At 52.9% G+C, this 69,961-nt stretch overlaps 2 protein-coding genes across 11 annotated transcripts in view; both read right to left on the bottom strand.

The window, feature by feature from the left end:
- The window catches only part of TMEM184B (transmembrane protein 184B), a 48,071-nt gene extending 22,030 nt beyond the window's left edge, over positions 1–26,041 (bottom strand). The window contains exons 1-4 of one of the 7 annotated variants that reach the window (XM_039877690.1): positions 25,901–26,032; positions 21,753–21,906; positions 3,758–4,006; positions 2,072–2,237 (exon numbers count right to left, since the gene is read on the bottom strand). In XM_039877690.1, the coding sequence (XP_039733624.1) occupies positions 2,072–2,237; positions 3,758–3,991 (400 nt within the window). In that variant the 5' untranslated portion in view covers positions 3,992–4,006; positions 21,753–21,906; positions 25,901–26,032. Of the gene's footprint in view, positions 1–2,071; positions 2,238–2,352; positions 2,433–3,757; positions 4,007–7,365; positions 7,381–14,624; positions 14,641–15,844; positions 15,852–21,752; positions 21,907–25,900 lie in introns of those variants that run through there. The other 6 variants (XM_039877685.1, XM_039877686.1, XM_039877689.1 and 3 more) reach the window with 6 other exon arrangements.
- A 9,638-nt stretch (positions 26,042–35,679) lies between these two features.
- On the bottom strand, positions 35,680–67,276 carry CSNK1E (casein kinase 1 epsilon). 4 transcript variants are annotated; one of them, XM_039877681.1, is made up of 12 exons: positions 67,258–67,276; positions 55,397–55,484; positions 47,303–47,413; positions 47,023–47,171; positions 45,562–45,790; positions 44,758–44,928; positions 43,130–43,278; positions 39,896–39,956; positions 38,906–39,098; positions 38,670–38,809; positions 37,858–37,923; positions 35,680–36,901 (listed from the first exon to the last, which is right to left on the bottom strand). In XM_039877681.1, the coding sequence occupies exons 2-11, from the start codon at positions 55,470–55,472 to the stop codon at positions 37,907–37,909; spliced, it is 1,296 nt and encodes a 431-aa protein (XP_039733615.1). In that variant the 5' UTR covers positions 55,473–55,484; positions 67,258–67,276; the 3' UTR covers positions 35,680–36,901; positions 37,858–37,906. The 4 variants fall into 4 exon arrangements, with proteins under 4 accessions (XP_039733615.1, XP_039733614.1, XP_039733616.1 ...); XM_039877680.1 differs by lacking the exon at positions 67,258–67,276 and adding an exon at positions 58,716–58,785 and having other exon boundaries at positions 55,397–55,485; XM_039877682.1 differs by lacking the exons at positions 39,896–39,956; positions 67,258–67,276 and adding an exon at positions 58,716–58,783 and having other exon boundaries at positions 55,397–55,485.
- Positions 67,277–69,961: the final 2,685 nt, after the last annotated feature.

Raw genomic sequence — 69,961 nt, 5'->3', positions numbered from 1 at the left:
CGGAGGCTGCTCTGGGCACCCATGCGAGGCTGGCAGCAGAATGGAAAAGGATTCTCGGCCCCACCTTCTCCAACCCAAGTTTTTGCGGCTCCTCAGGTACCCAGAGGTTTCCCTGAGGACTCTGTGCTTCCAGAGCCCCAGTTACACCCGAGCAGGTCCCCACCTGGCCTTCGCATTCTCACCCAGCAGAGCTGGCGGGGCAGGGACACCAGCCGGGAACTCAACGAGGCCCCATGTGGATGAATACAAGGCACGTAGCAGGTGTCTCATACAGTTTCTTATTCATTCAAGAAATACGGAACAGTGAGCACCGACCATGAGCCCGGCTCTGTCAGCACTAGCTCTCCGCTCGTTCCTGCTCTCACAGAGCCACCTGTCGACTCAGGAGAACGGGAACAGACCAGGCACGCACTTAACGGCCACGGCGGCAAGGCCATGGGACTCGGACAGGGTGCTAGGAGGACTGACCGGGAGGGCCTCTCTGAGGGGACACCGGAGTCAGGAAGGAGGAAGAGGAAGAGGAAGAGGAGGAGCTTCCCGAGCACTGGGCAAACGCTTGTGTGCCCAGGCCAGAGAAGAGGCCGGCGTGGCTGGAGGGGCAGACGGGGCTCAGTGTGTTAGGCGCCTGAATTTCCTCGCCAAGTCCAAAGGCATTTCCTGTGCCCTGTGAGTCCTCAGGGATACAGAGGTTCAAAGGGGGACAGGAAAAAGAGACTCCAGCTTCTCGAGGGACAAGCATGCTGCGCTCCAATATCCATGAAGCTCAGGGCCAAGGACAAAGCCCTCCCAGGTCAGGAAAGCAGACACACAGTCAGAGCTGCCCAGCCACAGCATAAGGAAAACCACGTCTGGTCGCCCCATCGGAAACCAGCAGTGCAGGTTCGGGGAGACAGGAAAACACACGGCCACGAGAGGAGGGTGAGCATCAGAGCAGGGATCTTAAATTCAAGGATCCCTCCTCCCCAACCCTGCTGGCCTTCTGGGGTACAGGCCTGGGCATGGCTGGCCTGTGACCTGTCCTGGGGCCTCCAGCCTCTCCTCCCTCTCCTTCACCCATCTTCCACATGCATATTTTTCTAACCCGCAATTTCCAGGTTATGCGTCAACAGTAAGAAAAAATATCTAAATTTCTCTGCATGGCCTGCAAGACTGTGTATGTCCCTGTCCTTACCTCCTGGGGCAAGCCCCCTCTAGCCGATGACTGGAGCCACCCCCCACCCCTGCACAGGTGCCCCCAGCCAGGTAACACTAGGCCTCCTCTCTCGCCCTGAGATCAGCTCTCTTCTTGGCCCAGAATGGATTCTCTTCAGCGCCCCTGACAGACGCCAACCCATTCTCTAAGGCTCAGCTCCCTGCTCCCTGCCCGCTCCAGGCCGGAACTGCTGGGCCCCAGTGAGAGAGCATCTCTGTCTCCTGCAGGGATTTTAGGTGGCACAGACCCCTGGAGAGCACACAGGGTGAGGGCGGACTTCCCTCTTTGCAGCCCAGTGCCCAGCAGCAGGCCCAGCCCATGCGGAGCTCAATACCAGAGTGGGGGACGCTTCTCGTCACGCAAAAGAACGGAGGCCCCCGAAAGGTAGCAAGTCGCCTTCTTGGGCAGCACAGTAGAGCTCCTCCTGGGACAAAGTCCTCAGACTTTAAGACACATGGGGAGGGAGGCCCAACTGTGCCAGCGTCGTGCCACGGACCCCTGGATAAAACCATGACCTGTCTGTACCTGGGGTTTCTATCTACAAATGAACCACTCATTTGCTGTGCCCCTCACACCCATATCTGAGACACTAGAAATGAGATGCAGGTTGAGGGTCCCTGCCTTCCAGTTATATGTGATGGTATTTTGGGAGCCCTACCGCAAAGGGCATCTGCAAGGTGAGACTCTAGCTACACCTGTCACTTTGGGCCTGGATGGAAACCCTGAAGTGGGTAAAGAAGTGAGGGGGCAGCCTCTCATGGAGGAACCGGGGAGAGGGGCTTCTGGCTCTCGGACGCCAGGCAGGAGGGGTGCAGAGCGCACCGGCCCCGGGCCCGCCCCGGCACCCCGCCCCGGCACCCCGCCGCTCGCCGTCCTCACCCTCGTAGCAGTCACGCACGGTGCCGAAGTACACATAGTACTGGTCGTTGGTGAAGAACAGGAGGCTGAGCCAGGAGTCGAAGGCGTAGATGGGCACGATGAAGAGCACGCGGACGATGTAGCGCTGCTCGTTGGGGCAGCTGTAGCAGCGCAGGTGCATGTAGATCTGGAGGCAGAGGGGCCTGTCAGCCAGAGACCCGACTGTCACGCGGCGCGCCTCCCACCCTTCTGCTCCGTGAGAGAGGAGCCCGGCCGAGGGGACGTCCCACTCTGCCACTTACTAGTTCTGACCAAGTTACTCAACCCTGAGCCTCAGCATCCTCCTCGGTAAAATGGGATGACGAAGCTTCCAGTGAGGCTGCTGTGAGCATAAAACCAAGGGGGTGGATGAAACTTACGGGGTGCATGTGGTGGCGCCAAGGCCGGCCTCACAGACAAGAGGGCCATGACACCATACCCAAGACTGTCCGAATGACAGTCGAGGACTCTCCAGGTGTAACAAGCCCCCTGGGGACCTGCATGCACAGCCAGGTGTGTGTGGTGCAGTGGAGGCTTTCCGCATTTGTCCCCCAGCCCCCTCTCCGCTTTCCTCAACACCTGGTCCCTGGAGCGTGGAGCTAAAACACAGGCATCCAGGTGGGCGCCCACCTGCCCATCCCTTAACTAACTTAGGGTGTGGAGTGCAGGACAGCTGGGACCCTCACTTCTGGAGGATGGAAGTGTTTCCTGGCTGAGTGGCTGCAGTGATGTCCTCATCCTGTCTCATTTTCCCACCTGGTAAACAGAGGCAGCTCTGCCTGCCTCACTGGGAAGATGGGAGGATGAAGGGCAGTTTTTAGAAAGCAGGGGAAAGAAATAAAGGCTACACACAACGCCAAGAACTGCTCTAACCACGATCGCCGGCCCCAGCAGCCCGCGTCTCGTCACAGCTCTCATGACTTCACACTTGGCCCAGCCCAGCCCCGGGCTTCGGAGGAAGAGAACAAAATATTCCCTGACTGCTATGAGTCAACTGCCTTAGAAGCACTCAGGTTCTGGAAGGGATGGGGAACACAGGGTGGCGGGTGACGAGCTGACAGGGGACCCAAGTAGGCTCAGCCTCCCGTCTTCACTGGGCAATCTTCAAACCCCTCCTTCCTCGAGCAGCCAAGACACGTCTCAGCCTACACCAGCCTCCTCTGGGACCGTGGGCACAATGGGATGGGAGACTTGACTTCCATCCCAGCTCTGCCACCGACCTGTACGTGACTAACTTAGTCTCCTCCCGCCTCCCTCTCTGAGTCTCAATTTTCTCATCTGCAAAGGGGTCGCTGACATCCACGTGCTCCTGCACAGTTCCCAGGCTCCCTGCAGCTCGGGCTGGACATGTGACCCGCTCTGACCCATGGAAAGTGAGAAGCGACAAGTGTCTTTTCTGGATCTAGATGGCAGAATACCCAGAGTGCCTTCCTCACAGCGGTCAGATGGATGATGCCTGAAGCTGTAAGAAGCTGGAGCCACAAAATGGAACCTGACCTGAGCTGGGCTGGGATGTGAGCAAGAAATTAACCTCTGAGTGACACCCAGATCTGGGTCTATTTACTATTGCAACGTCACCTGCTCCAGCCTAACTAACACTACGTTGGACTGGAAAGCTCTCAGGATGCTTCTGGAAGGCCTTCGGGGGCTCCTGCCTGGCCTGGGTACCTGGTGGCAGGTGATGAGCAGGGCTGTCCAGACGAAGAAGCCGGAGATGGCCTGAGCGGCGGTTGTCATCAGGAACACAGGCTGCTCCATGGCCATGGGGCTGCCCTCGGGGGTCGCGGAGACACTGGGCGAGGCTGCCGCGGTCGTGGGCAACGCCGGATCTGGGGCCAGTGCGGCCCCCCTCACCGTCATGGTGCCCAGCAGCAGGGAGTTCCCGGGGGGAACCCTGGGCATGACCGGAGAGCTGGCCTGGAGAGGGGAAATCACAGTGTTAGCCTCTCCCCGGGGCGAGTGGCAGCGTCGGAAAGCATCTTCCAGGTTTCTACGTCCACCTTTAAAACGCCGCCAGACTCTGACCATGCGTCACCCTGGCCCCAGCCGTCACCCTGGCCTACCCCCACCATGTCTCCCCTGAATTAACAGAACAGGCTCCTGACCTGGCTCTCTGCTTGTCCTCATCTTTGCTGTCCAGTCCCTAAGATGTTGGCCAGACTGGGCCCCTCCTTTGCTCAAAACTCTCCAAAGCTCCCGCCTCCTTCAGAGTAGGAGCTGCCGTCCTTACCACGGCCCACGAGGCTGTGTGATGGGCCCTCGTCACTCCGACTGCACCCCATCTCCTACAACGCGCACTTTAATCCTCCGCCCCAGGCGCCGGGGCCTCCTGCCGCCCTTCGAACTGCGCCCACCTCTGGCCTGTGTGTGACTCTGCCCAGCCGCAGGGCTCGCTCCACACTTCTTCAGGTCTCTGCCCTGACCGTTCCCCAAACCATGGCAACCCTGCCCCCGCCCGCCCCAGGCGCTCCTGGCCACCTTCCTTGCTTTATTTCTCTCCAGAGCACTCACTACTGACTCCATCTGAAAAACGACATTGACTCGTGTATTTGTTAACTGTCTGCCTCCTTCCACCAGACACAAGCTCCCCTAGGCTAGGGGCTCAGTTCTGCTCACGACTGGACCTCCAGCACCCAGAACAGCACCGGGCACCCAGCAGGTGCTCAGTAATTCCTGCCAGATCCATGCCTCTGCCTTCCCAGTCCAGTGAGACCATCTGATTGCCAAGGTCACCTCCTCTAAGGGCTTATGCCTTTTCTCTGCCATTTCTCCCCAATTTCCACAGTGGGTGACATCCCTTCCTCGCCATCCGGCTGTACCGTGTTGGAGACGCTGTGGCCTTTCCCACTTTGTGTGCCTTTGAACTGCTCGTCTTTTTCAATTCGGCTCATGTGTCGCTCTTCCTGAAAGCCTGCCCCACGCACTTTCTTCAATCGTACTTCTACCCATTTTACACAGTTCTTGTTACACGTAACACGCAGTTCTGTCGTTTGCTCACGTGTTCATCCTCCTAGGACTGCCCGCTCCTTGAGGCAAGGCCACACTTCTGTCTTTGACTCCCCGGCACCAAGCCTGGCACCGCGGCCATTTGTAAGATTTACTTTATCATCTATTGATTTTAACTCGTTATTTCCAAAGTGATGTGATGGGCTTCACAGAGAAGCAAGGAACAGAGCTGAAATTAACGTGAAGATGCTGGGTGGGGAAGAAAGGACAAGGGCGGGTAGAACAGGGGCTGGCATTCCAGGGTCCTGTCCTGCTGCCCCCCGCGGTCTCTCATGCCAGCCCCAGCCTTCCTAACGGCAACTTCAGTACCTGTGCTAAAGAATTAGTGATTCCACATTGAAAAGTAACCCAGATGTTGCCCAAGGAACAGCTATTATTAGGGTTTTCCTCTGAAGTTTACAAACAGGGACCAATGTGGGGCCAGAGGCTAGAACCGCGGTCAAAGAGCCGGCCTGGACTGTGCTCCCAGGAACGCCAGACACAGCTGTAACCAAGGCGATCTGGACATCTGAGCCCCAGGCCCTAACAGGTGTCCCTTTCAGTGCTGCCATCTGTTGGTCAACGCTGTCCTGGGGCCGCCGAATCTCCCTGCAGCAGAGGCCCAAGAAGACTAAATGATTAAACATGCTGGAATGACAACCTCTGGGATGACCTGAAATGCGACCAGAGGAACAGCTGACCACCGCTGAACAGATGCAAAGCGTGGAGTATGGGCACTATGGAAAGGAACCTGGCCGGAGCCCAAGTCCCAGATCGCCCACCAACCGGCCCTGTGTCCCCACACAGATGCGCTTGGCCCCAGAGGGCCTCTGCTGCCTGACCTAGAAAATGGCCAAGCCCCAAAACCCAACCAGCTCAGCCTGAACCCCAAGAGCAGCTCACAGTCCCTGCCAAGTCTGAGCTGATATTCTTTGCCAGAACACACTGCCGTCAATGGGAGGTTTCCTGGGCCTTCCCAGGGTGCACCTGGGCCCAGAGCCTGACTTTGGCGCACAGTCTCCCCACGCTTCCCGGCTTGGCCCCGGCCCTCTCCTGAAGCTCCAGCATCTCTGCCACCATCTACATCATGTCTGCTCTCAGCTCTAAGTTCCATCCTAGGAGAGCCCTTTACATTTCTATTTTCCTATAAAAAAAAATGATCTCTAACATACCGACCAAGAGATGTATCTTGATTAGAAACCAAAAATGGAGACGGCATCTATATAAAGAAACTCAAAAATGGAGGTGTCTATATAAAGACTGGTGGCAAGCTTTGAAAAAGAGACACAGTGACAACTCTAAGAATAGCTCCTGTAAGTATGGTTGCAAAATTGAAAACCAGTGCCAGAAACAGTTCTTAAAAAAGAAGACTTGGGTTGTAAATCATCATCTTTGTCTATCAACCCAAATTAAATGAACAAACATGGGGATCTGGAGAGGGGAGGCCGGAGGAAGTACAAGGCTCCTAAATCCTCACCTTCCGAGGGGTCCTGTTCTAAAGACCCGTTGAGAGGCCCCCGAGTGGTCTCCCCAGCCAGGGGCAACTGCTGAGCTCTGACCCTGCCCACAGGTGACGCCACAGGCTTCAGGCCCAGCTTCTTCCTGGGGCTTTGTCCCTCACGCTCAAGTGCCTCTCTCTCAACCCCAGAGTGACACCTGACACAAGAAGAAATCCACTCAGAGAGGGTGGGCAACTTGTCCCCAAAGCAGAGCCAGGGCTCAAACCCTGGTCCTGTAACCACGGTTCCCCAGCCAGGCCTGGATCAGCTGCCCTCTGCTCCAGAGCCGCCTACCAGACATGATCACGCTGTCCCGCCACAGGGAGGGGAGAGGAGGCCACGTCGCTGGGAGGTTTCCGTGGCCTGACCCGTGCCCGCCACATAGCTGCACCACACCCTGTGGTTTACAAACCAATCTCCCAAACGTTAGCTCTAGTTGCTTCTCGCAGCAGCTTTGAAGTAAGTAACATTATCTCCATCTTAGAGATGAGAAAAATGATGTGGAACTTGGTTTTGCGGCCCCCGGGGGTAGCAACAAGTGCCTCGAGGGTTTTCATAATATCCCCCCAACGCGTTTGAAGCAACATTCTGATTCACAGACATGTGGCCCCCGGCACCCGAGGGAGGCAGGTAATGGCGACTCTTGGAAGGCTGTGCACAGAGCTCGCCTTGCTCCCTGGACCCAGCACACAACGCGAGGCCCTGCCAATCGCCAACCGTTCAGCGTGTGTGTGCCGGGGGCAGGGGGATGGACGTAAGTTCCATCCTTTCGCATTCAAGACAGCCACCTACCTGGGAAAGATCTCTTGCCTGCCCAGGTCACTGGCCTGGCACAGCTCCCAGATGGTGGGGAGGCAGGGGCGATGCTGGCTAGAGCAGCTCTTTCACTCCCCTGGGGAAAGGGGTTTGGAGAAGGACTTTCATGGCCCTCTTTTTTCAATGCAGTCCGTTCACCCTGAGGGGGGAAGGATGCACAGGGTGAAGCTCAGAACCCCAGATGTTCTGGCGGGTTCCCCTATTTCTTAATTGATCGAATGTTAAACTTCTGCCAGGGAAAGGCAGAGAGCCCTAAGGGGAGATGCTGGAATCGCCTTTCCAGCACATGTGTCCTGAGGCTGTGCTGGGCACTGGAAGACCCAGTCTCAGCCTCAAGGCGCTCACAGCTCCTCTACGCCCCTGCTCCACGCAACAGGAGGGACCTAGAGACCTGACCCCACGCACGAGAGGTGAGTGCCCAGCACGAAGAGAGCAGGAGGCAGCATTGGCTGCCTTGGTCACAGCTGGGGAGAGGGTCAGGGAAGGCTTCAAAGTGGCGGGGACTACGTGGCAGCGTCTTTAGGTGGCATAACAAAGCTTGGGCAAATGACTTCATGTCTCAGAGCTCCGTTTTCTCATCAATAATATTTCAGGGTAAATACATAATTGACAAGGGAGTCGGTCTACTTTACAGAAGTCCCCTTAATAAAAGGAGAGAAAATAATAGAATTTAAAATGACCATTTTACAGTTCCTAGTACAAATAATGGATGGAGGTATGGATCGTCAATGAATGATAAAACAACCACGTGAAAGGCTGATGGGGAATTTGACAAGGAACACAGGTGAACCACACAGGTGAACCCACAGTCAAGACATCCCTAAAACGGAGCGACTGGAAGTTTCAAGCCTCCTGATGGGCTTCACAGGAAGCAAACAGCACCACCTAGGAAGGGCCCTTCCCCAAAAAGTGAACTGGGATCAAAACGAGCCTCTAGAACTAACCGCCAGCAGCCAGGAAATACAGAGGGCAGTGGAACAGATTAAATTATGCCATGCGGAAGCAGCAGCCGAATCCAGACCACAGAACCATCTCCAGGATAAATGACCTGGTTTTCGCAACAAACTAGTGGCTCATAAACAAAGATGGCTGAGGGGCAGTCACAGAATCAGAGACTCAAAGACATGACTAAATGCAGTGTGTGGGCCTCACTGGGTCCTGAGACTAATAAACCAGGGATTAAAAGACACCCTAAATGTAAATGACATACAGAAGTCCTGTCAATTTGGTCAGGTGTGATAATGGATGGCATGGTGGGTATATAAAAATAAAAGATGAAGAATACTCTTTTTTCAATAAATAGTGCTGGAACAATGGGACATTCAGAAGTAAAAAAAAAAAAATGTTAACCTAAACCCTTACATTACGTACAAAAAAATAATTCAAAATGTATCATGGATTTAAATGTAAAATGGAAGACTACAAACCTTATAGAAGCCATAGGAGAAAATCTCTGGAACCTAGGACTAGGCCAAGTATTCTTAGACTTGGCACCAAAAGTATGACCATAAAAGGAAAAACTGATAAACTGAACTTCACCTAAAAAAACAAAAACTTTTGCACTGTGACTCTGTTAAGGGATTGAAAAAGACAAGCCAGACAGTGGAGGAAAATATTTGCAAGTCACATATCTGACAAATGACTAACATCTAGAATATAACAAGAATGGTCAAAGTTCAATGGTTAAAAAAAAAAAAAAAAAACAAGCTGTCAAATCAGAAGATGGGCAAAAGACATGAACAGACATTTCACTCAAGAAGGATACTTGGCCAATAAACACATAAATAGCTGTTCAACATCATTAGCCATTAAGGAAGTGCAAGCCAAAACCACAATGAGATAGCAGTACACACTATAAACAAAAAACAATGACAACACCAAATGCTGGTGAGGATGTAGAGAAAAGCTCTCACATACACTGCTGGTGGGAATGCAAAATGGTAGAGCCACTCTGAAAAATAGTCTCTTAAAAAAAAGCAGTTTCTTACAAAACTAACATGCACTTACCCATATGACCCAGTAATCACTCTTAGACATTTATCCTAGAGAAATGAAAAGTTATGTTCCCACAAAAGCCTGTACACGAATGTCCACAGCAGCTATATTCGTAATCGCCAAAACCTGGAAGCAATCCAAATATCCAACAGGTCAAAGGTTAAACTGTGGTACATCTAGACCATGGAACGCTACTCAGCAAGAAAAAGGAACAAACTATTGATCCAGCCAGCAATCAGGATAGAGCTCAGGAACATTGTGTTTACTGAAAACGGCCAGTCCCAAAAAGTCACATACTATCTGATTCCATGTATATAACATTCTCAAAATGACAAATCTATAAAGATGGAGAACAGACGAGTGGCTGGCAGAGGACAGCAAAGGTGTGCAGAAATGCAAAGAGGGTAGTACAGAGAGTTCCCCCCAGGTGGTGAGACACTTTGTATCCTGACAGTGGTGGTGGCTACCTACCTGCATCTCCAGGTGATAAAAGTGCAAAGGACGACACACACATAAAAACGGCGAAAACCGCATGATACCTGCAGTCTAGTTAATAATAGTGTACTAATGGCCACCTTCTAGTTTTGTTACTGTCCTACGGCCATTATAAGATGTCACCATTGGGGGAAGGAGGGTAGGTGGGATTCTATGTACTATGTTTGCAATTTCCTGAGAGCCAACAACTATTTCAAAATAAAAAAGATTTTTTAAAGCCCTTGTCCAGTGGAGATGCATACTGAACTACTTAAGGGTGAAACACAAGAGGATGTCTGGGATTTATTCTTTAAAAAAGGGAGACAGATGCAACAAGACTCCACATGTGGCTAATTGTTGAAGCAGAGTGACCGACAGGTAGAAACTCATTATACTATCGCTCTACTTTCGTGCATTTAAAAATTTCCATAATGAAAAGCTTGAAACAGTAGAACAGCAGAATTTTCCATAAAACGTGTAATGGGATGGGCAGTAACTCAGGAAATCATCTGTATCCCAGATTTACTACCTTGTAGAAAAGCAATCAAAAAGACTTGTCCCATCTAACAACTGAGTCTAATACCTCTTTCTTTTACCAAAAAACTGTTCCAAATTTGCCTATTTTTTTCCCCTATGACCACTGACTGTCAGAGATGTGCTTCCCGGTGATGTTTTCAAAACAATTTTAAGCATGTTTAATATGTCCCCTCACAGGAAAGACATGTTTTCATAATGAATGAGAAAGGAACTGCTCTTTGGAAAAAACCTAGATAAGGGCTATTCAGAAATGTTTCTGCTGTGGTAGGGTAAGTCTGTAACTTACAAAAACTCTCACATCTGAATTCCTAAAAACCTACGTAACGCAATTTTCTAATCTGTTTAAAAATTTCTAAAGCATTTGAGTGGGTTTTGGACTTGTGTTAAGAACTTTAAAATGAAATACCTTCCATTTGGTTTACAGAAACCTCTGACTGGCATCAGGGAGGATGGAAATGTACTAGCCAAATTTCAACAAATCCTCTGCATACGCAGTGGACGGGATGGAAAAATGAGTAACCCGATTTAGAAAGAAAGCCGGTGATACATTTCCTGTGTGCAGCTACGTGTCCCAGGCAGGGATCTTTTTCAGGAAGGGCAGCCATTAAACCAAAGCATCTAAAACAAATGAATGTGGAGCCAGACCTTCCAACTGCTCCGTCACAGAGCATTAAAGCACAATCCCCCAAAATAACCAAGCATATGAAGCCGGAAGGCTTTTGTGCCACCAACAAAATCATCTTTAAAAATTTTAAACTACGTCTTTAGCTCATCCTTTGATTTCTATTTCTGGTGGTTTTGTTATGTACGTAATATAACAGTAAGGTGATACATGTATATAGTTATAACGACATCAATATCTATGTATCACAGGCATGTGCTCAAAAAGTTTTTTTTACTGATAGGGACACGAGAGCAAAGAAAGTTGGAAGAGCAGAGCTGTAAACAACGAGAAAAGCCATTGGCCGACACACTCCCCCCTTCACAAGGTCTCTGCCTCTCTGTCCCAGGCTGCAGGTCACACAAAAAGCATCATCCAGGCTTGGTCCTGCCTCTCCCTGTGGTCCACCTGCCAGCGGGATCACTCCACATCTGCGTTTTCATTCGTACACTGCCCTGCCAGCTGTGAAGAGGTCAGGCCACAGTCTGTACTTTGTCCCAGGCTCTGAGTCAGGGACACGGGGCCAGAATCTTGGCACCGCCACCTAGCTGTGACTGGGCAGGTGACAGGATGGATATCTCTGAATTTGTTTCTTGGATGTACCGTGCTGTAGTCAGGCCCTTGGGCCGAGTGGGTTTAGGAATTCAGAGGTTTTCACACTTTAGGAAGGATTATAGTGCTGTATACAGTGATGCCCCCAGCGGGGTCTGGGCAGCATCCCAAAATCAAACACATTGTATTTCCATAGAGAAACATGAGATATTTTTAAAGACCATAATTAGTCTCTCATCAATTCAGGTCAGATTTTTGCCACAAAACTAGTTTGCTGCAGACTTCGGGAGAACCTCTGGGATTTCAAGTGCTCTGGATTCCAGAAAGGCGGAGAGGGGCCGTGGGCCTGGACCACCCCTCAGAGCTGCCGGGAGGCGATGCTCAAGGAGGCAGGGACCAAATGTGGCTTCTCACTTATTTTCAAAAGTGACCAGGTCTCTCCCCCTGACCTGAAAGCCTGAGGACACAGCACAGGGCCTCTGGCAGTTAGGGCCTGGCTCCCTCCCCGTCTCCTCCCTGAGCACCGCACGTATAGCGCCCGCCTCTGTGCCAGCGTGCCCTCCCCTCTGCCCCGGTCCTCATGGAGAGTGCCAACTCTTCACTCACGAGTCATCTTGAACATCATGAGTCATCCAAACGTCGGCCTCACCCGCGAGCCAGCCTGCTCCCGTGCAGCTGCTCTGTGCTCACTCCCAGGACCAAAAGGTCGGTTCTGACAGGGTTCCTGTCTCCCTGCACCTGAATCATCTATCTCTAGGACCAGCACGGTGCCCGGCACACAAGTAGGAATTCGGAAGAGAAGAATCAACCAATCGACTGCGAGACTGGATGCCTGGCATTAAGCCTCGTGCTGCATACCACGGGTCTTCTGTCACTTGGTCCCCCGCTCACCAATACTTTCCAGAGCTCAGCAGAAGGACCTGGACATTTGACTGGAGGGAGAGATGGATCAGGTGAGGGCAGGGATGGAGACTGAGTCACCCTGTCCCACACATGTCTTCCAAGCTGGAGGCCACGCCAAGGAGGGCAAAGGGACTCGTTCTACGTGCTCCATCAGGGCACGCCCGGTCCAGCTAATGGGAGCAACAGGATGGTGAGAGTCTGCCAAGACAGAGACATTTTTACCAACAGTCCAGCAATTTTCTGGTTGCTTCTAAAAGGAAGCTCCCGAACGAACAGGGCTAGAAGTCCCCTGGGGCAGGAACATGATTGAGGAACCTCTGCGGGGGGATTTACCTGTCTTCTCCCCAACTAGCCTGCAACCTTCTGGAGGTCAGAGGTCATGTCTTAACCTGATCCCCAGCACCTGTCTCAGAGACTGGACAGAGTTAATACTCAATAAGCTTTGACTAGCTGAAGGAACAAATGACCATGTTTGCCCCTTGCAGCTCCTTCCAACTCTAAAACTCTGTGACGCCCTCCACCAGGCCAACCTCAGAGAATGGCACATTCTCCTGCTCCCTCAACAGGTCTTTATTCCACCTGCCTTGACAGCTATCACCTCCTAGAACCTCTCACAGTTTGTACATTTACTGCAGTTGTGATTAGACTTATTGCCTTGACATCCTGTGAGTCAGGCGCCATGAGGGCAGGGACCGTGTGCCAGGCTCAAAAGGTATTTTGCTGCATGACTGCTCTGGGGATGGAGGAAACAGCAGGACAAAGGCATGGAGACAAGAGGTTGACAGACACCAGACTCTTAGGCAGGGGTGTGAGCAGAGCAGGGTATCTGCATCAGAAAGCTGTTACCTAGCCTGGGGGGGAGGTAGTGCTACCTGATTGATGGGACCCTCTGTGGCCTTTAGAGCTGACAGTGATGTGAAATGGGTCTTATGGCGAGTAAGAGGGTGCAGGCAGACCCTCCTGGGAGGAGCCACAGAGAACACCAAGACACAGAGCCCTGCTCGGCCCCCAGCCACTGGGCTGGACAGTGCTCTAGAAAGCCAGGCTTTGGGAAGGGGTGGGGGATGTCAGAACAGGGTCGGGCAAACCCAGCTCACAAGAGCAGCAGGAGTGCTACTTTATGACTGTCCCCTTCGCCTCCTAGGAGGGGTCCAGGGAGCCAATCCAGTCACCAGAAGGGCACTTGAGAGCGCGGAATCGGAGTACAGGGAAGTGGGGGGGTCTGGAGTAAAATTCGACCAGAGTGAGGCAACTGCTCACTTCCCCTAATATAGACCCTGCCCCCATCCTTCTCCAGGAAAGGTATCTTCGGGCTGACTCCCCTTCGAAAGGTACCTACCTTTCCCAGAAAAGCTACAAACTTATGTGTAGTCACTAAACTCGGACATCTGCCTTGGAGTTTAGGTATGTCATGATCTCACTGTCTCTCCCAGATGCTATTCTCATTTTCACTTCATGTTCGGGGGACACCTTGCTGTTGCCCCTACCCACTCCCCATCCCCCAATATCCTATGTGAAAGGCCGAATAATGGCCTCCAAAGATGTCCACATGCTAAACCCCAAACCGGTGGACATTTTCTTACATGGCAAAAGGGACTTTGCAGGTGTGATTAAATTAAGGGTCTAGAGATAAAGAGATTAGCTTGGGTATTATCTGGGTAGGCCCGATATAATCACAAGGGTCCTTATAAGAGGGAAGCAGGAGGGCGAGAGTGAGAAGCAGCCAGGGTGACAACGGAAGCAGAGACAAGATTGGAAGAGGCTGAGCGGCTGACTTTGAAGATGGAGGAAAAGACCATGAGCCAAAGAATGCAAGTGGCCTCTAGAAGCTGAAAAGGCAAGGCATCAGTTTCCACCCTGGAGCCTCCAGAAGGAACACAGCCCTGCCGACACCTTGATTTTTGCCCAGTGAAATACATTTTGGACTTCTGAACTCAAAACTGGAAGATGATAAATTTGCATTTTAAGTAACTGAGTTTCTGACAATCTGTTACAGCAGCCGTAGGAAACTAATACACCGGTTTACAGGTGAGTAAACAGAGGCTTGGAGGGCAAAAGTCATTTGCCCACAGTTCCCTGGTAAATGGAGACGCTCACACGGCCCTGGCTGTACCGTCAAATCCACAGATTTCCGTGCCCTCTGGAGTCGGACGACCTAGACTTGACTTCCAGCTCTGCCACTTCCAAGCTTTGTGTCCGTGGGCCAGTTACATAACTGTCTTCTTGCTTTAGCTTCCTCAGCTGTAAAATGGGGTTGCGGCCACATGTACCTCTGAGAGTTGTGACAAATAAACAAGTTAATATCGGAAAGCACTGAGAACAGGGCCTGGCACCATGTTACCTATTACGATTATTCTACTTTGCAGCCATTTCACCCCCGTCAGGCTGAGAGCACACAGTCCCAACAGTGTCTGAAACCCAGGCCAGTCCTGTCTGGTTGTCTGCTCTTTTCTAAGCCTTCTGAGATCATATTTTCATTCATTAGTTTCATATCCAAACCCTCGTGAGCTGCAGCCATGAAGTGCTCGCTCGGGCAGTCGCCACACCCCCGCGGGCCGGGCTAAGCTGGCAACACGCTCGCACGCACGTCTCCAGAATATTAACGCAGCCCAGGAGGGATCTGTGCTCTTTTAATTACTATACATGGAAATACTTCCATATATATTGGCTCTGGGTAGAATTTGACTTGGGCGCTGTGAATCTGAACTGGCCAGCCACTCTGCTCTCTCTTCAGCCGCCTGGGAAGGACAACAAGCCTCCTGCCTCCGGGGCTGGCTGCCTCTGGGAACTTCTGGGTGGCTGCCTTTGGGGGGAGGCTGACCCACATCAGAGCAGGTCAGCAACCCGCAGCCTGGCCCCTCTCCAGAGGGGATTAGAGGGAAAGAGCTGCCAGCCGCTGGCCAGTTCTGCCTGGTTAGCCTTTGGAAAAAGGATCACATGCCCTCAGGAGGGGGAGGGTCCCATCGCTCAATCCCCCTCCCCTTCTACCAACACAGACCAGCCAGGCCTCTCTAGCAGCTCCACATCTCTCTCCCCTGTCTCCTGGGGCCAAGTTCCCACGAATCTGTCAGCCAGGAAAGAAAAATCATCCCATCATGCATTCCCTCACTCAGGGGAGTAGGGGCAGGAACATAAGGGGACAACATCCTTCAGGGAGCGCTCACTTAATTCAGCCTTGTTGTTAAGTCTTTTGCTTAATATACACCAGGCCAAATTCTGATCACCTCACTCTTCTCCCAAACTGAGAAGAGATGGGCTCTGACCACCTTTCCAGCCAGCTAAAGTCATCCACCACTGCGCAAATCAGTCCCCTTCAGATGCAGGACCCTGAACCTCAAGAGTCCTGTTCCCCCGTGGGAGCAGGTTGTTTAAGCCAAGACCCCTGAACCTGCCCTGACCCCTGGGACCCCTTCAGCAAGAAGCCCGGCTCCTGCCCTGGGTGCCTCGATGAAAAAATCCCAACCTGAATTTCATTCACGCAGATCTGTGCTGAGTGGGGTAAGCCGGCCTTCCACCCCGAGTCTGCATGTGCCCTGCAGACAAAAACGAGACTCCACGGCAACCCTATTTATAACAGCAAAAGGCTGGGCACAACCCGAACCCATCCACAGGAGAAGGGGTGAGTATATTGGGTATACGCAAAGAGGGGACTCCTGTGCAGGGGTGAGAAAGAGCGAGCACCACTACACACGACCTGGAGAACCTCGCCAGAGCATTTTCTCTGTGATTCCATTTATAGGAAGGTCAACCAGTCAACAGTGATGAGGTGTGAAGTGGCTACCTCTGAAAGGCTGGTGACCAGGAGGCTGCCCAGGGAGCCTTCTGGGCTGCTGGGAATGTTCTAGACAGTTTGCTAGGTTTGCAAGGGTATTCAGAGACATAGATATCTATCACACTGTATATCTTAGTGTCCTTTACTGTAGTAAGTTAAATCTCCCTGTTAAGTTTAAAAGTACAAATATGTATCTTTGAGCACCTTCTATGTGCTAAGTCCAAAGGGACCTCAGACAAGACTCTAATCTCTGAGAGTTTATAGTCTAGTGGGGAAGAAAACACACGTGAGTAACAATGCAGGGTGGCCCGTGGCCAGTGGGACAGGTAATGAGTGGGCCAGGGCTATCAGTATTACCTGTGACTTGGGGAAAGTGGTAGAAGAAACTGATTAAATGCAGACGCTTTGGAGGCAGCCAGACCTGTGTCCAAATTCTACTTCTTGCTGCGTGACCTGGCAAGATGTTTGCCCCACTTCATCTGTAAGAGGGGTCGCAGCCACGGGACCTCGCGGGACCTCACGGGTCCTCGCGAGGGTGCATGGGAGAATGCACACGGGGCATCAGGCATGAGACTACTGTTCTTCCCACCGTGAGGCTGGGCCCACCCTGTGCCAGGCACTGGGGTTCACAAATGTGAGACGGGCTCTGCCCCTCCACAGCTTCCAATCCCACCAGGAAGAGGGCAGCCACCGTTCACCCACTGGGCAAAAGTCTAACAAATCTGGAGTTGTGAGCCTGACGTGGACTTAGCCCCAAAGAAGCCCACATCCCAGTGGGAATCAGACACCTAGGACACAACGTAAATCAGCTTAAGTGTCAGCAGAGAGGAAAAGATAAAGGAGCGGGGGAGGTCACAGGGCCATGCAGAGGTGGAAACTGAGCTGGGCCTTGAACAGAGGAGATAGGATCTGGGCACGTGAGCAAAGGCATGGAGGTGGGAGGTCAAGGGTCAAGGAGGTACATAGAGCAAAGAGCAACCAGTCAAGTGTGGCTCAAGAAGAGGTCCAGGAGAGAGGGCCTGGGCTGCCCAGGGCTGAGTCTGACTTAAATGTTGCTGTCAGTGGGGAAGCTCTAGGTTTCAGAGGTCAGCAGGGACTTAAAATGACAAGTCAGTCGACAGGAGTGTTTCAGAGGGGCCGAGGGGGGCGGCTCCATTTCTCCAGGGCTGGGACTGGGGTCATATTAACCAAGAAACGCCCAAACCCTCATAGCCAGTCCCCTTTGTGAGACCCAAGGACACATTTTTGATTAGATGGTGGTCAGGGGCCTGAGTCAGGATACCTGGGCCTTGAGGGGGTGGCCAGGCCAGAACTTTGACCTTCCTGCACTGGGCAACAGGTGAGTATACATTTCTTATGGTCTTTGTTTAATTAATTTTTTAAAAATATATTCATATGACTCGGTACTCAAAAGGTACAAAGGGTCTCTAGTGAACAGTCTCTCAGCACCAGCCCCCATCCCAGAGGTACACAATCACTTCTCGTGACTCCCTAGAGGCCCTGGGTACAAACACGATCAAACGCGCTTTACTGTCACACGGAAGGCGGCAGCCCAGGCCCCCGCACCTCTCACAGCACTCCATCTTGGAGGTTATCCCGTGTCTGGACGTGGAGTCTTCGGGTTACTTTGTATGGCTGCACAGAATTCCATGGTTCGGAGGGACCAAAATTTGTTCCTGGCCCCTACTGATGGACACTTAGGTTACCTGCGATCTTTTCCTATCACGCATAAGGCAGTAATGACAAACCTTGCAAATAAGTCGTTTTGTACACAGGCTAACACATCTGTAGGATAAATTCCTAGATGTGTGAAAGTGTATAAGCACCTGCAATTTTGAAAATGTCGCTTGAGAGGCAAGATACATTTAAATCGCTCATCCAAGAAATACTAATTATTGGGGAAAATACTGACAATGTGTAGTTTTAAGAGTGCCCAGGTGCAGAAGCAGTAGAGAAAAGCCCCGTTTTAAGCAGACAGAACGTCGGGTTAGGAGGAGGTCCTGGTCCTGGACCTGCCCCTACTCGCCCAGTGCCCTGGTCCATGAACTTGCACTTCCTCACCAGTAAGTGAAGGGCTAGACCAGCTCAGCCCCTCAGCCCTTCCCAGAACAGAGGTCCTGGTCCCAGGGCAAGTGGAAGGGTAGATGGTGACTGGAGTCACCACCACAACACCCAGCTGTAATTGGTCTCCCTGGGTAAAGGTGTCAGTACCCAGGGGAGGAGTAGGCAGGCCACTGCGTGTGCAATGGAGACAGGCCTGGCGGGGGCTGGGCGGAGTGGGGGGGGCAGGGAGAGGTGAGAGTGTTTCCAGTCCAGCCATCTCAAATGAGTGACAAGCACCTCTTGCTGCTTCCCTGGCACAAGCTACAGGGACACCACTGTCATGCAAGACACACTCAACACTCCACGACATTCACTGCTATGTCCGACATGCGTCCTGACGGCAATGACCACCTAAATCTAGCTCTTCCAGTGGACAGCTGGCAAGGGATAGAGGCGAGTCTAGGCGAGTCTAGTGTTCCCCCTGTGAGTAAGGATAGCTGAGTAAATGCAGTGAACAGGGCAGGGCTTCTTCCCGCATCCCAAAATCGGGCCCAAATACTGACGACTGTGAACGAAAGAAATTCACTGGCCCCCAATCAAGTGGGAGACACCGCTTGGTAAACCAAAGGCAGCATTAGAGAGGAAGAACCCTGGCCAGCCTTCCCAAAGCCCAGCCCACGCCCTGCTCCGAAGGACTGAGAGGGCCAGGGACGCCTATAAATCAAATCATGCTTCAATACAATAGGTTGTTGCTATTAAAATTTGTATAACCAATGCACTGTGCATGCACCTGTGCACTGTTTTGGTAAATCTAGATTTTTACACATCCTATTTCTTTAAAACCCACAGGCACACTTGTGTATGGATATCTTTCCTCTTGCTAGAGTGAGCTGTGACCCCAAACACCCCAGGACAGCTCACTCGGCCTCAGCTCCTAGACTCACCGACCTGTGTCTCCTGCCTCTGTGCATGCTTCAGGTGGTCCCACTACCTGAAAAGCTCTTCACCCTCTTCTCCATCCGCCACATCCACTGTCCATCAGAGCCCCCAGTTCCATGGCCCCTCCCTCAAGGAGCCCTGGCCCTTCAGGCAGAGCAGACTGTGGCCTCCTGGGACCCCCACAGCTGTGACCTGGTCTTCTAGTAACACACTTTCCAAGTCTCAGCTGTGATGGCATCCGCGGGGACTGTAGGCTCTCTGAGGGCGCTGCCGTGCCAGGGGGCCACTCAGAGCAGTAAGGACACACGATTCCGAACGGAAAACCTAGCGCTTCCTTCCACAGGATCTTGGGCAAATTCGAATTCGCTCTTCTGAGGCTCAATCTATCCCTCTACAAAGTAGGTGCAATAATTCAAAAGTCCCATGGCCACTGGGAGAATTAAATGAAACAATATATGTGAAATGTAACTTGCAAACTGCAAAGCCCTACACAAGGTCCAGTGAGGACAGTGATATTTGTTATTAATTAGTATGCCAATATTAATATCCTCACACACATCCCTTCACCAACACCTATCATTGTGCCTTGCAGGCACCCAAAATGATTGTTGACGGAATCCCAGATTCTCTGTTCATTCTAGATGCAATAAAAAACACGGGTGCCAGAGGTGGACGAGGAGGCCCTGCCGGCAGCTACAACAGCAACCTTGGAGTTAGTTAGCTTTCCCTTGAAGCTTTTCTGTAAATGATGACCCAGAGGGTACAGCACGGCCCAGCAGAGTGGAGGTTCTTAGCCACCTGCCAGCAGGACAGAGCCTCCCAGAGTGTAGGCTGTCCACAGGATTGTAGCAGGAGAAAAATATAAGTACCAAACCATGCATGTCTCCCAGAGTGAGCTTTCTGATGTGAAAATCCCTTTCAGGGAGATGAAACAACTTCCAGAGGTCTCACTCTACCCGCTGCGTTGGGGTGGGACCACCCATGGCTCATAGGTACAAGGGTCCATGGACATGGCTCCCCAGCAAGGTGACTAGAGTCTTCAGGGGGATCACCAGATTTCAGGTTGGAAAAGAACTCACACAAACACCTTCTCCATCCATCTCCATGTACCTGTGAAGACTTGCTCTCTCTAAACCAGGCCCCTCTCCTTGGTGGGCTTTCTAAGCTGGGACCTCGCCTGAGATTTGTGGCACCCAAGAGATGGGCAGAGAGGGTACAAGTAGCCTCATTAGAGGGCAAGTGACTCGCTCAAGGTCATCATCTGAGCTCTCTGACTCCGTCATCTTGAGATGACATAAGATTATGCTTGGGAAAAAAATATGCCTAAGCTTCAGTAGTGGTTATTTCTTCGTTGTGAAGTTTGGGGTGATTTTTATTCTTACTCCCCAATCTGTTCTGTGTTCCAAGTTTACTATACTCAACAATTACTATTCTCAAAAGCAGAGAAGCCTATTGTTATCTAAAGGCTGAAACACAGAGATCAACGATGCAAACTTTCCATTAAATATTCATTCAGTCGTGTGTGACTTTTTAAAACATGGTAGAGCTGGAAGTGACGCAGATTAGGCACAAAGGTTTTCTGGGTGGGATCTTCCCTCTCTGGTTTCCGCCCCAGAGGAGAAGGAAAAGGGGGTGACTGCGGGGCTTCCTGCTCCCAGCCCAGGCCTGAGACTCCCAGACCGTCAGACAGGCTGTTTAATATGCCCCGTAGGCCCCGATAATAAACTCAGTTCTAATAAACAATCCTGTTCCAATCGGCCTTAATAACCATCACTTCTCAAGAATACTTCCAGCTTTACCCAGAATGGCAATGACATTAACCCAACCAACTATTTCTTTTGTTTAGTCAAAAACTATTTCAGCACCTACTCATTGCAAGGCATCATGTCAGACACTGAGCCATCACTAACCTAAGATTGGAAAAACGACCAACCAGAGGCTACGCGTCATCCTTCTGTGTTCTGCCCAAGCTTAGGGTTTCAGCTGCGCTAAAACAGCAACAGGAATGTGAACAAATGCCGCCTGAATGTGACGCCTGCCTAATTCCAGCATCTCCACGGCTCTGCCTGTGCCCCGCCTTCCCCAGCCCTTAGGAAAAGCAGGGTCCCAGAACCAGTCCCCGTGGAGGAGGCTGGTAGCTCACCTGTACTGTGTTAAGGGACCTGCACTGCATCCTACTTAGCAGAGGAAGAGACGATGGGGAGGGTACATGAGCAAACCCCAAGCGTGGCAACCACCCAATTCCTCTCTCCGCGGCCCCCTCCCACTTTACCTCTTCCCCTTCCTGTCCTTTTTGAGGCAGAGAAGATCAACTTCAATTAACATGTATTGAGAGCCTACTAGGTGCAGAGCCCCAGAGTCAAACAATTTTGTACATAAGAACTTAGACCTTTGCTTTGTACGTGTTCTTCCCTCTGCCTGGAAACTACTTCCTCGCCCTTACTCACGGTGACCACTTAAATGTCACCTCCTCAGAGAAGCTCTTACCCAGGTAAGAACGTCTTAACGTTCCATGGCAACTGTAACTGCTCGTATGCTTGCAGTTTCTCTCCCCAGCTGGACTCCGCTCGGTGAGGGCCGCTCCCTGCACAGTGGCTGGCACGAAGGTGCGTAAACACCTTTCTTGGATAAAGTAAATGGCCTGGAAGGTAATAACGAAAGCCGGTGTTTACTGAGCGCGTACTATGGGCCAGGTGCTGCGCGGACCTCCAGGCAGATGTCAGGTCATGACAGTCGCATGACAGCCGCATGACAGCCACACTACCACCACTCCCATCTTACAGGTGAAGGAAGCTGCATCGTTTTCCCCCTATTTTTAAAGAATGGGAACTAGAACCTGGTAAGCAACCTGCCAAGGGATAATCAAAGAGCAAGGATTTGAACTGCATCTTCTAGACCCCTCTCTAGGTCACCAGACTGCTTAGCTCCTTATGTCCCTCTCTCCCGATGCCACCAGTGGCCATTTTTGTCCCTTTCCTGAATTTTTGGCCTCCTCTCCCAAGGCGCCCGGTTCAGAAGACGTCCCCAACTCCTCCCTTCACATCCTACACCCGTCAGCTCCCACACCTGTCCTCAGCTGAGCTTCAGCAGAGGTCTTATGAAAAGACCCCTAGCCTTTCAGCCCCAAGCACGGTGACTAGAGCAGCTGCGTAACTGCTGCCGGCCAGACACGCAGCTGAGCAGGCAGGTAGGGCAGGCGCCCCCTTAGTGAACCCACGAGGGGTCCAGTAGTTCAACCCGGCTCTCTGTGCTCCGGCTCCCGCTGTCCCACTCTGTCCCCACTCCCCTCTGCCTGTCTTTACAGCGCTGCTGAGCACGAGCACATGGATGATGGACGGCCACCACAGCTCTCAAATGGGAAAGGGGCCGCCCACGTCCATTCCAGACCTGTGGCAGGAGAAGTCAGCGTGGACCCATGGGACCTGGGAAGAACTTGGGTTCCAGGGCAGCAGGGCCAAAGTGCAGCCAGCCGGCAGGCCAGCTGCAACGGTGGGCTCCAGAGGCCTGTCCTGGGTCACGCGAGGTCGTGAAGACCAGAAGCTGCTGGAAGAGGAGAAGGGAAAGGCGGCGAGGGCTGAAGAGAATGCCAGTGACCTGGGGGAACGCGACAGACGGGGAGGCCGGCTCTTGGAGTTCTCTGCAGGAATGGAGGAGCGAGATGATCATAAAGCCCTGTAGTGCACAGCCGAGGATGTCATTTATGAAATTTTCAGGGCTCCCTGTTGGCCACACCGGAGTCAATTTCAAACGCCTAGCTGGGCCTTCAGAGGTCTTTCATGCCCAGGCCCACCACAGCCACACCTGGGAGGCCAGGTATTTCTGCCCAGGGGCTCCTCTGCCTAGAACACCCTCCTCTTCCTCCAGGAGCCTCGGCCTTCACGGCACAGGACAGTGTGCTTCTAGGAAGACTCTGGGACACCCTGGGGTTAATGGGGGAAGAACACAGGCTCTGAGGTCAGACCCTCTGGTTCAAAGCTCAGCTCCACCAGCCAGCCTTGCCTGTAACCTCCTAGGCTGCCTCCGTGGCAAAGTGTGAGGGTAACTGTTCCCACCTCACTGGGTGGTGGGAGGATGAAACGCATTATTCCGTGAAAGCACTTTGCACTGTGCCTGGCACACCGTAAGTGCTTGATAAACAAGCTGTTGTTCCTATTGTCCTCCAGCCCCTTTAGGGCCCTCTGTTTCTACCACAAGCAGAGCACTGTCTGGCACATATCTGCTGCACTCTGGACGCCCTCCGCCAATCGTGGCCTTTCAGAAGGCACGACACGACACAGGATGCACGACTGAGGCCTTTCTTCGCAGGCCTAGCACCGTGCCGGGCATACAGGTTGTCTGTGAGCACTCAGTGCCTGGAAAGGTCCTGCGGTAGACCCCACACAGAGCTCTCCCGGGGCGCAGCTGCTGCCCTTCACAACTCACACACCACATCCCCAGTCTAAAGGCCCCGCAGAGCCAGAAGGGCATTCGCTGTTACTCGGTTTCAAAACAATGAAGGGCTGTGCTCTGCCTTACGGAGGCTGTTTCCACTCCAGGGAATTTCTGGGGAGAAATGAGCACAGCAGGGACTGGAAATAGCACTGAGCCCCTCTCGAGGAGAGAGCTGGGCTGGCCCACCAGAAACCAGGGGCAAAATCTCAAAGGCAGAGGGGAGAAAGCAGCCTCCCGGCAAAAGACCGAGCGCCGGAGAACTTGGCCAGCACAAGTAAACTAGGACAAGATCACTGGCATCCATTGTGCCTTGAAGCTCTTCTTCCTACCCACCTGGAGAGCTTTAGAAGGGGTTCCTTGTATAACCCACCATCACGTGGGAACAACTTACTACAGATCCAGAATCCCAAGCACTGCTCGAAGGGGCCCCAGGTTGCTCGTGGTTCTCAGGGGGAAATTCAGTGCCTTCTCAATCCACACTATGATATCAGGACCTCATATCTGGATCGGGGTCACTTTCTATGTCCATCTCTCCAGCAGACTAGGAGCCCCTAGAGGCTGGGCACTGACCCCACTCATCTTCAGACTCCTATGCTCCTAGCATGGTGCCTGGCACTTAGTAGATACTCAGTAAGTTACAAGGCAGCAAGGCACAGCAGCAAGAGAAAGGTCCTGGTTCAAGGATGACTCCGTCCGGGCCTGCCATGTACCACGGACAAGTGAGTCTCCGTTTCCTCATTTGCGAACAGGGATAACAAGTTCTATACCACACAACCGCTGAAAGAATCTACTAGGAAAACACATGTGGAAAGGACCAAAGCAGCAGACGAATGCCATTCACCCTTCGGGCTTCAGCTCAGCTGTTCTCTCATGTCACGTCTCTTCTGGGGGCCACAGTGCCCTCTCCCAGCCCTGAACCCGCTCTGCACTCCCTTTATTGTTTTATATTTTTCACATCTTTGTGATTACTTGTTTCTAAGTTTGATTCCCTCACTGACCTGAGAGGACCTGGATACAGAAGCATCATGTGTTCGTGTCCAAGGCCTGATGAAATGGGCACTGGGGCCTGGCTGCTGGGACCCTCCCACCCCATGGCCCCAGTTCTGATACGCACAGCACCCTCTGACAAGAAGAACTGGTGTGCAGAGCTTCCCACAGAGCGTGCTGAAAAGGGAGATGGGAAGGGCTGCTGCAAACATAACCTGTGAAGGAAGTCTCAACTCCTGCGCCTCCTCTGCAGGCGCAGGTGAGCTTGTTTGCCTGGCTGACTCCACAGAGCAAGGGCCTCCAGGGCACAGATTGCTGTTTCTTGCCTTGCATAAAGCACCTGGCAGTCAGATAAATAATACATGGCCTTCGCCTCACACACAAGTATCAGGCGTGCAAACACTTGCTTTGCACCACGGTGTCCTGTGTGCTTACGTGTGCGTGCGTGCGTGTGTAATGCCTGGCCTTGCACAGCAAGGGGGGTATGGATTGGGAACAGATACCCATGTTCACCTCCAACCCCACTGCCTTGCCATGGCCTACAGCCAACGAGCTCAAGACTCAAGCAGTGCACCCAGGGAAGAAATGTACAACCCAGGGGACAGATACACACACCCTAAACTAGTCTATGTTCTCTTTCGAGATAAATGTCCTTGGGAGTCCCAGGTTCCTGATGGTGCCTCTCCAAATAGCTGACATGTATGCAAGGCATGCACACTCTCCATGCAAGCATCCCCAAAGGCCTCGCCAGGCCAACCACCCTCCCAGATCACAGCCATCCGCACAAGGCACGGATGCCTCCCCCACTAACTCGGCGGTGCCAAGCGCCAGCACACCCACCGGGCGCACACAATCCCACTTGCAAAGAGCCTGTCCATCCGCCTCCTCTCTCCCCTTGCCACCCCCCACGGGCAGGTCCGATTACACTCCAGGCGCGGGTGCCGCCACGTTGGCGAGGAGGGGGCCAGGGCACACCCACGGGCGACCCCGCAGGATGGGCAGGGGGCGCAGGGCGGGATGGGCGGGCTGGTGGATGCTACCTCCCTGCTCAGCCAGGCCTGCTGCCTTCGCCCCTCTCCCACCCAGGAATCCGCGGTCAACGTGACCCACAGGGCACCCCACGGACGGGCCTCTCCAAAACCGAGCAGCCCCCCGCCTTCAGGAGCCCGCAGCCGCCCCCCTCAGGGCCTCGGGCGCGAGGCTGGCCGAGTGGGTACCTCAAGAGCCCATGGCGGCGGCGGCGGCTGTGGCGTGTGCGGGCGACGCGCAGCGGCCAGACTCTGCGGGCGGGGCGGACGCGGCGGGCGGGCGGCGCCGCAGCCCCGGAGACTTGCCGCCGCCGGCGCGTCCCGAGCCAAGCGATGTGCCACCGCGGTGCGCCTGCGCACTGGAGCGCGCCTCGGGGGAGGGCGGGCCGGCCAACGCGGGGCTGAGATCACCCGCGTAGCCTTAAAGGGGCCGCGTCCCGAACCCCCAGCTCGCCATCGAGGGGAGGGGGTGGCCCAGGTTCTCCTGATGCTCGCAAACAAGCCGGCCAAGAGTCGCCTCCCCCGGCTCAATCCGACCCCTCATCTCTGCCCTTCAAATAACTTCTCGGAAGGGGGAAGGACAGGGTCTCGGGCTCTAAGCTCTATTCCAGACACTGCCTGGTGCTTCACTTCTGTAAACCCTGATTTCCCTCACTTGGACCCATTTTGAAGAAAAAACAACATCATGGCTATTTGCGAGTGAAGGGTGCGTGTAGAACCTTGAAATGAATGCATACCGAAGTGCTCAGTGTGCAATTACGCGAGATGAAATTGCAAAGCAGAGAAACAGGCCTTTTCTTCCCACTCAGTGGCGCTTCTTTCTTGCCCCATCTCGCCCTAGGCAGCCTAACTAGCAAAGTTTTTCAGAGGTCCATTCAAGCCACATAGCCCATTGCTGTTTGCCAAGTCCACACCTTACCCAGGTTAACCGAAAAACATAAAATCCAAGCAACTTTCTGGCGTCGATGTGTTCAAGATCTCCAAATTTATCCCCAGCCCAAATTCCTCCCCTGAACTGTTTACTCAACACCTATTACTTGAGAGCCAATAAGAAGTCAACGTGCCCACAACAGAACTCATCTCCTCTCCTGAGCACAGACAAGACACGCTCCCTCACCGCCTCCCTTCAACAGCAGTTAGCAACTCCATCCTTTCAGTGCCCAGGCCAGAATTCCTGGAACCATCCTTGAATCCCTCCTCCCACCCGCTCCCCCACCAGAACAGGAAACTCTATTGGCTCTACAGGCAAAATATATCTAGCCTCTGACCTCTTCCACCTCATTTCCACTGCTACCGCTCTCCACCAGTTTCTGCCCAGGATTATTGCAATATTCTTGCTATGGGGCAAAATTCACATGATGAAATCCTAACCCCCAATGTGATGGTATTAGGACTTTTGGGAGGTGATTAGGTCATAGGGTGGAGCCTTCTTTCTGGCATGTGTGGCACCCAACCTGTAGAGAACTTTTTATAAGAGTTTATTGGAGCCCAAACTGACAATTGCCAGGAAGCGAGATCTCAAATGGTCCAGAGCATGACAGTTTTACAGTTTCTTTTATGCATTTGAAATTAAGGAGGGAATGTAATAAAGATTACATGAAGGTGAGAGAAAGCGAGGCAGGGTTTGGATTACAGGATAGTTAAGATTAGGTGCTCTCTTGAGGGTGGTTAGGTTTATTTCAAAGGGGTGTTAACCCGGAGGGACGAAAACAACAGACAGGGCTTGCTTGAGGCAAAGATAAACCTTTTGCTAAAGCAGTGACATGCCTGCAGCTGACAACCCACTCAAACTGCCCGGTTAGGAATTTATGATCAGATCACCTTATGAGGATACTTTCCGTGGAACCCCTTTTTCATCCACAGAGGCTATGAGTCGGCAGTGTGTAATCCCAAAGAGCGGTGTCCCCAGAACCCAACCATGCCGACACTCTGATCTCAAACTTCCAGCCTCCAGAACTATCGGAAATAAATTTCTGTTGTCCATAAGCCACCCAGTCTTTGGTACTTTGCTATAGCAGCTCAACCTGACCAGGATTATTGCAAAGTTCTCCTAACCCATTTCTTTTTTTCTAGCCTTGTCCCCTGCCCCAGTCTTTGTCAATAAAGGAGCAGGGGGGATTCTTTTACCTGAGTCAGAACATGACACTTCTTTGCTCAAACCCCTCCATTGGCTCCCCATTTCATTCTGAGAAAAGCCAAAGTCTCTGCAAAGTCTTGCTTGGTCTGAACTTCTACCCAAGCAGGCATGTCTGATCTTATCTCCTCTGCTTCTTTCCTTCCACACTAAGCCCTTGCTATTCCCAGAACAAGCCGAGCACACTCAGCTTCCAATCCTTAGCACTACCTGTGTCCCTCTGCTGGGATTGCTGTTCCTTCAGATATTGGTCCCTTCTTCATCTTCTTCAGGGTTTGCTCAAATGTTCTCCACTCCTTGAGGCCTGCCCTGACCACCCCTCACATGCTGTCCTGATTCCCCCCACTCCATGCTGTTTTTTTCTCATATCATTAATCTCTATCATATCACTTAATTTTGTCTTCCGCCAGTCAAACTTAAACTCTATGAGAACTAAGGTTTTTTTCGTTTTCGTTTTCTGATATAATCCCAGTACTTACTACAAGAGCTGGCATAGAGAACATGCTCCAAAATTTTCTGTAGCATGCACAAAGATCCTCTAGAAAGAGTCCTATAGAAAAATTCTTTCCCAGCCCCATGTGGGAAGCTGCTCAAGGCTATCCCAACACACCGACCAAGGCTTATCATCAAATGCTTGGCAATCATTTGTGGATGACTTCCTAGCTCTCCTTCCTTACACGAGAACCCCTCCAGAGCAAAGTCTCAACTCTCAGGGTTGCTTGTGCTTAGCATAGAAAGCTCACAAACCAGACAGAATCCGACATCCACTGTCTCCTCCAGAGCAGTCAGGCCAAACTGCACCCAAATGCATGTTCTTAGCCCCTGCCTATCAAGAACGTGCTTGGGTCTCAACTTAGCGAGGCCCCAGGCTGGTGGGGGCAGAGGCAGATGGTGAGTATTTTTAGGCTTGTAGGCCAAAAAGAGACTCAAAGACAGAAAGTGACCTGGCCTGAGCACATGGCAGGTCCAGAGATGGCAACGGGACCCCTGGTTGGTTGCTCCTTGCCTTTCCTCATCCTCTCTCCCGGGCTTTCCAAAATGAAAATAAACATCTGCCCTGCTTTCTCCTTGCTCAGCCCAAGCAACTGCACATCCATCCAGGCTCAAAGATGCCACTCACATTGGTCCCTTCTCCATGCCCTGGGGCCACTGTCCCTAGTTCAGGTTCCCTTACTTCTAGACAATTATAACAACTCTCCAGCCTACCTGTTCTGTTACCTTTCCACCTGTATGATGACTATTAAAGGAGGAATCCCTTTCCCACCTCCAGCAAATAGCTGGTCTTCCTTCAAACACAAAATCAGATATCATTTTTTGTTCCTCCCTAATCCCCCCCCACCAATGTCCCCTCCCCGATTCTGTTTTAATTCGTTTCTCCCTAACCCGTCCCCCCTCAAATGGAAATAATCTGAAACTCATCAAAGAATAGTTAAGTAAATTATGGTAGATCCATACAATGGCATATTGTGTAATTATTAAAATAGCCTCTTTATATAACATGGGGAAATGATTGAGAATAATATCGAGTAAAAAAAGGCAGTAATAAATTTGCAGTGACAGCCTGGTCTAAACTCTATTAAAAAAAAAAAAAGCTTAGAAGAAAGATTGAAAAGAAATATAACAAATTGTTAACTGTGGGTTCTCCTAAGTGACAGGATTATGAATATTGGTTACCCTCTCTCCCCCTCAACCTTCATTTCTCTGTATTTTCCAAAAATGTGTTTTGCAATATTTTCCAAATAAGAAAAAGAATAATTAGTTTTTATAAAATAAGAAAAAGAATAATTTCCTTGGAAGTTATTTTTAAAAATGATTTATTGTTCCCTTCTGTTTTTCTTCTCACTGTATATCATAATTCATCTGAATGCATCTGTCTCCCCACCCAGACTGAGGGCCTCTCGAAGGTAGGGACCAAGTTAGATTCTCTTGGGATCTAAAATCCACTATTAGCATCTGGCAGGGGAGGGCAGAAGAAAGAGTCAAGGCCTCACCAGTGCCAGCTGACGGGTGGCCCAGAGTCCAGAGCTCTCCAGATTCATTTACCTGCAGCCTCTGTGTCTCCCACTTGTCCCAAGGACGCTGAGAGAGCCCTGGCCAGGTGCCCTGCAGATGCAGCATGATGTGGTAGGCAGAGCACAGGCCCAGCTACATTACTTGCCAGCAGTATGCTCTTAGGCACATGGCTTTGCCTCCCTGAGCCTCAGTTTCCCCATCGATCTGTATGAAAATGTTGGCATAGTACTTTGTACACAGCTGACAATCGTGCTGCTATCTGTAGAACATGGCTGCTGAGGATCTAACTAACTTCTTACCTGAATTAGACCCTTTTGGGTGCAATGTACTAAAACCCAATTCAAACTAAGTTAAGTGAAGGAAGAGAATTTAAGGGTTCAATTAGGAAATGCAAGGCAGACCTGGATTTTAAGGCCTCACACACGGTCATTGGGATACTATTTCTCTCAGTAAGGTGGTGTGTGTGTGTGTGTGTGTGTGTGTGTGTGTGTGTGTGTGTGTGTGTGTGTGATTTAAAATGATAGAGCATTTCTGGTAGTCAGGAGAATGGAGCCTCACACAAACAGAGGGCCAACAAGGACCAGGTCTTAATTATCTTTGCAGTCCCAGGAAGTGACACACAGGGGCTGGCATTAGTGTCCTCTTCTTCATCATCGTTGCCACTACTATTTACTGAGCATTAACTCTGTGCTGGCAATTACTAAGCCCTTTACTACCTCAGCAAGTGGCAGTTACTGCCATTTAGCAGATGAGGAAACTGAGGCACAGAGAGGTGTCATTACTTGGCCAAGGTCACACCGTGAGCAGCCAGGCACACAGGAGGGCCTCATGGGTATTTGTTAAATGAACCCAGGACCCACACCAGCTCCCACAGGGACTAGGAAAATCAAGCAACGAAAGAAAATGCTTTCAGCTTCACGCGCCCCTTCCTGTTGGGGTGGTGACATTCGGGGCACTCGGGGCTATCAGCAGGCAGAACACATTGGGGGTGCATGTGTGTGAATCCGTGATGTGCCTGGTGATAGTTTAAAGGTTGCTGTGAAAAGAGCTTGAGCTGGGGACACAGGGAGAAGGAGCTTCCTTTCTCTGTCTCAGCCACACACACACCTACACCTATAACACAATGGGATGACTTCCACTTCAAACTTACCTAGCCAAAACAAACGAACAAGCAAGCAAGTGAAAACAGGCCAAAGAAAGGGGCTTACCGCCAGTTTCCTTGGAGTCACTAGGAATCACTAGGAACATGTCTCGGGTTCTTTAGAGAATCCCAGTTTGCACCCACTATCCTGGAGCACTGGCACCCACTATCCTGGAGCACTGGCATGGGAGAAAGGAGACGGATCTCAGGTCTGGGGCATGCAGGGGACTGGAGTGGTGGGGCAGGGGCCAGGGGTCTCTCAGAGAGGCTTTAATGAGAGGGAGGAGGGGAGGGGCGGGGAGGGGAGGAGGAAGCAAAAGGCCTGGGAGTCCCAGTCTCAGAGTTGCAGTGACTCGGTAAACCTGAGTGGGATGACTTCAAAGGAGCCGCACCTTAATCACAGGTACTTTGAAGATGCTGGGATGAAAGGCCTTGGGAGGCATAATTACCTGAGATGTCATTCTCTGGGAGCCTGCAGGAGCCCAAGTTATTGTCTGCAGTGATCTGTGGTGGGGGTCCCTAGTGGGTCCTCCTTAAAGGGGCAGTGCCCTGGAGCTGGGACCTCTGGGACCCTTCCCCCAGATGCTGGCTGGACTGTTCCCCCATACCATCAGCCTCTCCTGCATGGGCAGAGCAGCCTCGGTGAAGCCAAGCTCTGGATATGCAGCTTCCTGAACCTCAATCGGCTATGGGATGTGGCCTCACATGGGACAGTTGGGAGGACAGAGAGAGATGTTGTTGGTACCTTGAGGCTAGGGTGAAAGAAGAGGCAGGGAGCAAGTCGGAGGAAAAGGAGGGATGAAGGTGTCACCATGGCAACATTTATTCTGCACACCAGACCCCTTCTCCCTCACCAACCCACATGTTGGCAGGGAAACAGGGCCCCAGAGAAGTGTGGCTGGAACGAGGATGGTAGCTGTCTGGGGATTGGGTAGCGTGAGGCTGGAGCTTGGAATGTGTTTACTTCTCCGAGTGATTAGATGTGTTCCTGGGGGCGCCTGTGCTGGAGGCTCTGGAAAGGAGGAGGTGATGTGGGGGCTCAACATTCTTAGCTACTATTCCCATATCTGTTTCTGAAATAGAGCATGAATAGGGGAAGGGAAAGGGAGAAAGGATATTGGAGTAGAAGGCTTTCCCCTTTGCTAAAACTATGCTGGGGGCCCCACTGGAGCTGGCCTCAGGGGTGCATCAACATGCAGGCAGGAATTGAGAGGGGATGCCACTGCCTAAGAGGGAGCAGCCTGGTGACATGAGGGGCTTGTGTTTCTACAGGTGATGAGGAGCACGGGGGAAGTGACTGAACCAAGTTCAGAGGAAGCCTAGACCTTCCTTTTGTCCCAAAGTTCTCCCTGTGCCCCTCCCCTCCCTCCTTCAAACCTTCTGCTGTCCAGTCATTAATCCCCCTCCTCGAGGGTTCTCTGGCCTCCAAACTCTTGCAGACCTCTTTGATCTCCCACCAGTCGACTCCAAGGACGTGTCCCCACTCAGACCTTCCTCTTCCTGTCAATCTCCCGTGCCCACTGCCTCCCTTCTCACCTCCTGCTGATTCTTCTCCCCTAGAGTCAAAAGGTCACCTGTTGATAGGATTTAGAAGAGTGATGTCCCTTGTGTGTATGGGGGGAATATCGCATGGGAAGGGGTGTGAGGAAACTTGCTGTAACATTGACAGTAGCCTATATCTTCATCGGGTGGTGATTACACAGGTGTATAGAAACAGGTGAAAAGCTGTAGAGCTGTACACTTAAGAGGTGTGCATTTTTCTAAATTATACCTCGATTAAAAAAAATAGGGCAAAATGGTCAGCAGAGACCTGATTTTTTTTGCCATCCTTACCCTTTAAGCCCGCTGCTCACGCCCTCCTCCCTGGTGCCCCGCCCTCCCAGCTCTGCTCCTCCCTCCGGCCACCCACGCTGGGTCTGGAACTAAGCACCACTCCCCTTACTATGCTGCCAGACATCCAGGCTGGACACGTCAGAGCCTCCCGACTCCTCCCTCTCACTCAGCGGGCTCAGAACACACTGTGTTCCGGGCAGTCATCCTCGCCTCTGGATGCCTCTGTGTTGTGACCATAGCTCCCTAACCCTCCTCCCTGCCTCCTTTCTCCTTCTCCCAGTCTCCCCACCCACTGTCGCCAATTCGCATTCCTCAAATTCACATCCATGTGCCCTCTCCCCTAATCAAAGGTTCTCCACAGTGCAGATGCTGGAAAGATGGAAGTCAGGTAAGTTGGATCTGGCCTCTGCCTCCTCCAGCCTCGGATGCTCCTCCCTCCTACTCTGTACTTGAAACTCTCTAGCTGTATCGAGCTACTTCATGCTTCTGGACCTTTGTACATGCTGTTTCCTCTGCTGGGAATGACTGCCCTCCTCCAAACTCTGCTCAGGTCAAAGATCCTTGAAACACCTCTCTGCTTTGCCCGAGTCCACACTGGGTATCTCACACTGGACTCTGGATTGGGATGAACCATTTGCCAGTCTGTCTCTTCTATGACTAGGCTGTGAGCCCTTGGAAACCAAGGTTACACCTTGTGTTTGAAATATGTAGTTAAAAAAGGAGAAAGGATTAAGTACAAATTGGCGGTCACAAAATGGTCACAGGGATGTAAAGTACAGCATAGGGAACATAGTCAATAATTTTACAATAACTATGGATGGTGTCAGATGGGTACTAGACTTATCAGTGATCACTTTGTAAGGTATATAAATGTCTAATCACTATGTTGCACACCTGAAACTAATATAATATTGAATGTCAACTGTAACTTAAAAAAATTTTTTTTTAAATATATGGTTACCACTATTGAGCATTCATGGGGCTGTGGAGCCAGGCAGTCTTCTCTGAGCCCGTGTCCTCATCTATAAAACGGACATCGTAATACATCTACCTTATAGGGTTGTTCTAAGCAGAGGGTTGGGAACAAGGCCAGGCACAGTGAGCTCTCAATGAATTCAGCCTACAACCCCCTAAAGCAGGTATCACCACCCCTACTTTACAGAGGAGATAACTGAGCCCCAGTCCATGCCCAGGGTCATAGGGGCTGAGCTGGCCCTCGGGACTCCAGCCCTGTGCTCCCCATTCCTCGCCCCTGCACTCCGCTCCACTCTGCCCGACATCTGGCACCCCTGGCACTCACACAAACCCAGCCAATGTTTGTTCATTGCATCTATGAAAATGACTCACCAGGTGCCATGGTTGCCCCCTCTAATCTAAGCAAAATTTCCTGGCGCTTGTTTGGCAGATTTATTAAAAATAAACCAATTGCATGGTTGACGTGTCCTGGTCACCCCTTGGCCTCAGCTTAAATGTCACTTCCTCAGAGGCTGTCAGCCACCACCCCCTCCCATATACATTAGTTCCCCGAATAAGAAACACAGGAAGCAGCCAGAACCAGTGCGGATGGTGGGTGGGAACCGTGGAGATGAGAGCTGGCAGCGATTCCAACTTTTTCATATATGTAATCTCCGAAAAATAAAATGAAACCGAAAAGGCGGGGGACACTCACTCATCATTAAAAGCAATGCAAACCACAGAGAGAAGAATTATATTGTTACTTCTGGGCACTGTACTCTGACAGTACATGCGTAGTGAGATATAGTCTAAAGACAAAAAATAATAATAACCCTTAGAAATTCTTTAACTTCACAGGTTTACTTTTAGTAGTAATACTAAAATTGTAATTTTGAAACTTACTGCAGGACACAGCAAACAAGTAAACACATTAGTGTTATTAGGAACTAAGATTTTTACTACAAAAGATAGATTTTTAAGGATTAGCCCATAGTTAGTCGGTGACTTCTCACTTGATCTCGAAGGGGCTCGGGATCAAACTCTATGGTCACCCCACACTAGGAAGGTCTCCCTGAGACTCATTGCCTACAGTTCAGGGTCCTCTGGGATTTCTTAACTTTGAGTGAACACCCTCATCTCTGATGGTTATGAATAAAGACCTGCCTTTGCCTGGCCCTCACGTGGAGGGCCAAAAGGAGACCCTTTACCAGGGCTGAGCCAGGCTGTGGGGGCACAGGGTCTTCAAATGCCAGTATTGGAAGGGCCCTTAACCACAGGGATTTTGAGCTATGCCCAGCGCTTTGAAATGCCCCAGGTGAACCTCTCAGAGGCCTCCACCACCTCCCCAGGCTAATGAGAAGTAGGAAAGTAAACCCGGTTGGATACATGCAGGCTGATAAACTCTTTTATAAATTGGTGAGACAAAGGCGGGCCAAGCTGAGGGCGGATCCTTTCTCAAGGCTTGGCTGAAGGAACTGCCCAGGGTCACCTGTGGCACAGTCACCACTGGAACCCAACTCCAGTGCTCCTTGGTCAACGATGGGGTTCAAATCCTAGTCCTGCCACCAGAGCTGTGACCTTGGGCAAGCTATTTTACCTCTGTACGGTTTCCCAATCTGAAAGCAGAAAGATGAATGGTCCTAACTCAGAGCTCTTGTGTGGATAAGACAAGCGTCGTGAAGAGCATTTGGAACCTTCCTATTCTGCGTGGTCCTGGGCTGCGGCAGCCCCTGGAGCTCATTAGGATGCAGACGACTCTCTGGCCCCAGCCCAACCCTCCTGGCTCAGAATCTGCCCCAGCCGATTTGCAGTTTCTGAAGCACTGGCTCAATCCCCAAACTGGCTCCCAGGTCTGCTGGGGACAAAACCCCAGGGCAAAGAGGTGGACTGAAGGCTGCCCATGTCACTTTATTCTTTTCTACTTTATTACTTCAAATTAACAACCACAATAAAGCTCAAAAAAGTCCAATATTTACACAGGAAAAAAGTACAAAATTCCCCCCAAAGTTCTTCAGTATTTTTTTTTCAGTTTTTTTAAATTACAAAGTAATAAAAAGCTTTGCTCTTTAATTAAAAAAAAAAAAGAAAGAAAATAGGGGAAACAGAGGTAAATAAATTAGGAAATACACACACAGAGAAAACAAACAAAAGTAAAAACAGGTGTTAACTGGGAGGGATGGATAAATGTGGTACCCAGCCCTGACCCAGGCTCCTCAGAGAGGCGGGATGCAGGGAGGGGCGGCCCCAGGGGAGAGTCAGGACCAGGGAATTCATTTATAACCCAGGAGCCCGATGCTTTCTGGGAGTAGTATGCACGGATTCTGCCCTAAGACCAGGATAGGGGGACAGAGCTGCCACAGGCTGACGACAATCTGAGGGGTCGATGGTGGCAAGGACCCTCTGTGCCCTTCTTGAGGAACATGGAGGTCACTGTCCACCCCATGTCCTTGTCGGGGATAAGAACAGAAATTCAGCCTGGCAGATGGCGCCGGTCCCTGTTGTCCTGGGATACAGGTCACATACATACACACACGCACGCACACAAGGAATCTCGGCCCCCATCACCTCACCACCCACTCCTTAAGGTCTCTGTGAAAAGGCAAGAGGGACCCAAACGCTCAGGGAGACACTAGAAAAAGCCCACGCAGAAAGTCGGCCACCTTCATTTCAGGGGGTTGGGGGCTGTGCGTGTCTCCTGTGGTTCTGAGGCTCCAGAACCTAGTGGGACCTGCCTCCAACCAACCAGACCATCAAGCCATTCCCCGAGCTGCTCAAGCCACCTCCTGATGGCACCGGAGGACCCTCGAGGCTGAGATGTTCCCCTCCCAGCCAGTGTCAGCGTCAGCTGGGTCAGGGCCTCGGCGTCTGGCACATGGAGCCCCATGTCTGGGGAGCCTTTGGCAGCCTGAAGGTTGTGGGCAGCAGGAAACGCAAAGGGACAATAATCCTCGGTGCTGAGGGCATCCCATCTTCTTGCAGTTGGAAAAAAAAAAAAAATCAAAGAAACAAAATCCATCATCGGTTTTGTGCTGGGTTTTTTTCTCTTTTTTGTTCTTTTGAGTGGTTTTCTTCCCCATCTTCTTGTTGATTTTTAAAAGAAAATACAGTGAAGACACTAAAAACGGGAGAAAGACAGATTAGGGGCACATCTGCCTCTGGCCACCCATCTGCCAGACCCTCCTTGGCTCCTGTCTTCTTGTCTCCAAGCCTTTGAGCTGGTCCCCCTCTGGGGCACGCAGGTGCTCCATTCTCACAGGAAGGACACAATCTCTCTCCCTCCTCTGTCCTCTTGGTAAGCAGCCACCACGGTCACACATCTGCCATGGACGGGCTGGTTTCCGGGCCTGAGGTCTGACAAAGGGCAGCTGGGCTTTATGTCCCTCCTCTCTCTGTGCAATGAATTTCTGCTGGTGTGAGGCCTGTCATGGGCATACGTTCCCAGGGAGCTCAGACTTTCCCCTATACACCCCCAAAGAACCCCCTGCCACCTCCCCTTCCCTAAGCCGGCCCTAGAGTGGAGAGCCGCTATACGCCATTTCAAGGCCTTCTGTAGCCATGGAAGTCCCATGAGGCTCGTGCTAGCCAGAGGGCCTCTCCTGGACTTTGGAGGCCAAGGGCGCTCTTTGACACAGATAAACGCCTAAGCACGTGGCCCTGTTCTCAGTGCTTTGAATTAAGAGTTTAACAGCCCAGAGGCTGAGATAGAGCTGAAGTCCCAGGGAGGTCAGGGTGTGCCCTCCCCACCCAACCATCTGGGCTCAGTCTCTGCTAGAAACCAACTTTCCAGAAGATGTTAAGGCAAAGGGGTGTGGTATGGAGGATTGGCTGACGGACAGAGAAAGAGGTTTCCAGCAGAAATAAACAGTGTGGGCTAGGCCTGCTCAGAGGAGGCCCTGACCCTGAGTCGGGCAGGCTCCAAGGTTTTATTAAACTCCCTTGAACATCTTCGTTCCAGGGTCCCTGGTACCATGGCCACACTCCGCATCCCTTTACAACACACACTGGACTCCTCCCGGAGCACAGGTGTCTCTAGACCTGGCTGGGCTGTGTCGGCAGTGGGCACCAACTCACCTAAGCAAATACTGGTCCAACGGTGGCTCCTTCTCACTTCCCAAGGTGGTCAAACGGCACGCTCGTCTTCGAGAGGGAAGGCAGAGACATGGGGAGGGGCATAAGCTGCCAGCAGTAGCAGCGTGGCAAGGTCCTCCCCACTGGGGAGCTCCACCCCACCCCTACTGAGGCCCTTGAGCCAAAGGGCGGGCTGTGTGATCTAGTGACCCTAGAATGTAGATAAGAACAGTGCCCAGGCAGGCAAAGCAGTTGTTCCAGGCCACACACGAGTCTGGCCAAGGGATGCCCAGCTCCCAGCCTGTCCTGCTGAGGCTTCTCCACCACAGGCAGGACCACAGTAGGTCTCCTGCCCGCCTCTGCCAGCACGCCTTCTTTGGTCAACCACCGATTCCCCCACTCCCATTGTTCCAAGTCCAAACATGGCCCGTAAGTGAGGCCACTGACAGGATCTGCCCACCCCTCTATCCTGTGCTGACCGGGACCTGCGGGTGCTTACTGATGGCAGGAACCATGAGCCTCCCATGGGAGCTCCCTGCGGCCCACGCGGGCTGGGCCCCTGGCAGTGAGGGCCAGATCCCAGCTCTACCACTCGTTTGGGTAAGTTACTCCTGACTGTGCTCTGCAGGGCTAATCAGACCTCAGATTAAATGAGACCAAGTCTCCACTCAACAAAAAGGGCTTGCTCCAAGGTCATTAGAATCGGTGGACAGCAAAGTACAGAACCACCAGGCCTGATTCCGTGCCGGGGGTGGGAGAGGGGTGTCTCTGGCTCAGCTGTGAGGCGCGGAGGGGCTGGTGTGAGGGCAGCTCACCTGTGAGGCTGAAATCCGGGAGACCTCTTGCCGCCCAGTGAGGTCGGAGGACGAAACATTGGCGGGCGCTCCCCTGTGTAGCCTCATGCTGACCTTCCTCTCTCTGTCGACCCGTGAGATCGCTCTGGGAGAAGTATTGCCTGGAGGGTGAGGCAGGGGGAACCGCCCTCAGTGTCTGGGGCGTGGCCGCCCTGGCCCCCCTGGTGCCCAGCTCACAGCCTGAGGTCCCCGCTCACCAGCTTGCTGGATGCGGGAGGCTGGAGTAGAAGCCACAGGCTCGGCAGCACTGCGTAGCCGGTTGGCAGTGGCCCCCGTGGGCGGGCCGGGGGGCAGGGCTCGGGTCGCGGACCCTCGGAGCTGCCCCATCCTCTCTTCGCGCTCGTGCTCTCGCCGCTCCCTGTCCACGTCCTCGGGGTTCCGGGCTGCACCCTAGGGGAGGCAAGATGAGACCTGGTTAGCCCTGTGAGGTTAGGGTGCTCCGGGGTCCAGCGCCCCTACAGGGCAGAACAGAGGGAAGAAAGCAAGGCAGGCATCTTGGGGACGAGGCATCGCAGAAACCCTCTGGTCCAACCTCCTTCCCACAAAGCAGACGCCTGTAGAGGCCTGGAAATGACCCACGATCACACAGTACAGAGAAACGAACTGCCCGAAGGGAGGAGGAAGCTGGATGTGAGAGGCAGAGGGCAGTCCCCCTGCCTCGGTCTCATGGGGCCAGTCGGGGCTGGGCGGGCTAATGCCCCGAGGATGACCAAGGGCACACCTTGTCCCTCCCGACCTGGGCCCCTCTGAACACAGGGGGCCCTCAGCACAAGGTTTCCCAGCAGAGCAGGTGTTCAGAGGCCCAGAGAGACTGACAAGGCTAGCCGAGGCCGGGCTTAGGCTTGAACCAGGCCTCCCAGCCAGGGGAGTTTTTCAAAGAGCTTTTCGTCCCCTGCCCCTGGACCTCGCAATGGCTCCGGCTGGTGCTGTGGGGGCCACCACCAGGAGGCCCAGGGGACCCACACATATGCTGCCTGCCTCAGGATGGGAGCACGGAGGAGCTGGCGAAGGAATGGGATAGAAGCCCCACTGAGGAAAAAAGATGCCCAGCAGGTAAGCTGGAGCAGAAGGGGTGCGTGAGCCCCTGGGGGCCCTGCCACCCCGCCACTGCCACCCCGAGTGCAAGAGGAAAGGGGAAAGGCCCAGAGAGAGGGGCACGGCATGGGAGCGGTGCCCAGCCGCATTACCTAGTTGGTCCTGGGGTCGTCCACAGGGAAGGGCAGGGGGCTGGCGTGAGGGGGGCCGCATCTGTGGAGAGAGCTGTGGACTGAGTCGGGGCCCGTTCATGGGCCGCGGGGTGCGGTCTTCTGCAACCCCGAGTCTCTCCCGGAGGACTGGCTGAGAAGGCCCTACTGTCCTTGGGAAATAGGGGTGGGGTGGCCCTTGCCTTTAAGCAACTCTGGGAGGCAGTGGCTGCGGATCAGAATGATCCCTGAATTCCAGTGAGGAACCGAAGCCCAGAGAGGCCTCGTGACCTGCCACAGCTCTTGGCAGAGCTGGGATATGAACTCAGGCCTCTGCCACCCAGTCCTGCCCTGCCCTCTGTACACCTAGAGGACTTTGCAGAACATTCCAGAAATGAAAATCCCCAGCTTCCCACCCATAAGCCTGTTCAGGCAGACAGGCAGGCCTGGGACCACCAGGGCTCTAACCCCTGACCTCCGATCTTCCCCCTACACGCCTGCCCACTCAGTCACAGGCTGGCAGAGAGCAACTCAGCTAGAACCATGCAAAGCCTGAGCCATCAGAGCTGCAGCACCCACTGGTGAAACCTCCTATGGACAGTAGGAACTCGTTCCCTGGGCGGAGAAACTGAGGCTCAGCGACGCCACGTGATGTGCTCAGAGGTGCCCCTGCCCTTTGCGACCCCAGGGGGCTCAGGCCAAGGCTAGCCCCGAGACAGAGGAGGAGCTACTCTCCATGTTTCCATCCAACCCAAGTGACGCCTCAAGAAATGCACACCAGGGAGATCTCTTGGCTTTTATTTATCCACAAGAAAACACAAAGGCCGACATCTAAGCCATACCAGCATCCACCCATGCGGTGTGGACCCCTGTCCTTGGCTGTGCTGAGTTTCTTCCTGGCTGGCCGGTTGGGCCTCGGAACGGCGGCTGTGTGTGCTGGGAGCAGAGTCGCAGGCTCCAAGCGTCCACAGATTCCAGGGCCCTGATACTGAATGCTACAAGGTGGCCACTCCAAGGAGGAAGCTCTCGGTCAAGGGTGGGATCCTTTCTACGGAACAGTCTGCAGCCCATGGTGCCCAGCATGGTGTCCAGTCTGCTGGCAGGTGCTGGTTAGGGCTTCCTGCAGCGTGGTGTGGTATGGGAAGGTCCTGGTTTCAAGGTGAAAGATGTGGAAGGTCCCCATCGCGGGTCTGCAGATGCTTCTGCTAGGGGGTAGGTGAGCTCACCACGGTGGTGACGAGATCAAAGGTGCCCACTTATGCAGTCCGATGGCCTTGAAGTCAGAGGTCGGTGTAGGATGAAGCTGTTGGTGCCGCTGCTCGTCTTCAGACCCCAGGGCCTGCTTCACAGGGGACCCCAGGAAGGGGTCAGAGTCCCAGCAATGGGTGGGGAGGATGTTCCTGGCTTGGCCTGAGACAGGATCTTGTCGGCCAGATGGTCCAACGAGAGGTTCTGTAAGGAGCCATCAACGTAGCACCGTCCCACAGAACTTTCTGTGATGATGGACAAGTTCACACCTGCCTCGCTGGATATGGAAGCTGCTGGCAGCCACTTGCGGCTGCTGAGAACTTGAAATGTGGTGAGTGCGACTGAGGATCTACACTTCCAGCTCCGATCAATTTTAACTAAAAATTGGCCACATGTAGCCTGTGGCTGCCATGCTGAATGGCACAGGCCTGGACAAGTGAAACCAGTTCTTGGAGCTGTGCTGAGTGAGAGAAGGGCCAAGCCCATCCCAGAACCAGACTCTGGAATGACTTTCTACACAGACGGTCGATTGCCCACCCTCCCTGAGTGATGTTCTGTGGCGAGGACGCCTGGCCCTGGGCCCCCACTGCCCATCTCCCATCCCCACCCCTTAGGTCCCTCGGCCTGTCAGGTCTCTGCCTGACTTCTGGCCCACTTAGGAAGCAGTACCAGACTGCCTCCTGAGACCCAGAAAGAGGAGAGGCACGAGACCACACGTCGCTCCCAGCATTCGGGAGAACAAGGCCTCGGTCCTAAGCATCGCCACAGCGGGCCAAGGGCACCGCGACGAAAGGAGAGGCACACCGGAATGAGCGCGGCACAGGTGGGAGACGTTTAATAAGTTCAGGTTCAATACAGAGGCCGCCGCCGGGGTCTGGCTGAAGCTGCTCCTGGTGCCCAATCCCAGGCTCCTCTAGGGCAATGAACATCACTCCTCCTTCCGGCTCTGTTCATCGGCAGCTGCTCCATCCTCAAAAATCTCGTGGCAGGGCTTTCTCTGCCATGCCCTCTCCACTGACCCCCACCACGCCAAGAGACACCTCCTCAGGCCCGGCCCCGATGGGCTCAGGCACACTTGGCGCTTTCAGAACTGGGGCCCTGGAATCCAGACCACGGGCCAGTAGTTTTGAGGGGGCAGCTCCTCCACCTCCTCCACTTCTTCCATCAGCCTACCTGGAGGGCCCTGGGTGCCCAGGGGCGCCGGGCACCTGGAAGGGACACAGAAAGCACAGTAGAGGCTCAGCCTCTTGTGCTCACCTGGTCAAGTGGTAAATCTTGGAAAGACCAGGCCTTGGAGGGTCCTTACCAGCAGGTGAGTGAGTACGTGGGCCCAGCAGAGGGACAGAGGTGGGGGCGGGGCCGTGCAATAGCTTCACTGTCACAGGGCTGAGCCTGGCTCGAAGAAGCCCCCTTTTCCAGAAGAGACGTGAGACAAGTCATGCGATTTCAGATTCCAGAGCTCCAGGCACAGCTGACGACCGCTTCTCACCACCCCACCCCCGACTCTTAAAAGAGGGAGACAGAACCACCACCTAGCAAGGCCCAGGGTCCCACGGCCAGGAAGAAAGACACCACACTGAATGGGTCCAGGCTGGCCAGAGGGGCCGCAGAGAAGGCAGCCACCTGGGACGTGCAGAACACCAGGAGTAGGAAGGTGTAGGCCACGAGCAAGACGGCAGGGGGACCTGCCAGAGCCAGCCACGCCCGGTTGCGGCCACCTAGGAGGGACCGGAGGCCCAGCCAGGTTCTCCTGGCTCTGGTGGGAGGTGGCGCCCTGCCTCGGCCCTGGCGGTACACACCGTCGGCATCGATGAGACAGCAGTGTGGGGAGCGCAGGGGCTCTGGGACCCCAGTGAGGTCACTAGCACGGTCCAGCTCATAGCTCCCGTTTTTGGGGAGCCCCGCCCACCACAGGGTCACTTTGGCCTTGTGAGTCAGGGCCTTCCCTGTCCAGTCCCCCAAGCCCGCCTTGGCCTGCAGGTGACTCACGAATTTGAGCATGTTCCAGTCGAAGACGTAGTCGTAGGAGAAGCCCTGCCGGTGGAAGAGGTTGCGGAAGAGCTGGCGCAGGTACGAGTAGTCGGGCTTGTCGTCGAACCGCAGGGAGCGGCAGAAGTTGAGGTATGTTGAGAACTCAGCTGGTGGGAGTTACAAGGACAGAAGAAGCCACTGTGAGGCCCACACGCCCAGGGCCCTCAGCAGCCAGCACTGTCCTAACCTCCCACTGTCCCTACGAATACTTTCGATCTAAACGGGGGCAAGATGAAGAGAGAACGGAACTACAGCCCTCCCTGTGCTGAAGAAACCCTAGCCTGACTATGGGCGGAGCCTCTGAAGACTCGTCGAGAGCAAGTGAAGACCTGTGAACAAGGAACGAGCGTCCCGTTTCGGTAAGCCGGTGCTGCAAGACCCCAGCTCGCGGCTCTTCACCTGCCCCTGTCAAACACTCTGGATCTGGAGGTCATGGAGATGGGCGATCAATTGCTGTCATAAACTCAAAAGGACAGTTAAAAGCCCGATGGGAACTCTCGACATGACCTGAGCCACACGAAGACTTTCATTTTCTTCTCTGAAAATCAGGAGCAAGAGAGGGAGGGATCTCATTAAGATAATAGAAAACATATAACACACAGCTCCTCAAACCCTTGTAATTTCTTAAGTGATCAAAACATCTCTTGTTCCAATGTTTGGTTTTTGACCCCATCCCTGATGCAGGGCTTGTAAATTCTAAGTGGCAAGAGAACCAGGGCATCTTTTGTTTTAATGAGGTGACTCTGGATGGGCTCCTGGATGGGAGCTGGTCACCAGAAAGACCAAGCCATCATTAGAACCTTGGAATTTCCAGCCCTGCACCCAATGCCATAAAAATTCCCATAGTATTGAGTTTAGAGATCTTCCGGGTGGGTGAACATATCCACACCAGCAGGGTGACACACCCCAACTCCATGAGGACAGAAGCTCCTGCACTTGGGACCCTCCCAGATCTATGTCTCTCTTCATCTGGCTGTTAATCTGCATCATTTATAATATCTTTCGATAAACTGGTAAACGTGTTGCCCTGAGTTCCATGAATTAATCAAACCCGAGAAGAGGGTACTGGGAACCTCAGATTTATAGCTAATTGGTTAGAAGCACAGGTGGTAACCTGGATTTGCAGCTGACCTCTGAGGCATGGTGGGAACAGTCTTGAGAGACTGAGCCTTAATCTGTGGGATCTGACACTATCTCCAGGTAACAGTGTCAGAATTGAGTTAAACAGGAGGACATCCAGCTGGTGTCACAGAAAACTGCTGGGTAGGGAGGAAAAAACCCCACACATTTGGTAACCAGAAGTGTCAAAAGTGGAGTGTTTTGTGGGAGAGTAAAGGAGACTCAGGAGGACAGACTCGTTTTCCTAACACTCAGCCCCTGAGAGACGACACGGGAACGTGGGTCGGGGAATACTGACTAGTTAAGGACCAGGCCTCTCGCTCTGCCCAAGCAGTGACAGAGAACACAAAATTAATGTTCTGGTGTCAGGGGCAGGGTTATCTCGGATCAGATCCCGTGTGGCCTCATCTTTCCCTTAGAAAGGGCCTCAGGGGGCCCCAGGCTGACCACCTCCCCTGGCTACTCACAGGGGTAGCCTTTGCAGAGGACCTCGATGGGCGTCGACATCTTCTTCTCACTGATCCGCTCGTACTTCTGGCGCTTGGTGGCCGCTTTGAGGCCCTGCCAGGGCAGCGAGCCCAGGTTGAAGTACATGAGCACGTAGCCCAGACTCTCCAGGTCGTCTCGACGGCTTTGCTCTGCACGGAGGGTCAAGGACAAGGTGAGGAGCAGGGTTCACTTGAGCTCCTGGCCGATGGGGGCCAGGATCCCCCTCTTCCAGGACATGCTTCTTGACTGAGGGGGAACAGCCCACCCTGTGTAGCCAGCACACTCCCTCCCCATTGCATGCTGGCTTGCTGCAACCACGTCACAAACAGGCACTGCATTTATTACTCCTACAGAGAAGGAGCCTGGGGCTGAGCTTTCTCAACCCAGTCTAGGCCTAGTTTCTCCAGTTCAGTATTCATTCATTTGATAGCTATGCAGTGGGCACCTGGTGCCTCCTTGCCTGGTCTACTTTGTGGACAGGGCACAAGCTGTGGCATCAGACAGCGCTGGGGTCAAATGCAGCTTTGGCACTTGCTAAATCACATGACCTTAAGCAACCTGTTACCCGTGAGCCTGTGTTTCCTACGCTATAATGATGGGGAATTTCCTGTCCCACTCTACAAGGCTGCTGTGGGGGTGAAGGCACTCAGCACGCCACAGCTGTTCTTTGAAGGGGAAGACCTGGCTTTGTGGCAAGTTGGGGGAACATCCAGGCTGCAGAAAGCCAGGGCCCTGGCCGACAGCCCACGGGCGCACTCTGCCCGCCGGCCTCGCTCACTCACCAATGCCCAGGTGGGTGTTGATGGAGGCGTAGCGCGCAGTGCCGGTCAAGTTCTTGTTTTCCCGGTAGGGAATGTGCTGGTGGGTGCGGGCATCCCGGTACTTCTTGGCCAGGCCGAAGTCGATGATGTACACCAGGTTGCCCTTCTTCCCCAGCCCCATGAGAAAGTTGTCGGGCTTGACATCCCGGTGTATGAAGTTCTTGGAGTGGATGTACTCAATGCGGCTGATCTGGGGAAGGGAGGACAGCAAGTCACTCAGGGAGTGTTCCACGTAGGGGCCTTCACCAAGCACTCTGGGCCCTGGACTGCGGGCTGTGGGCTTGGGCCGTAGAGATGGAAAACACATACAAGGTTCCTGCCCTGGGCAAGGGAGAAAGATCCGTCTGCAACTACGTAAGATGAGTTCAAAGGGCAGGTTGGGGAAGGCTTCCTGGAGGAAGTGACATTAGAGAGGCCCTCTGAAGAAGGAGTTTGCTGAGACTCAGGGCAGAGAGCAAGGTAGGAAAGCTAATGGCGAGATCTAGACATGAAACCCAGACAGGCATCCGGGTGCCTGCAGAAGCCTCGCCTGCCTGGCTGTACACCTCAGGGGACTTGGGAAACCGAAATCAGAGAGGCATTTCAGAGGTGGTTCTGGCAGCCGGATGGGGGAGGGGAGAAGAGGGAGCACCAGGGAAGCCTGAATTCGGCAAGGCTGACAGAGAACAAGCGCGAGAGACAGGACATCAGGATGTGTCCTCTGGCTCCAAGTACAACAGAGTTGGGCGTGTACGCAGGCCCTTCTTTAAACAATTTGGGGGGGCACCTAAATTAACACATATGCGCACTCTGTGTCCTCTGGCAGGTCAGCCCTCCCTGGCCTCAGGCTCCTTAAATCAAAGTGTTTGTTTGGCCTGGTTGAATATTTCCTAAACCTCTTCTGAGTCTCACACCCTATGAGAACTGACCCACCTTTGCGCACACACACTTAGCCTCAAACTGCAAGATGTCTGCAGACCTTTTGCAGGCCAGGCACAGACCCGAACCCCCGCATAACCAGATCTCCACGCACCATTCCAAGTCCAAAAGCCTATGCTTTTATATTTTGAAGTTTTCCTCTTTTGAGTTTACGAAGGGTTTGGAACCTAAGGACCGCTCATCAGTGGGCATCTGGTCTGGTCCACACACTGTGTGGCGTCCCACATGACCTCATGACAACCCAGCAGGTCTGGAGCTGGGCCTGGAAGTCTGCATTTACCCCCTTGCCATTTTACAGCTGATGATTAAGGTCCCCTGGTTCAGGAACCAGGCCTGACTTATGTCCCTTGTCACTGCCTCCTGCTCTGGCATCCTCCAGAGGCAGGAGGCAGGGCTGGTACCCTGTGCCCACGGGCACAAAAGGGCAGCAGAGGTCGGAAGGGAAGCGCCAAGGCCAGCAGGCCCCAGGGTCCCCCAGCCGGGGTGGGTCAGAGGAGTACTCACCATCTGGTCGGCCAGGAGCAGCACCGTCTTGAGGCTGAACTTGCGGGAGCAGAAGTTGAAGAGGTCCTCGAGGCTGGGCCCCAGCAGCTCCATGACCATGACGTTGTAGTCACCCTCGGCCCCGCACCACTTGATGGATGGGATTCCCACTGTGGGCCGGGAAACAGGGCTGTCAAAGGCTGTCTTTCCTGGCCCCGGAGCAGCCGCCGGAGCCGCCTCTCCCTCAGCACATGTCCTCGGGCTCCCCACCCCACCTGCCCGACCCCCTCCTGGCTCTCACCTCCCCCCTGCATCATCTTGTAGAACTTGCTCTCGATGTGCAGCTGAGGGTGCTTCGTTTTCACACACTCGAGCTTGATGGCAACTTCTTCACCAGAAGCAATGTTGGCACCTGCCAGGGGTGGGGGAAGCAAGGGACAGGGTCACCCTCGGCTGGGCCGGCAGCCCCAAGCCAGCACCAACTTGTGTCTGCATCTGAGAGGCTCGGTGCCCCTTGGGGGAGGCTGGAAAGGTGGCAGAGGGCTCAGCATTGTAGCCGAGGGAAGCAGAGGGGATTGTGGGGCACAGAGGTGCATCTGAGCCAGCTCAGACAGCGAGAACTGGCGCACATACAAGGGGAAGGAAATGAGGAACTAGGGACAATTCAGAGAACCACAGGCTGGTGCAGCAAGAAGGCCGGATGCGAGGGGGGACGGCGCGGGGCCACAAAAGGCTCATGGGCCATGTAAGGGGAACCTTATCCTGGAGAGTGGGGGCCATCAAGCTGGAAAGGTGAAGGTCAGTGGGGTGTTGGATGTGGAGGAGAGATTGGGGCAGGGCAAGGCTCTGTCTCAGGAAGTCACGAGACTCAAATCCAAACTGCATCTTGCCTCAGTTTCCCCAGCTATAATAATGAGTGGGCCGAGCTGGAGGGCTGGGCGCTAGGCTGAGAGGGCATCTCCTTCTCAGGCCAGGCTGCAGCTAACGAAAACAGTGTTGTCTTAGCACACAGATAAAACAGGAAGTCCAGAAGACAGGACGACTGGAAGAATTTAGAAAGGATAAAACTGGAACCTCAACGCAGAGGACAAGACGGGGCTGTGCAATAGATGTCCTGGGAACAACTGGACAGCCGGCTAAGAAACGTCACCACGGCTCATGCCACACACAAGGAGAAATCGCAAATGGAGCAAAAGTGCGTATAAAAAAGAAAAGGTGGGGTGTGAGCCGGCCCAAGCACCTGGAAACCAGGTTGGCATTTACTGATTAAGTCGAACACACGTGAACCCGTGACCGAGCGAGCCAGCTCCCAAGTATATGCTCTCAGACACACGTGAGCACCAGGAGGACACGACACGAATGGACACAGCAACGAGGGCCCAAATGTCCAACAGCAGGGGAATGGCTAACTGGCGACGCAGTCGCAGAGAGGAATGCCAGAGGGCAGTGACAAGGAGTGGATGACCGCTGCCAGCGACAGCCAGGGGGCCCCCGGCATCTTAACCCTGAGGACGAGAGAGCAAGGAGCTGCACTGGTCAGAAGAGCCGCCTGGAGGAGACGACCCAAACGTCCATCAGCGGACGTGTGCCTGTGCGCATAGTGGAATATTATTAAGCCGCAAGAAGAGAATACGTGCTGATACATGGTGCGACGTCCATGAATCTTAAAAACATTATGCTAAGTGAATAACCTAGACACAAAAGGACAAAATGCTGTATGGTTCCGTTACACGGAATATTCAGAACAGGCAAATCCATAGAGAAAGACAGTAGGCCAGTGGCTGTCAGGGGGCTTGGGGAAGGGGAAGTAGGGACTACACCTGTTTTAACAGGTACAGGGTTTATTTCTGAGAGTGGGGAAGATAAAAATGTTTTGGTACCAGATAGTGATGGTGGTTGCCCAACACTGGGAACGTTCTAAATGCCACTGAATCGTGCACTTTAAAAATGGTTAATTTTATGTTATATGAATTCTGCCTCAATTTCTTAAAAAGGAAGGAGAGACAAGAGTGCAAGCACATTTCTGTGTCTCAACTTCAAAACGTACAACACTGAAATACAGAGAGTTTAGGGATATAAATTGATAAAACTCTTTAACTAAAGAGTAATTTAAAACATCACGTAATGGTTACCTCTGTGACGGGGGAGCGGAGGACAGGATGGGGTGGGTGACCAGGGGCCTTTCAAGGTGACAGGCATGTCCTCCTCCAACTGGGTGGTATGAAGGGAGCCTGACGCATACTTTATATGTACCCTTTTGTATCTCTTCAACATTTAATAAAAATAATGAGATGTTTTTTAAAATAAAAACATTATGAAACATTAGAAGGGATCATTGTCTTTTAACTTTGGGGTACGCAAGGCTGTTTATCCCGGACTTAAAATTCAGAAGTCACTAAAAAATAATGGCTTCATCACCTCCAAGAAAAGGAATCCCTTCTCCATGGCAAAAACACCAGAAACAAAGTCCTAAGAAAAACATACTGTAACTCTCCTCAGCGGCAAAGAGCTAATATCATTATTGCCAATATGTAACGAGCTCCTATAAATTGGTAGGAAAAAGACAAAAACCTCAACAGCACTCCACAGAGAAAGAAATCATAAATACAAAAGTGGCTTACTCATAGGAAAAGATGCTCCAGCTCCTTTTAAGAAAAATGCAAATTAAAATGATCCCGACAGACTGTTTTTCACCTATGATTGGCAAAAGCCCCACCATAAGAATAACATGCGTGTCTGCCTCTCATGGGGCTGTGTGGCAGTGGGCACTCCTCCCTAGGTGGTCTGGCTAGGGGGCGACCTGCCACCACACAGCTCCTACTCTGGAGTTTACTTGACACCCTTGCATGGTGCAAAACAGGGCCTGGACCAGGCAGTCCTCGGCAGGCTGTTTGCAATAGCAAAAGCCTGGAAACAACCCAAAAGTCCATCATTCTGGGGACTGGTTAAATAAAGAATGGCCCATCCATAAAACAGAATACAATGGAGAAAGAATGAGGAAGCCGCTCTGGGCAGAAGTAGAAAGATCTCAAAGATACAGGAAGTGAAAAAGCAAAGTAGAGAACACTAAGTATCTCTTTTCAGTTAAAAAAAAAAAAAGAGGTGGAGAAATACTATGTATCGGTGTTTGGTCCTATCTACATAAAGAAACACTGAAAAGAAATACGAGAACCAGTAAGGACTGGACCCATGTGGACTGGAGGGGAGGACATCTCACTGGATACCACGTTATGCGCTATCATTTTCTCCTACACCTTTGTTGAGATGTAATTCACATACTGTATACAATTACTCCTTTAAAGGGTACAATTCAGTGGTGTTTAGCACATTCACGAGGTTGTGCAATCATCACCGCAATCAATTTTAGAAAGTTTTCATCATCCCCAAATACCCGTACCGTTAGTAGTCACTCTCCATCTTCCCCTACCCCCCCCCCCCAGCTCTAGGCAACCACTAATCTACTTTCTGTCTCTGGAGATGTGTCTGTTCTGGACATTTCATAGAAACTGAATCATACACTATGTGATCTTTTGTGACTGGCTTCTTCCACGTAACATGTTCTTGTGTTTTGGTTTTTGGTTTTGTGTGTTTTCGCTTTTGAGCCACATAAAATAAAACTTAAATTTAAAAAGTAGATTACTAAATCCAGTGAGCAATGGGAGGGAAAGTGCTTTACAGACTGTAAAGTGCTTCTGACACATCAACATCCCTGGGGAGAGCCACACATGTCCCCGGGAGACAGTGAGGACGTGGCACGGAGAGGAGCTGGGGCTAACTGAATGCAGTCCGCTGGCCGTGCCCCCTCTCCCCACCCACACGAGAGCAGGGTGCCACCTGATTCTGCCACCTCCTAACCAAGGGACCCAATCAAGTCAATTTACCCCTCTGAGTCCTAAGCACCCTATCTGTAAACCAGGGATGACAGTACCTAGCTCATTAGGGTGTTTGGAGGTGTCAACAGGCTTAGCAGTATGCCTGGCACACAGTGAGTGCCCAAGGAACATTAGGTTTGATGACAAGTACCAACCCCTGTGCTTCAGAGATGAGCTCGAGGCGTCCTGACAGTAAGCAGGTCAGTTGAAGGAAAGGAAGAAGGCATCAGTACGTGGCGGGAAAGGTGAGCCTCCTTGAGGGGAGGCTGCAGGGGCTCCTGGGGCCCGAGCAGGACTGTGCCAGACAGCTGTGACAGCACATGCAAAGTCCCAACGAGAGCGGGGTACAGTGAACCCTGAGTGGTAGCTGAAGATGACAGTGGAGTTGGGGAGCAGGGGAGAGAGCGGAAGGGTCTCAGGTGCCAAGCGAGGACCCTGGCCTTCGGCTTGAGACTCGGGGGCCAGGAACAGATGCCAGATCACAGGGTTTCCCGCCCCGCTGATGATGTATTGTGGCGGGGAGCGGCGGGGGGGCGGGGGTGCTGTCTTGGGAGCTGCAGGGTGTTTAGCAGCATCCCTGACTTCTACCCGCTGGCTGCCAGTAGTACTCCCCTTTCCTGAGCTCAAACATCAAGTGTCTCCAGACCTTGTCAAATGTCGCTTGTGGGACAAAATCCCCTCCTCTCCTTGTTGAGACCCATGATGAAAGGACTGGAGTGGACTAGAGGGGGACAGGGGGGACCCAAGGCTGTTGCCACAGACAAGAGCTGATGGTGGCCCCCTGCCCAGGTGGGGCAGGGTCTTCCGCACTCACAATCAGCAGACGTGTGCAGGGAGGCGAAGGGCTGGGGAGAGAGCCCTTCCCGGAGATAAGGTGGAGGGCAGAGGAGCCCCTTACACCCCTGAACCCTTACGCCATCCTGCAAGGGCCGCTTTGTAGCTCTGTTCCACACACGTGAAAACCGAGACACCAACGGTCAATGACTAAATGCCACAAAACTTCCCTGGGACAAGGACCCAAAATGTTAGGCAAAGTCTTCTGACCCCCACCAAATGCTGGACACCTGTCACAGCTGCCTCCCCTAATGGGTCCCACCAGACCCCTTGCTGCCTCTGAATTCTACCGGGAAGCTGTCAGCCTTTTCTCTGATCTCCCTTAATTCTCACAACTGCTGAGTGAGGCTCAGAAAGGTTGAGTAACTGGCCTGAGGTCACACAGAACTGGCTGGGGGAGAGCCAGGATTTGAAACCTAGCCCCCAAGCCTCTGCTTTTTCCCCCCTCTCTATTCCAATTCCCTGGCATCTCATTCATTCAAGCAACAGACACACACCGAGTCCTGGACCAGATGAAGCAGCTCTGCCCGGAGGAGCTCAGCTCACCTTCTGTGGGAGGAACCATGGCTCTCTGTGACTAAGTGAAAAGTGCCAGGGCAGGGGACGTAGAGGTGACCCATCACTTAGATACAGGGGTTCTGTGTGGGGATGGGCCAGTTTGGAAAATAAACTTGGACACAGAGAAGGGCTTGGACCTGGCCAGCCCAGAGGGTCTGGGACCTTGTGTAGTTCTAGGAGAGATGGATGACCAGCTGCACGTGGGGGCTGGCTTGGACACCCACACAGACACATGGACACAATCAGGAACCTGGAGGTGGGAGATGAAGCACCCCTACAACCACCTCGTGGGGAGCACCATTCTCCCCCACCCCCCCATTTAGAACCAAGGACCAGAGATTAAGAGGTCTAGGCAGTTCCCAAGGACACACGGCCAGTGGCTGGCAGAGTGGGCACAGGCTTGGCCACTCTAGACTCTGTGCAGGCCATCTGAGGCCCGAACAAAGCTGGCCCCGCTCTCCTGGTGTCCCTTATGATGCCACCAGGAGGGAGAGGAGGCCCGAAGAGGAGCTGTGGGCCTCGAAGCCACATCCACGCTGGGCTTTCAGTTGATCTTGGAAAGCAGGGCCTGGAGACTGCACCCAGCCCCACCTGCAGAGGCCATCTGGAGTCGGGCCCTGGCACTGGCACCAGCAACAAGAATATAGCCAGAGCTTTGAACAAAGGGAGCCAAGCAGGGCCAGCCAGGGAGGCCATACAATCACCACCATCCCCACGCCAGCAAGACATGGGCCTAGGAAGAAGCTGGCAGGACACTGAGTCAGGCCAGGGCCCCCAAGGCCCACGTACCCAGCAAAGGCTGGACGGCCAGAGGAGAATGGGCTCCCTCCCTCCACTCAAGCCCCAAAAGACCCAGATCCTTTGACAGTAGCGAATCCCAGCTAAGAGGGAGGGTTGAGGGGGACACAGTATAAAAGCACTACTAGCAGGCCAAGCCTGTGGGGTTTTGCTTGCTGTGATCCAATTGTTTCTCACCACCTTGGAGTCTCCACGCCCCCATTTTACAGATGAGCAAGCTAAGGCCGGCAAATCAAGGGCACACCAAACCCTGGCAGAACCTACTCCAGAGCCTGTATGAGAGGAGTAAATCTGGCCCTAATTCCTAAAATGAATTAGACGACTACTTGATAAACAAGAAGTCCTGCACCCAGGGAGTTCCGGCCACATGGACCAGGGACACTGACTTTCTGAGTGACCTTGGGTTGCCCCTCCCCATCTATGGGCCTCAGTTTCCCTTCTGCAAAAAGAAGGCCCTGGACTGGGTGCTGTCTAGGAGCCGGTGTGTGTCTGTGCCCCAAATTGCCTCTCCATGCCCTCTGCCCTCAAGCAGGTGGCTCGAGGCTTCAGCCTTGAGTCCAGGAGCCTCCATAAGAGGGTCCTTTACACTCACCCCAATTTCACAAACAGTAAGGAGATGGGTACCCCATTTCACAGGTGAGAATGCCGAGGCTGAGAGAGAGAAAGTGACTTATCCCTGGTCTTACAGCAGATGAGAAGGAGACTGGAGACCGGAACCTGGACCTGTCCCCAATCTCAACCTCCTTCTATCCTGCCCTAAATGAGGCCACTTCGTATGCCTTTGCACGTGACAGCCCCCATTTCCTCGTTCGTATTTTGAGAGGCCTTCACTAAACACCCACTCCGGGCAAGCCACATGCTGGAAGAGAAGGTGGACGCAACCCAAGGCCTGTGCACCCCGAAGGAGCTGGGAGTCAGAGAAAACCTTGCAGACAGTGCCAAGCTGCACCGTTCCTCACTTCTAATCTGAGCTCCAGTGGTGTTTACAGAGGAAGATGAGCTACTAGGCGCTCAGCAATGAACTGCACATCCGGCTGGCACTTTACAGTTCACGATGCTTACTCATGTCATTTGTGCCTCACGACAGCCCTAGGTCAGCCAGGCATCATCACACAAACCTTCTAAATGGGAACACTGATGTCTCTCTGATGTCTACTTCCCACGTTCTGTCTTCTACAGTCTCTCATACAGAGGGCTGTCGGTATAAAAGCTGCTTTTTCTAGCTTTCAAGAGAAACCCTAGGGGCCAAGTTGACCATGATGCTCCTGCTTCTTGATGTGTGAAGTGGGGATAGTATGGTACCATCTCTTGAAACTGCTGTGAGGGGAGACCATGTTCACATCCCCAGCACCGAGTATGTGCTCAGAGACTGTATGCAGCCCCTCTCTGTCCCCTCTGATGGGAGAAGGGGTGGCTCACTGACTAGCGGAGTTCATATCCAAAAGGGCAGAGACCCCTCCCCACAAAGTTCTGAATCAATGAGCACGGCACACCGACCTGTCGGTCTTCTCTGCCCAGAACAGAATTTATTTACTTTCCAAGGACACAGGGACAGGAGTGAGGATAGGCCCAGGGGCTGGCCACCTTGCTCTAACAACTCCAACTGACCATTACCAACACAACATCTCCCCTGTGGACTAGAAAAGGAAGGGCTGTGACACTGACTATGCCCTTTGGGCAGCTGAAAAAGTGGCATTTGAAGGCACAAGCCTCTTTATTCCTGGGGCTGGGGCAAGGACAGGAGCGAGATGTCCCTGATTTGTTTAAAATAACAAAATGAGAGCAAACTCATACTTTCAACAGGAAGCACATCCGGAGAGAGCTATCCTAAAAGCTAAGACCCCTGCTTCCCTCGAGGTTACTGGGGGAGCCTGCGTCATTCTGAAGCCTGCCTAGGCTAAATTCCAGGAGGCCAGACCACAGGAAGGGGGCCTAGCTGGAGCATGTAGTAGCCCAGACCTGTTTGTCCACCAGCATTTTTCTCCCAGGAGGCAAGAGACAAGGGGCTCCCCCAGCCTGGGCTTTCCCACGCTCAGCGGGAGTGGAGACCTACAGCATCTACAGCTAGAACCAGACCTAACTATTCTCCTCTGCCAGCCTGCGGCAAGCAGGAAGCCCCTGTGTGAGGAAGCCCTGAGCCTGCCTCACTCCAATCTGCAGCTTCCCTCTCCATCTGCGATGGCCCTAGGGACAAAATGACCAGAACATGCCACTACAGCTCCAGGGTCAACTTCTGACTTCAGAGCCTACAATCCTGGCATTTTTTCTCCTCTTTGTCCCGAAGGCTGTTCCAGGGGCTCCAGGACCACTGAGTTAGAGCCAGGGACACTTACCCAGGTAGATATCTCCAAAGGACCCACTCCCGATCTTCCGGCCCAGGCGGTACTTGTTCCCCACACGGAGCTCCATGGTTCACGCTGGCTGCAGAGGGAAGCAGAAACACTAGGGTCAGAGGAGCAGGGAAGGGAGGCGGGCCTGCTGGACCCCACCCCTCCCCCACCAAAGGCCAGGAAGAGCCGCCAGGAACTGGGAGACCCACATTATCCCTCCCACTGTCCAGAGAGAAATGCGGGCCTCGCTTTGCCTGAGGGCAATCAAGTGTCAGGTGGCCCGAGAGCCTCCACATGTGAGCAAGGCTGAGGCAGGCCGAAAACAGGTGTCAGCAGAGCCAGACAGAGGTGGAACTGGAGATGAGGCCCAGGAGGAAACTCTGGAAGACCCTCACTCAGGGACCCCCCAACAGGAGCCTCTCAGGAGCAGGCCGGTCACAATGGGGCAAAACCTTGAAAGGAAAATCAAGGACAAAGGAGGTGATGGGGAGCGGGACGCAGGAGCTGATCATCCTGGGGGTGCTACCATGGCAACCACCAGAAAGTTCCAACCTCCAGGGATGGGAGGACAAGTTGAACAGACGGTCCCTAAGGAGCTCCTCAACCCCTTTAAGACTCAGAAATTACAGGGTTGCCCTGGCTCCATCCCCAGCCCGGGCTTCTAGCGCCAAGAACTGGAGGCCAGGCGGCCACAGCCTGGCCTGGTCTTCCCAGTGGCCAGACCCTGCCAGTCCGGGCGCGCCCTGCAGGACGGTCACCTCCTTCCGCCTTCCAGCTGTCTCCCTCTCCCACCCTCGCGACACCGAGAACCTCATACCCGCTGACCTGCACATATTTCTTTGGACGGACTGTTTGGGGACTGGATTCCTTCAAGCCTAGGACCCTTAGGAGGGTCTTCTAAGAGGCAACTGAACGACTGAGGGGACCCAAGCCAGGTTTTTAGCCTCCAGCTTCTGAGGGGTGGGAGGAGAGGTCTGGGGCAGAAGGCTGAGAGAGAGGTGCTGATCTGAACAGCTTCCTTACCGCCTGTGCCCCAACCTGGGTGCCCAAGCCTATGGGACATCTGGGTCCCTGGTACAGAACCCTTTGGTCTGGCCTGGGGCAAAGGTCTGGGCACTCTGGGGTCCTGGCCAGCAGAGGAGGAAACTCAATGGCCAGGGGGCAGTTTCTGCTGTGGAGGGATAGTGAACAATGGACTATGAAATAGGAAGAGGAAGGAGGGACCCCTAAGACCTCGGAGTGTTTACAAGAAAACCAGCATAGAAGCCTATCAAGAGGGGCCTCCATCTGTAGATGGGGGCACTCAGGCCAGAGAGGCCATGCCTCCTGCCCCACAGCCCCCAGCAGCAAGTTGGTGGCAGCCTCCTCACCTAGGACCCACATGGGGTACCTGCCATACCACCTAGCGGCCTCAAACCCTCACAAAGAGGACTTATTTCACGCCAAAGCTGGAAGGCAAAGAGGAAGATGGAAAAGCAGCTCTGCTAGGCACAGAGGCTCTGCTCCTTCTCCATGTGGAGCGCTAGCCCCCAAAGCCAGACCCACCTGGGAGGGGCAGTGAGAGACGTCCACAGACAGGCAGGCTACAGCTCTCTGCCCAGCACCAAGAACTGCCCAGGACAGACATCCAGGCCCAGGACCTGGTTCCCAGGGAGCTGCCACTAGCCCTTCCCCAATGGCCACAAGGAAGTAGCCTCCACCCGAGGGCTGGCCAAACTCTGGGCGCTCAACCAAGGGCCTCTGCCCACACGCCTGGCCGGTCCCAGCTGAGGTGCCTGGGCTGCCGGCCGAACGCTCCACATTTGCAGGAAACTCACACGCCACGCACCTCGCATCCACACCATTCCCTGTGTACACTCCAAAAAAGCGAGCAAGCAGACACACACCGTGAGCCCCGCTGGGGCGGTGGGGGCGGGGGGGGCGGCGCGGGTGTGTACACACACACAAACACCCCCCCAGTCTGCGCTCCGCCAACGCCAATTCAGAAACCACACATGGCAGCCGGGAAGCCGCAGGTTCGGAAAGGAACATAAATACACCCGCATCCTATATTACATAAATACCCACGCCGGGTTATATAAATACCCGTGCCCTCCGTCTGGGTGTCTTACATAAATACACTGCACATGAACCCCAGCCCCTCCCCACTCACCGGGCTGCCCGCAGGGAAGGGGGTAAGAGAGGGTGTGCCAACCATCCACCCTACAGGAAACCAAGACTGCTTTTTTCCTGGCCACCCAGACCCCAGGGAAAGCCTAGACTGTCCCAGCACTGTCCCCCAAAAGCTGCCAGAGGAGAAAGGACTCAGTAAGGAATGGGAGAGGCTCTCCAGTTCTTTGCTGCTTCTCCCATGGTGGGGGAGGGGGGAGAGAAACAAAGTATTTAAAAAAAAAAAAAAGGCCGACATGAAGACTCTGGAGTTTCAGCTGGTTAAAACTAGACAAACTACCAAGCAACACGGCACGGGGACAGTTTCCTCACTCTCGGCCTCCACCCCTGGCCTCGGCCTGGGCCCTTGTCACTGGACCACTAAAATAAAAATTGGAGGGGCATCCGAGACACGGAGGCAAAGAAGCCCCCAACACGGGTATTTTGGGGTGCAACTTAGACACTGTGGATCCCCTTCCTCTTTCCCCAGGTCCTTCTCCCTGAGAGAGGCTGCGGCCAAGAATAAAATACGCAAGGAAACTAAGGGAAAGTTGGGGAGGGGGGCTCACCCCACTTTGAGTTTGGGTGTGAAGAGGAGCCTGGGAATCCTCTCTCTAGAGATACCCTGACAGAGTTTTACGTTCCACAGAGACTTGCAAAACATGGATTTTTCACACGCAGAAATGCGAGAATCCGATTTGATAAATAACCCCCACCCCTTTCTTTCTCTCCACAAAGGAAAACAGAATCAGTGGCTGGGTGACCACACCCCTCACCTCAGGACCTCGTTTCCCCCCCCGTGCAACATGAGGTGGGGAGGCACTGCTGATTGTCCGGTGAAACAGACAGACAGAAGCCGAGGGTTTTGCCGAGAAGCTCAAATCAAGTGTCTGGTGCCCTCAGTACCCAGCCCCGGACCCCCTCCCTTGAGGTCGCCGAATCACAGCCCGGGGGTGTCCGCCTCAGCCGGCTGGGGCCTTCAAGGGTCCGGCTGGGGGAGGGGAAGGGGGGGCGGACTTGGGGGGGCCTCCTCCCGGCAAGCCTGCAAAATAATAGTCACCCCCCACCCTCCTCCTCCTCCTCTTCGGCCCGCCTTGCCTTTGTCAGCGAGGGGCGGCGCCCGGTTTCCCCCTGGGTTTGCGCCCCTCCGCGAGACCCGGCCCCCCAATATTTACCTCAGGGAAGGCGCCGGTGCCGGGCCGCTTCGGGGGGCTGCCGCGGGCGGGGGCGGCCCGGGGGCGGATGCCGGAGGATTCGCGGATGCCGCCCGGCGCGCCAGCCTCTCCCGGCCCAGCCGCCGCCGCCGCCGCGCTCCGCTCCGCTCGGCCCCGGCCGGGCTCTGGCGCTGGGTCCTCGCCGCCGCCGCCTCCCTCCTCTCGGCCCTCCTGCCCGCCCGCCCCCGCCGCCGGCTCGCGCGCTCCCGCCCGGCGCGCGCCCGCTGGCTCCCATTGAGCCCCGGGCCCGCCCGCTGATGTCATCCCCGGCCCGCCGCCGCCGCCCCGGAGGATTTAAAGGGCCCGCGCCTTCCGCTCTCGGGGACGTTGGGGGACCGCAGTCGGGAAACACGGTCCCCCAGCTGCACGAGGAGCGCCTCGCGGGAACTCGGCCTTCGGGTGGGGCTAGGGAGCACGCACAGACACTGACACCCTGCTCCAGTCTGGGGCACAGGTGGAAAAACAAAAAACAAAACAGGTGGGGGTGAGGAGGAGGAGGGCGCACAAAAAGCGGGGGTGTTCTAGACCCAAAGCCTCCTCTCGCCCCTCCATCCCCCCAGCCGGGTTCTCTCGGAGTGGCAGCGGCCCCTCCGAAGGCCGGTGGGTACTGCGTTGCTGGAAAAAGGAGAATGTTTAGAGAGTTCGGGCTCACTTCGACTTCCGGCTCTGAGTGCTGCAGAGACCAGAGGCCAGGTTGATTCACCAGCGAAAGATTTGACGGGACAGCCCCGGGGCGGAAGGACGCTGACAAAAGGCCCAGAGAGGTCGCCGGGGCTCAGCTACACTCTCGCCCCATGGAAAAATCAAAGGCAAAGAACTGTTTCTTCTCCCTCTGCCCTCTCCCAGCAGCTCAAACTGCGATGGGCACAGAGCCGACTCTCAAACCCTACCCCTGTTCTCACTCGTTTAATGAGAGACCCCACACACTGCCTTGGCACCGACGCTTGCTTGAGTCAGGGTCCAGAGTTCTGGGCTTGGGCTGCCATATCTACAAATCGGGAAGGACCCCTCCGCCCGGGTCACAAGGAGAATTAATTAAGGCTTCCTACCGGCTTCCAGAGTAGCCATGAAAGTTTCCAGGGCAGAGTTATTAAAACGATGGAATTTACACCGGGCTGTGCAAAGCTCCAAATGATGACACACATCCATTCCGACACACAACTGTGATTGGGCATACAAAACGCCAAGTGCGCTGCATCCAGTCCCGGAAGCATGGGTGCTGGGAAGAGTTACTTCCTTAATAACCATATCTTCCCTCAAGCCTGAGGGACTTAGTCACCCATTGCCCAGACCAGTGGGGACCCCGCAGACCAGGCTGTCTGTCCCAAAGCAGGAAACTGTGGTCCAGATGAGTAAGGGGTTTGCCTAGAACCACGCAACATACCAAGATGGCTCTGTTCTCCCAATGGTCCCGGGGACCACGAGTCTATCAGGATTTTGTTTCCAAGAGCAGGAGAATGAGGACCAGCTTTCTCCCAGGAGGTCTGCAGTAGTCCACTGGAGACCTGCCCTCAGCGCCACCTTTGATGGAGCAGGTGGTCACCGGCCAAGGTGGTGGGCTTTGCTTGGCCGGCATTGGTGTTTTTTGATATTTCTTTTGTTTTGTTAATTGGTTCCCGATGTTTTAAAATGAGATTTCATATCACAGGTTCACATTCCCCACTTCTCTTAAAGCACTGGGAGGACTGGCAACTCTGAGCCCAAACTCACACCCGGCCTGGGAAGCAGCCACCTTCCTCAGTCACAGCCCAAGGGCCCCATCTTGTTTCCTCGCATCAGCTTGTCTTCCTGGTTTTTATGACTTCCTTCACCCGCTGGAGGTCCTCGAGGCCAGCCACCGCACTTTGCTGCCAGTGCCCTTCCTTTTGTCATGTTTTCGTCCCAATCTCACAACGCTGGCTCCTGGGGCTCTGTTTCCAGTGTCCAGGGATGCCAGCCCTCTTCATGGCCGCACAGTCTCCTAAAGTGAGACGCGGTGCCCAAGCACAGAGACCCTGGCACCACTGAGCAGAGGTGGAATGTACCCCTGCGTCTTCCTTCCTCACCGCCCCAACCTTCCAACCTGGGTCTGGCTTCCCAGTTACAGGCCTTCTCTCTCCAGGAAGGGACTAGGCACTTCTCCAGCACCGACTGATCACCTGGCATAGGTAGAGGCAGTTATCTTATTTAATCCTCTCAAACAATAACAGATTAAATCCTACTCTTTTCTTTCCCTTGGTTTAGACAGGGAATCTGAGACTCCTAACTGTGCTTGCCTACAGACACACATTAACCTTCCCAGTCTTGTCACATGCTCCCCTCCTCATTCCAGAGCTTGTAACCACTGCCCCCCAGGTTAAAGATCCTGGTCAGTTCCCCGGGCTAAACAGTCTTAAGACCCGCTCCTCCCTGCTGTCCCTACCCACCGTCTCCCTTAGAAGGATGCTCCCCACATCTCATTCCTGATTAGCTATTTGTGGGCCCAAATTCATCTCCTTCCTACTCCCCTCAAAGACCAACCTTCTAAAGAGCTCTGCGGCTCAGATCGAAGGAGGAACGAAAGGTGACACAAAAGCCGGCAGAGGAATTAAGGCAGTTCCAAAGAGAAAGAAATTCTACTGAGTTCTAGCAGCCTGACTTCTCTCGAGGCTAGGTTCTCAGTGATTCCTTCCGGGACTTAACTCCCAACTTTAAGCCCTAGTGTGTGGCCAGCTTGAGTCCCCCTAGCCCCCTTCCTACACACCCACCCGGAAGATACAATTAGGCCTGGAACAGTAGTTGTCAGTGAAGTCCAGCTCATGTGGGTCCCTCCCCGGGGTTTAGTTGCTCTGCAAGGCATCAGGAGAATTGGTCCCTCAGCATCTTTCCAATTTGACATTTCGTACCTGTTTCCTTGGCACCCCTGGGCTGGGGACCTCAAGGACAACCCCGGAACTGTCACATCGTGAGGATATGACACAGGAAGCCAGTGATGGGGAGAAAGATTTCAGTCCTCCCAAAGGGATCTGCAGCCTGAGTCTCGACTTGGGCACCTTGGATTTACTACACATCAGGGACAGTCCTTAAATGGGCTCTGCACAATCTACTCCCCAAGGCTGTCCTCCAGCTTCAGGGTCTTAGCCCTGGCTGTTCCCACTGCCCGCTGTGCTTTTCCCTCAGATATCTCATGGCTCATTTCCTCCCTCAGATCTTGACTCTCAAGTCACCTTCACAGAGAGGCCAACCCCCCTCCCCCCAAGGCACTGTCTCCTCCCTTCTCGGCCTCATTTTTTTTCCTTGCACTTATCACACTATCTAACATATTTTACATGATACTTATTTGAATTTTGGGGGGAGGAGTCTGAGTTCTCACTAGAATGTAAGTTGCATGAAAGCAGAGAGTTATTGCTATTTGGTGGCACCGCTGTGTCACCAGTATCAGTGTCTGGCACTTAGGTGGTATTCAATAAATATGAGCTAAATGAGTGAGTGGATGGACTGTGAAGGACCAGCCTCCACTCTCTTTGACAGAACATTAAGAGCTATCATTTAATGAAATACCTACTGTGTGCCAGGCCTTCTATGAAACACATTACCTGCATTGAATCATTCAACCCTTACATCCACCCTCAGTGGCGAGAGTGGCCTGGCAGAGCCCGCGCCCTCAACCATTTCACTCAAGCTAGTGGAGAACATAGTTCTGAGACAAGTCCCTGGCCCCTTCGATCAGACTCCGGAGCCCCTCTACTAGAGGAGCAATTCTGGGCCCTAGTCAAAAGCCACAAGGGCCCATGGGGCTCATTTATTCTAATTCCATGATTTTATAGGAAGAAGGACTTAGACCCAGGGAGCCTTGCTCAAGGTCACAGAGGGAACCCTAGACAGTAGCCTGCGGTGGTTATGAAGCTGCCTTTGAATGATTCCGCCACTGTTTAACTGTGTGACCCTAGAAAAGTTTCTTAAACTCTCTGAGCTTCATTTGTAAAGGGGATCATATAGATGATCATGCACAAAAACAGCTTAGCCCAGAAGAAGCTCTGAGTACCAGGAAGATATAGATCCTATTACTGCTCTGAGGAACAGGGAGGGGGTGAAATTCAGGTCCCCTTTCTTGGACTCCTGGCACCGCAGGCTGTGTCTCCACCTTCTGTTTTCCTTGCTTTACCTTCCCCTGGAGGGGCCTCTACCAGCCCTTTCGAAGTGGGGTGGGTTGGAGGTTTGCAAACCTGGATGGACCAGGTGAGCCACTGGCCTTCCCCACCCTCTGTCTTCCCGTGGTCTTGGCTCCAGGAGTGCCCTGCAGGAAGTTTCTCTGGGGCTTTCATCTTCTCAGCTGCTACTTGTGAGTGGCCCACGTGGGCTCTGCTCTGAGAGGTTCCCCCAGGCCTGCCAGCCTAAAGATGCTGGCTTGGGGCATCCTCGTAACCCATCAAGGCCTCAGCTCCTTGCCCCCAGCTCCTTCCATGACGTTCCACCCACCTCTGCCTGCTTCCAGGGCAGCGCCCTGTCTCCCATCGGCGCCTTGGCCCCGGCCTCTCCAGACTCCACTGCTCTCAGATGCTTCTTCCGGGTGACCTCACCACATCGTCATGTCTGGTCAAATCATTCCCCAGAAGTGGGTCTCCTCCCTCCTCCTCCATCTCCAGTGGAGAAGCAGCAGGGCAGGGTAGTAAGAGGCCTGGACCAGGGGCCAGGAGGCTGAGTTGGAGTGCCAGCTCAGTCACTGAATTTCCAAGGGAACTTTGAGAATTCACAGCCCCTCTCTGGGAGGCTGGACAAAGAGACCTCTAAAGCTCTTTCTTTAGTCTCCCATCTGTAAACTGAGGGCTTAACTGGATGGGGAATGGCCTATATGCTCCATGTCCAGGGTACTCTGTTGAGAAAGATCCCGAGGTCACACATATCTGGGCTCAGTGGGAAAGGGTTCTCTCCTCCACACTCCATATGTTCAAACCATGTGCACTTCCCTTCAGCTCTGTCTCCCAACAATATTCTGAACATAGCCACCTCTCACCATGTGTGTCTTTCACTCGGATGCTACAGAGGTCTGTTAACTGGTGAGATCACGACCCTCTGCTACCGAAAATGCACCAGCAGTTCCCTCGGTCCTTAGCATGAAATCCATGTTCTTTCCCAGGCCTGCAATGATCTGGCTCCTACCTGCCTCTCAGACCTCATCTCAAACCTCACTTCTTCCCAGTCTTCTTCCATGTCATCATACCCCAGGGCCTTCGCACTTGCCTGTCCTTCTGCCTAGAATTACCTCCCCCCACATCGTCGATGGCTGCCTCCTACTCATGGTTCAAGTCACAACTCAAAAGTCACCTTCTCAGAGATACTGTCTCTGACCACACAATCTTAAGTAGGCCCCCTTCCCCTCTCTGTCCCCCGCTACTGGATCACCCTGCCTTTTTTTTTTTTTTATGACACTTACTATAGCTGAAAACATTAACTCACTTATTTTTAATGACCTTGAACATAAGGTCCAAGAGAAAGAAACCCTCCTATAAGTGCTCCTGTGGGTGCCCGACTGGTAATAAATGCCCCCTAATACTTGTGCAATGAATGAATTCTGCTGCGGGTGTGTGGTCATGGCGGGTGGAGACAGCGCCTGGCACTTTCCATGCTTGGGCCAAATGGTACCTGACGGCCTTCCCTCAAGACAGGCCTGTGACTCCTCCCCACTCCATCCGCTGGGTCTCACAGTGGGCTCTCAGCCGACTCCCTCAGTTGGGGCAGACCCTCCCTCAGCATTCCCTAAGCCTCTGGTCTTCCTAGGGGAAATCAACTCCCAGATGAGCTAGGAACACCTGTCACGTGTCCCACAGGCACAGGGAGCACTAAAAATACCCCAGCATCACCAAAGGGCCACATCACCTGCCTCCAGCACCCTCCCCGCCCATCTGCCTCCTTTCTTCAACTTGGCCTGTCACCCCATTGCCCCTCTGGGCTCACCTGTACCCTCTGCTCAGCACAACCTCCCTGTCTGCACTGCTGCCAACTCTCTTCAAAACGTGCTCCTTCTATCCTGTGGGAATCCAAAGAACGCCATTCCCAGGACACAACTACTCATTAGCTGGGCCACGGGAATTAGGGTGATTGCCACGGCTAATAATCCCAATTCCCACAACAACACTTCTCAACTCAGCATAGTTGGTGAGATTCATCATCTCCTTGCCACATCACATGTCTGTCCACAAACATCTCCTGATGCCTATTCCTCGCAGGGCCTGAGAGATCCACCCTGGACCCTACTTGCTAGGAGGTGATGATCTGCCTGGGGAGGCTAAGTACACACCAGGAAAAAAAAAAAAGGATATATTACCAGTGCTGGAAAGAACATGCTAAACAGTGAGTGGCCGTAGACAGATCCATGTAGCCTGGAGTCAATGGAGGCACCAAGGGGTGGCAAGCCATCCCTCTCTCCCTCTCCCTGGGCGTTCTATGAGATGCACAACTGGGGTCTTCTTCGCCTTACATGAAGTGCTGCGCAAAAACAGTATCCAGACAAGTTCCTGAACTCCCTTCTAATCAGACTGGCCCCCCAAGTGCCTCCTATGGAGAAATTTGAGTTGCCCCTGGGGAGGGTGGGGGAAGGCAGGGCTTGAAGGTGGGTAGATTTGGAGGGTGGAGAGGGACGGCCTGAGTAAACAAATGCACTATGGTAAGAGCCTCAGGCATTTTGGGGTGAGGGGGCTACTCTGGAAGACTAGTCAAAGGGCACCCAGAATTTTCCTCCCTGGGGGAGAAAGCCGAAGAAGAAGGTGGAGGCAGGCAGGGTCTCTAATCCCAAGCACCTGATACGGGACTGATCCACTGGTTTTGCTCAGAAGGGCTTTGAGTTTTGCACATGGAAGGGAAGAGAAGAGAACTAGCTAACTAGTATTTATCAGACAGACAACATACCAGGCACTGCACCAGGCATTTACCATCGGATCTTGTTTAATTCTACGACAATCCTATGAGCTGGAGATCACCCCACCTGTTTTACAGGCAGAAACCTGAGGCTGAGTGAGTTTAAGAGAATCTGACCTAATGTTCATAAAGGCTCTGAAAGACTCCCATTTACCCTTCGAGATCCACCCCGAGCCTCACCCTGCCTTGGGGACTGTGCCCCGATCTGCCTTTGTCTCCTTCAGTCAGTGCCACCTGAGACCTGCCCACGTGTCTGAGGCCCCCACTGAATGCGTCCCACTCACTCTGGACATCAACAGTCTGCTCGCTCACTCTGGAAGCTCCCAGGGGATTCTGGGGAACACTAACGTAGCTGTCTCCAAAGTAGGTACCTGTACCTAGGAAGTCCACTAAGTGATCCATTGGCTGTGGAGATAGAGACCCTGCTTCAACAAGCTAGGTTCAAATCCTTAATCAGCTATTTCTGGGCCATGTGGCTAGGTGAGTTTGTAGAACCTTTCCTCAATTTCCTCATCTCAGAAGTGGCGGTGGCAATAACGCTCACTTCAGGTGGAGTAGAAGATATGATGTATAGAAAGCATGTAGCCCAGAGCCTGGTACCTGAGTGTAGGTGCAATAATCGGCACTTCAGTGACAAGGAGCAGAGCCCCATCCGGCCCGGTCTGGCCTGGGGGTGGGCCCTGCCCTGGTGCAGTGAGTCTGCTGTAGGAGACCCAAAACCCAAAACAGAGCATTAGAAATCAGCCTGACAGGATGAAGACAGAGATTACAAACACCCTTTTTCTGCCAGAATCATAGTGGGTTGGGAAGGCCTTTCAACATATATTAGCTCACTTAATCCGCACAACCACCCTGGGGGAGTAACTCTGTGTAGCCATTTCTCAGATGTGAAAATCGAGGCTTAGGGAGAGCAAAGATCATTCCCAAGCTCTCACTGTTGGAGGTGGCAGTCTTGGCCTGCATGACCCAGAGTCCATGTTTTTTCTATTACACTTACACCTTCTTGTCTTCCCCCTAAATCCTTCCTCTAAATGTTCAGAATGGATCCCAACTATGGCCCATCCCTCACATGTAACATTATGCAGCCATTAAAAATAATGATTCCACATACACTAATGACTAAGAACAACACAAGAAAATGCTTATGACACAATGTTAAGAGGGGGAAAATACAATATGATCTAATTATACTAAAACGATCGTGCATAGGAAAGACCGAAAGGAAATACACCCAAATATCACAGTGGTTTTGTTTGTACCATGGGTGAGCTCTTTCCTACTTTTCTCCATTTGCCAAATAGTCAACCAGTGCATATAACTTTTAGAAGGAAGAAAAGATATCATGTAAGAACATAATAAATTTGTGGTTGAAATATTTGGAAACCTACAGTTTCCTCTTCCACTTCCTCTCCTTCAAATCCCTCCAAAGCCTATATATTCGGGACAACGTGACTATAACTAAGAGACGCGGTAGGAGTTCGGGGAGCAACCAGTACCTCCACAGCCCCAGTCAGCTCCTTCTCTTTGACTAGCCGGCTTTGACTCACCGGGGTCCCCTCTCCGTGGAGTGAGGACCCCCACCCCGGACTCTCCTCCCAGCCTCCCAGAGGGGCTCCTGCCGATGCTCACCTGACACTCGCGGGTCGGCCTCCGATGCGAGACGCGCACACCTGTCCCTTCAGGTGAGGACTTGGCGAGAACGCAGCGCGCGGGGAGGAGAGAGAATCGTCTGGGGGCGGGGCCGTGACGTCATCATTCCAGCTCCGCCCCCGGCTTCCAGGCCACGCCCCGGCCTCCTGGATTCCCCAGGGTTTCGTGGTTCTCATGCTTGCGGGTTGAGATGTTGGGGACACGCACGCCCCACGTGGGCTGGGCCCCCAGCCATCAGCTGTACCTGCCAAAAGAAGCCTCCAAGGGCGGCCCTCGGGGGTGGGCAGACTGAACCCGGATGTCCTACTCTGCTAGAGCGAGGGCCCCTTTGAGAAGCCAGGAAAGAGTGGGAATCCCCGCCCCTCCCACCCCACACCCTCATCTCCACCCGTTCTTTTACATAGAACTATTGGGTCTGCGGATTCCAGGCTCAGATCACTTGGGGTAAGGAATGACCCCGGAGGGAGGGAGCGCGCCTGATTTCCCGAGATTTGTTCTCGGAACTTCTCTCAGACCCCGGCTCCCACCCCTCCTGCTAAGAAAAGCCGGTGGAGGGGAGTGTGGGGGAGGGCGGCGGCGGCCAAGAAGTATGATTCCAGTCCTTGGGGGTTGGGGAAAATTACCCTGGCATCTGACACCTACAGTCAGAAAACCTTTTCCATCTTCTTTGGATTATCCGAGATTGTTTCTATTTAGCGAAGTTCTGTGTTGAAAATGCCAGTCTGCTAGTGGTGGCAAAAATAAACGGCACCGCTTCTTTGAAAAGGCCATTAGTTTCCACCCAGCCAAGAGCTTTAAAAACGTCCTTGCTATTGGACCCAGGAATTTCATTTCTGGAAATCTGTCCCAAGGAAGTCGCCCAGAATACCTGTTCACTATCGAGTTCTTTATAATGATGACAGTTGAAACTAGTCTCAAAGTCCAACATGGGGTGAGGGAGGGGGAATGGAGGGCAGGGTGGTGGTGGTGAACAGCACAGACACACAATGGAATATTATGCAACCATTTAAAGTTACGTTTACAAACAGCGTATAATAATATGAGGAAGTATGTTAAAATATTAAGAGAATAAAAGCAGAATAAAAATGTGTGGTGACAGCAGGATTATAGTTGTACTTAAAAACAAAACAATTTTTTTTGCACGGGAAAGAGCTTGGAAAGAAAATGTTTGCTGTTCTTATTTCTGGGTGGGACACTGTGCAGCTTGCTTTTCATCCTTCCGTTTTCCCGCATTTTTGTCTAATGGGCTTATATCCCTTTTATGAAATTCCCATTAACTGAGCACTTACTATCATCTAGGATAAGCCCCTTACGTAATTCCTCAGGTAGGAATTATTATTTTCCTCCTGGTACAGGGGAGGAAGCCAAGGACTGAGAGGTTGATTCCCAAGGTCACAAGGTGAGGGCTCTGAAACTACCTCTTGATTGACCGCCAGGCTAAGTGGGCCACCAGCCTCAGTTGTTCAAGAGCAGGGACAGTGGAGGGGAACCACAGTCTCAGCCATCATACCCTCCTTCCCCAGGCGAAACCCTCCCTCCCACCCCAGAAGCTTTGAAGCTGGCCTGGCCCTGGTGGGACCCAAGGAGGACACAGCTTCCCAGGGACCAAGCTCCAAGGTTGGCAGGTCAGCTAGTTCAAACTCATGGGTTAATTTTATAGCCTTAATACAGTTTTCTGATTATAAATGCAATACGTACTTACCATGGAAAATAGGAGAAGTCAATAAAATATGAAGAAGAAAATAAAAGTCAATCCCTGTTTTGTTTTACCTTTTATTATGGAAATTTTAAATAATACTAAAAAGTAGAGAAAATACAGTATAAGTTCCTTTACCCTTCACTAATTTTTAACAAATATCGGCATCTTCCATTCTTGTTTCATTCATCCCCCCACATAGATTTTAAAGAGGAAATTCCAAAGATCATGTCATTTCACTTAAAAATACTTCAGTAATTATCTCTAATAGCTAAGGCTTTGTTAAAAAACGAACAAACAAAAACAACCACACACATAATACATTACGCCTGGCAAAAGCAACACCATTTCTTCCATTAGATCATTTAATGTGCAGTCTATGTTCAAACTTCCCTAATTTGTCTCCAAAATGTCTTTTTATAGTTGATTTGTTTGAATCAGGATCCACACAAGACCCACGTATTATATCTGGTTATCTTTTAAATCTCTCTCTCTCTTCTCTCTTTCTCCTCTCTCTCTCTCTCTCTCTCTCTCTCTCTCACTGTCTTGGAGATAATTCACATACCATAAAATTTGCCATTTTAAAGTGTATAGTACAGTGGCTTCAAGTAGATTTACAAGGTTGTACAACCATTACTACTATTTAATTCCCTAACATTTTTATCATCCAAAAGAAACCCGTACCTACTATGAGTCACCCCTTTCTGTCTCCTCTCCCCCAGCCCATGGTGACCACTAATCTGCTTTTGCTTTTGCCTATTCTAGATGTTTCATATAAATGGAATCATGAAGTATGTGACCTTTTGTTCCTGGTGTCACTTAGCCTAATGCTTACAAGGTTCAACCATGTGGTAGCCTGTATATGTACTTCATTCCTTTTTACGGCTGAATGATATTCCAGACTGAGTTTCCTACAGTCTTGAGTTGGTTGGCTGCATCCCTGTTGTGTCTTTTAACATGCTCCCCTATCCCCCATATTTCCTATAA

The sequence above is a fragment of the Pteropus medius genome, unplaced genomic scaffold (assembly GCF_902729225.1).
Source record: "Pteropus medius unplaced genomic scaffold, Ma_sr-lr_union100, whole genome shotgun sequence".
NCBI classification, from domain to species: Eukaryota; Metazoa; Chordata; class Mammalia; order Chiroptera; family Pteropodidae; genus Pteropus; species Pteropus medius.
This window is presented reverse-complemented; position numbering and strand designations above follow the sequence as displayed.

Bases quoted from the DNA above. Each gene is read 5' to 3' on its own strand.
- CSNK1E (XM_039877681.1), bottom strand. From the start codon at position 55,472: ATGGAGCTCCGTGTGGGGAACAAGTACCGCCTGGGCCGGAAGATCGGG. The intron at 47,414-55,396 runs GTAAGTGTCCCT...CACCCCTGGCAG, and splicing joins CTTTGGAGATATCTACCTGG to GTGCCAACATTGCTTCTGGT. The intron at 39,099-39,895 runs GTAATGCGGCTG...TGCCTCCCCTAG, and splicing joins ACGACCCCAGGACCAACTAG to GGTGCAGCCCGGAACCCCGA.